The sequence below is a fragment of the Lolium perenne genome, chromosome 2 (genome assembly GCF_019359855.2).
Source record: "Lolium perenne isolate Kyuss_39 chromosome 2, Kyuss_2.0, whole genome shotgun sequence".
Lineage (NCBI taxonomy): Eukaryota > Viridiplantae > Streptophyta > Magnoliopsida > Poales > Poaceae > Lolium > Lolium perenne.
Window position 1 is genome coordinate 210,893,547 of NC_067245.2, and position 72,089 is coordinate 210,965,635.

The 72,089-nt window shown below is 42.4% G+C and overlaps 1 protein-coding gene and 1 long non-coding RNA gene across 3 annotated transcripts; both read left to right on the plus strand.

Moving 5' to 3' along the window:
• Positions 1 to 9,510: 9,510 nt before the first annotated feature.
• Positions 9,511 to 11,633, plus strand: LOC127330418 (uncharacterized). Its single transcript, XR_007869275.2, has 2 exons — positions 9,511 to 10,227; positions 11,384 to 11,633. It is a non-coding gene; the product is annotated as an uncharacterized lncRNA (long non-coding RNA).
• A 14,779-nt stretch (positions 11,634 to 26,412) lies between these two features.
• LOC127334743 (beta-fructofuranosidase, insoluble isoenzyme 2) lies at positions 26,413 to 30,382 on the plus strand. 2 transcript variants are annotated; one of them, XM_051361273.2, is made up of 7 exons: positions 26,413 to 26,662; positions 27,127 to 27,135; positions 27,523 to 28,385; positions 28,471 to 28,632; positions 29,214 to 29,470; positions 29,748 to 29,838; positions 29,938 to 30,382. In XM_051361273.2, the coding sequence occupies exons 1-7, from the start codon at positions 26,467 to 26,469 to the stop codon at positions 30,124 to 30,126; spliced, it is 1,767 nt and encodes a 588-aa protein (XP_051217233.1). In that variant the 5' UTR covers positions 26,413 to 26,466; the 3' UTR covers positions 30,127 to 30,382. The 2 variants fall into 2 exon arrangements, with proteins under 2 accessions (XP_051217233.1, XP_051217232.1); XM_051361272.2 differs by lacking the exon at positions 26,413 to 26,662 and having other exon boundaries at positions 27,004 to 27,135.
• Positions 30,383 to 72,089: the final 41,707 nt, after the last annotated feature.

The window sequence follows — 72,089 nt, forward strand, 5'->3', positions numbered from 1 at the left end:
AAAGTTTTTTATATGAAAATGTATCTACAGAAAAAGTTACATAAGAATTCAATCGCCTACAACCGTTTACATATTTTTTTAGGTTCTGAAAAATCGAAATAAAAATAGGGTGTTCAGAGGTTTTAGATTTCGATGATTTTTTTTTTGCTAGTGCACCACCATATTGGTGCGCCAACGGTAACACACACTATATATTTCTAACAGCCTGATGCCCACTTCTTCTTTCTCACTTTCTCCCCTGCCCCTCCTCTTCCTCTTGTCCTTCCTCTTCCTCCTTTTCTCCTCCCTCTCGTTCCCGATGGCCTCCCCCTCCTCCGGCGGACTCCTCCTCAACCTGCACCGCACCTCCGTCATCCTCCTTTGGTGGCATCCTCCTCCACCTGCACCGCACTGATAGCCTCCTCCTCCGGCCGCCTCCTACTGCACCTCCTACACCGGTGCAGAGATGATAGCACGGCCGAGGAGGGCAGCCCACGACCACGGTTTCCAAGCCCGAGATCTAGATCTCCTTTTTTTGAATTTGGAAAAAAAATACTGCCGGTGTACCAGGTTGGTGCGCCGCGATAAATCGTGTTACCACCGACGCACTAGGATGGTACGCCGGCGATAATCCGTTACCACTGGCATGTTCCCATCGGTGTGCGCTGGTGCGACGATGACAAAGGAATTTGGTCCGTCAGCGCTAGGCTTTTTCCTAGTAGTGTTTAGAGCCCAAGGACCAAAACTAGATTCGGCTAATAGTAGAGGGAAAAAAATAATATAATGTCTCCATTGGACAAACTAGTTGGAACCAGGCTTGTAAACAATATATTGTTATTTCTATTACATTGGTGAACACATTTTCAACAATATTGGATATCACATATCACTGCTGGAATAATATACAGACTCTAGAGATAGACTAGGATTCATCTACTTATACTTCAAGTCTCCTCCCTCGATGTACTTCTATATATACTTCACGAGGATCACCACAATAAACAAGGAATGAATTCAAGGTTATCTATTTAGACATAGGCCGGGAGGGTCGCAGTTGCTCGCGTTCAGCAAGGACGACGTCTGCAACCGGCGAAGGATGGTGCGCGTGTGGCGCTGCTGCCGTGTGTTCCTTTGCAGGTCTGCTACCTACCCACCGTTCGAGTCGCGCCGCAATCGTTCCAGATTCCGTGCTGGTTTGTCTTCTCCGCGGCTGGCTAGTGGCATGGAGGCTGCTGGCCTGGCATGAATAAAGGTGGCGGTCCTAGGGTCTTTTTTGTGCGAAGATGGAGACCTTCCTGAAGTCAGTCCCTTTTGATCTGGCCAGAGTGGTGTGTTCCAGAAGGCTCCGCCGGCGAATGTAACAGCTTTTTTTTTGCCTGGAGTTTGCTGGATCGGTGGTATTCGGTCGGATACACCAATGCTTTTATTCCGGCCGTTTGGTTTTAGAGGGACACCGCAAAGCTGTTCTTTCTTGCCATATGGAAACATGCTCCATGGAGAAGTTAGAGGCGGAGAATACCACGAGGGCCGGATTGGAGGACTTGCAATAGAGGTTCAAGTTTTTTAGCGCTGTTGAGGGACTTGCTTGGTATTCGGGTTTCGCCGCAGCAATATTCAAGTGGGGGCGGCAATACAGGTGAAGTTCAGAGTCTTACCTTTCAAGATGAAAATCCAAGGTCTAACTTTAACTGGTTGTGCATAGCAATGACCTTGTTGGAGGCATTGTTTTGAAAGCGGACACTATCTTCAGGGTGAAAACCTAAGATTTTCTTATCGGGCGACGATGGTGGTTGTGCACTGTTACCTTCTTGAAGGCGTCGTTTTTGGAGAGCCTGAAGTTTAGTTGTTGTCTTGAAGGTGGGTGTACTATTGCCGCTACGGCTGGAATACCGTAGCGGGACTTTTCTTTTTTATGTAATTCTTTTTTTTTTTGCTATGTGCATCTATAATGCTATTAGAGTATTGCGTTATTGTAGAGGCTGGGTGTAATTGGTATCTTCTTGATATTAATATATACTCCTTATCAAAAAAAAAATTAGAGCGATTAGTCTCACGATGCTGATCGGGTTCCTCACTTCCAAGCGATACATACTCTACTAGTTTGGTGGTGTTTGGTCTATCTAGCTGCTGTTAGTCGTGAGCTTGTTGAGTGCTCGGCTGTTTTGGCCTAGTATTCGGCGTATATAATTGTAATTCCATTCTTTCTATCGATGCATCGAGATGCAAGCTTTACGCTTTATCAAGGAAATAAAACTTCATTAGAGAAGAATTTGTAGTTTCTTGTCAGACGATACACTACCCAAGAGATGTACCCTAGCAGAGTAGGCTTTAGAGTTCCCTAGTTACTCATGTAAATATCAGAAAGAAGCTCTGCAGTTTCTTTCCAAGTCTCACAGGTCACACAAGCAGTTCAAAACACAGCACAGAAGCTCATATCATACGAACATAATTCCAAATTAAGCTTGTCTTTGTCAGCCATACAATAGTTCAGAGATTTCCTGTCGTCTCCACGTCAGGCTATATTGGAGCGATATCTAAAGGTATAATAGCTGCCCCCCCATGGGGGCTTCACAGCGATCAGTGCTTCTGGTCCGTCAGATCTTCCCATCTGGCCAATCTCGTCCATTGATTCTGGGCAGAAGAGACAGCATCCTCTCACTAGCTGTCCTCATACAATGGCCGGTTTTTACCCGCCTCTGGCTGCATGTGGGCCCCACCTTCGCCGGCCCCGCACGTCAGTCACTGTGGCTAGAATTTCTTCCGGTGCACGAAGACTGGCCGGACAAAAAATCCCCTCGCAGTGAGACAAAAAGGTCTCCTCCTCCAATCCGCGTCAAACCCTAGCCCCAATCCCGTTCCTCTGCTCGTGTCCTCCCCTCCCGCTCCCTTGCGTGTGCCGTGGCGGCCGGAGCCGTCCCGACCCGCTGCCCCCCGCCTCGAGCTCCAGATCCTCCAGGCGTTGTCGCCCAGCAACGCCGCCTCCACCTCGTGTCGTCGGCGCCAGAAGACATGGCTGACGGCGACGCGCGCGGCCTGGAGGAGCAGGCGGCGGCCGCGGCTGAGGTGGCGCGGGAGCTGCTGGAGGCGGCGGCGGCCCTCGCCGTGCGCCGCGCCGCCGCCGACGTCGTCTCCGCCGGCAGCCCGCGACCAACGGCCGGCCTGGCTCTGCCCCACCACGACGCCTAGACGGCCCTCGCCGTGCGCCGCGCCGCCGAGGACGTCGTCTCCGCTGGCAGCCCGCGGCCAACGGCCGGCCTGGCTCTGCCCCACCACGACGCCTCGACGGCATGTGTGGAGCCAGTCATGTGGTGTTGATTCAGCACATGTTTGGCTCTTGCTAGGGCATGTGTTTGCCCGTGTCCTTGGTTCTATTTTCCCCACTGATTTGCCTCCTCCTCCTCCTCTCTCTCTTTCATTATTATTCTCTTTTGATCTAACCCTTTTCATCTATGTTTGTGCAGCTCTTTATAATTTGTGTCTACAAGGTGTTTGGTGAAAAGATAATATGGTTGTACAGAAGGATTTATCCATGTAATATTCTACTCAATAATTTACTTTTTCTAAAAGATGTAAGGTTTCACAGTAGGATTAATCCATGTAATGTATTCTCATCAATAGTTAACTTTTTCTGAAATTTAGCTACAGCAAACAATGGCTTACATGTATACTGTATCCCCCTATCAATTATGTGACTAGCAAAGTAGCAATGCCTCGCTAGCTAATGATAGTTACGTGCCCAAATAAACCTATTCAACAAATGAAGTTCTCATTTAGTCATTTGAGCTCCTTATTTCCATCTTGATTTGTAAGTTCTCATATTTCAGATAGCTTTTGTGTGGTGTCCTAAGACTGATAATATTTAGGTTCTTATAATGAAAGTTTGTGCAGGTTGATTGGTTATGTGGCCAGCCTCAGATCGGCTAGATTGTGCCAATGGATGAGGTATGACGATACTTTTCTTATATTTTTCTTCATCCTACTACCTATTAGATAGGAAAAAATTGAGCTGGGAAGGTATTGCTCACATCATTTCTCATGTTGATATTCAGGCCTAACATCTCACAATGTTGCTTGTTTATTCTATTTGATTTATAATTCTAGAAATATTGTATCTTAATTTTGGCCAAACCTATGGGTAAAACACAAAAGTTGTGACAATGCTCGTAGGCCTATAAAGCAAATGTCTCAGTTCCACAATTATCTCTTTATAACGATAAAGACCAAATAGAAATTTACATGCCTTACTATTTTTCAATTGTAGGTGCCACTACACTGCTGCTGCTGATGGATTAGTGCAACATATACTTACAAGTTTCAGTTTCCTCCTCAAATATTTTAACTTTAACAATGGATGCTTCCATTGGTTTGGCTTCTAAGTACGCATTCTCTGATTACTTCATGAGGTGAGCGATTTGGTCATGTCATAATAATTTCTAGAGTATACCTTGTCTATATAGTTGGTCAACAGTGCATTACCAATATATTAGGCATGCCTCGGGGTCATCAAGACATCACCCTCATGCCATGTCCGTACTGCCCACAAGTATGTGATTACATATATTCCAAGATTTCTTTGGATATGAGTTGGTGGCGGTGTTACTGATTTTAACATGATTAGGGGCCGACATGCCTGGTGTTATATTCTTTTTCCCATTCTCTGCGAGGAAATGACTGGATATCATTGTAGTGTATTTTGGTGTTATATTCTTTTTCCCATGGGGGCTTCACAGCGATCAGTGCTTCTGGTCCGTCAGATCTTCCCATCTGGCCAATCTCGTCCATTGATTCTGGGCAGAAGAGACAGCATCCTCTCACTAGCTGTCCTCATACAATGGCCGGTTTTTACCCGCCTCTGGCTGCATGTGGGCCCCACCTTCGCCGGCCCCGCACGTCAGTCACTGTGGCTAGAATTTCTTCCGGTGCACGAAGACTGGCCGGACAAAAAATCCCCTCGCAGTGAGACAAAAAGGTCTCCTCCTCCAATCCGCGTCAAACCCTAGCCCCAATCCCGTTCCTCTGCTCGTGTCCTCCCCTCCCGCTCCCTTGCGTGTGCCGTGGCGGCCGGAGCCGTCCCGACCCGCTGCCCCCCGCCTCGAGCTCCAGATCCTCCAGGCGTTGTCGCCCAGCAACGCCGCCTCCACCTCGTGTCGTCGGCGCCAGAAGACATGGCTGACGGCGACGCGCGCGGCCTGGAGGAGCAGGCGGCGGCCGCGGCTGAGGTGGCGCGGGAGCTGCCGGAGGCGGCGGCGGCCCTCGCCGTGCGCCGCGCCGCCGCCGACGTCGTCTCCGCCGGCAGCCCGCGACCAACGGCCGGCCTGGCTCTGCCCCACCACGACGCCTAGACGGCCCTCGCCGTGCGCCGCGCCGCCGAGGACGTCGTCTCCGGCTGGCAGCCCGCGGCCAACGGCCGGCCTGGCTCTGCCCCACCACGACGCCTCGACGGCATGTGTGGAGCCAGTCATGTGGTGTTGATTCAGCACATGTTTGGCTCTTGCTAGGGCATGTGTTTGCCCGTGTCCTTGGTTCTATTTTCCCCACTGATTTGCCTCCTCCTCCTCCTCTCTCTCTTTCATTATTATTCTCTTTTGATCTAACCCTTTTCATCTATGTTTGTGCAGCTCTTTATAATTTGTGTCTACAAGGTGTTTGGTGAAAAGATAATATGGTTGTACGAAGGATTTATCCATGTAATATTCTACTCAATAATTTACTTTTTCTAAAAGATGTAAGGTTTCACACAGTAGGATTAATCCATGTAATGTATTCTCATCAATAGTTAACTTTTTCTGAAATTTAGCTACAGCAAACAATGGCTTACATGTATACTGTATCCCCCTATCAATTATGTGACTAGCAAAGTAGCAATGCCTCGCTAGCTAATGATAGTTACGTGCCCAAATAAACCTATTCAACAAATGAAGTTCTCATTTAGTCATTTGAGCTCCTTATTTCCATCTTGATTTGTAAGTTCTCATATTTCAGATAGCTTTTGTGTGGTGTCCTAAGACTGATAATATTTAGGTTCTTATAATGAAAGTTTGTGCAGGTTGATTGGTTATGTGGCCAGCCTCAGATCGGCTAGATTGTGCCAATGGATGAGGTATGACGATACTTTTCTTATATTTTTCTTCATCCTACTACCTATTAGATAGGAAAAAATTGAGCTGGGAAGGTATTGCTCACATCATTTCTCATGTTGATATTCAGGCCTAACATCTCACAATGTTGCTTGTTTATTCTATTTGATTTATAATTCTAGAAATATTGTATCTTAATTTTGGCCAAACCTATGGGTAAAACACAAAAGTTGTGACAATGCTCGTAGGCCTATAAAGCAAATGTCTCAGTTCCACAATTATCTCTTTATAACGATAAAGACCAAATAGAAATTTACATGCCTTACTATTTTTCAATTGTAGGTGCCACTACACTGCTGCTGCTGATGGATTAGTGCAACATATACTTACAAGTTTCAGTTTCCTCCTCAAATATTTTAACTTTAACAATGGATGCTTCCATTGGTTTGGCTTCTAAGTACGCATTCTCTGATTACTTCATGAGGTGAGCGATTTGGTCATGTCATAATAATTTCTAGAGTATACCTTGTCTATATAGTTGGTCAACAGTGCATTACCAATATATTAGGCATGCCTCGGGGTCATCAAGACATCACCCTCATGCCATGTCCGTACTGCCCACAAGTATGTGATTACATATATTCCAAGATTTCTTTGGATATGAGTTGGTGGCGGTGTTACTGATTTTAACATGATTAGGGGCCGACATGCCTGGTGTTATATTCTTTTTCCCATTCTCTGCGAGGAAATGACTGGATATCATTGTAGTGTATTTTGGAGGCTGCAAGATATATTTTGGTTACATATATTCCAAGATTTCTTTGGATATGTATGCTCAAATGCACAAATAAGGCTTCCATTATTTAACAAAATAATCTTTAACTGTTTTTTAAATGATGATACCAGGCTATGCAGGTTATCAGATCAATTCTATATTATGACTTCTCAGGCTTCAACCCTGCCCAAAGAGCTTACTAAGAATTAGATAAATCACACAATGCACATGCCTACATTCTGTTTATTTGTTTGCAAAACTATTTACTTTTTTCTCATGAATTCTGAGATGTCTAAGTGGTGTGCCTTGTGCTAAATGTGTGACCCTATGTATTGGTTTAGTAGCCTTGGTAATATTTTTTCTTTAAATGGCTACGGGGAGCGAACAAGCAAGATGTGGACCGACGGAGTGGTTCGGTGAGTTCGTCAGTTCTCTCTCTCCTTTTTGTGATTATTTTTCATTGAGTTTCTTTGAGAATTCCTTGCGGTTTGTGTTATATTTCGTCCCAGATCTGTGATCCATTATTGGTTGAACGGAGCTGTGCAAAAAGATGACAGTCAAATTTTTGGTGATTGTCTGAGACATGCTACAAATAATCTTTCTCAGGTATAATACCATGTCGCTATGGATTTTGTGTGCAAATTGAAACTTCTGCGTTGTGATCTATGATAGAAAATTCAATTTTAAAGGGCTAATTTGAGCTGCTACAGGAATCTGCTGCAAAAGCAATTCTTTGCCTGGTCAAGGGGAAACAATGGACATGATGCCGATTGCAGATCCGGATGCAATTCATGCATCTCCCACCTTTATTAAGAAGGAACTCACCATTCAACTCAAAGATGATCTTGCAGCAGCTGTAAGTGACAGTAAGCAATCACTACATTTGATCTGAAAATTGTGGACGTGTGCTCTATTTCAGTAACTATACGGGGAATTCAGTTAGCATTGTCATATTGAGTTTGAGTTTTGATAACAAACACTGGCCAAACAGGTTTTATGCAGTGACATAAGTTGAATTCACACGAAATAAGATTCTGAACTTTTATTTGTGGCAACCAGAAAATCCAAAGCACAAGCCATATAAATAGACATTAGTACAAGTTTATTTATATGGGGATCATTTCCCCCCAAGTTTATGGCGGGGCGGGTACCTGGTAGCTGGCAGGTACGGGGACGGGGATCAGTTTGGCTCCGCGGATGCCCGACGGGTACCCAATGAGCACCTGAGATAAGAATAATTTAAATTTTGCATCTCTGAAACTACAGTGTCACCTAAACCAATTCCTAAACTGAATAATTTAAATTTTGCATCTCTGAAACTACAGTACCACCTATTCAGGAAGTTTGAACTTTCGATGCTCAGTATGCGCCCATCTTGCTGTGTGCTTGTTGAAATAAGAAAATAGCTGACTAATGCTATGCATGTTGCTAGGCCGAGAGCTTAATTATTTTCCTGATTTCTTCTCATTATTGCCTCTCACTTAAAATTTTGCGGTACATCCATTGCTACTTGTTCCGTGCAGCTCACCATTCTCCTGTTGTACTACCTCTGTCTATAAAATGATGTCAAAAGTTTATCTAAATTCGGATTTATCTAGGCACACTTCAGTATATAGATACATCCGATTTTGGAAAAACCTCTGACATCATTTTATAGACGGAGGCAGTAGATTATTTTTCCTGGTGGCTGTAATAATGTTAAACCGAGGTTATTTGTTTTATTTGAGAATAAAAGGCAACATTGATAAAGAACTTTGGAAAGCGCGATAAGGGAGAGTGAGGGAGGAGGAAAATGAGACCCCGGATACCTGTAGACGACTTACTTTTTTTGGTGGCTCAAAGTAGACGATAATTCATGAAATTATGGTTTTGCGAATAGAAACAACATTATTAATAAATGCAATTACAGTATCTCCTTCTAATTACACTCTCTCATCAGGTAAGTTTACACTCCCTTTTTTCCACACAGGCTCAACCAAATGTTGCACTCAGGAACCTTTTTTTTGGTTCCCTGCTTTTCATCAACCAAGGCTTGTAGTAATCAGTGTAGTAGATGTACCTCAGTACCACAACCCAGTTTACACCTGATTTTCAAAGGAGTCCTATAACATATATATTCAGTTTTGACTATTAAATTTGGTTCCATGAAACCTTCACAGCGTGCTTGGCATTCAATGGGAAGATAAATGGGAGTTTAGATGATGCAATTAGTGGAGGGGTTGGGTGTGGGACTTGGCTGTTTAGTCCCAATCCCCCGTTTGTCACAGGATGAGAATTGCTCTTTGGGACTTGGCTGTTTAGTCCCAATCCTCCGTTTGTCCCAATCCTCCGTTTGTCACAACATGCATTGTCCCATATTTAAGCTTCTTCTGGTTTGAAAACTAAAAAATGAAAATGATAGATTTACTGTTTGATGTTTGTGTTTATTGGGACCTGTAATTTGTTAGTTGGTTTGTGTTTAGTCTGCATTACTTTTATTTATGCTTACATGGTTACTGAATTTTGAATTGTTCAGCATTTATTTTTCTAGATCAAATGATTACCTGTTTCCGCCATCCCTTATAGAAAAGAATCGGAGGAAAGCTTGAAGGAGCTTTAGGTTAAATGTATGACGTTTCATCTGGTCAAGGGTATGTTCATATGTATTTAAGTATATTAAGCTAATGGATAATATTTTAGTATGATCTTTGGGTGCTTCTTTTCTCTTATTAGATAGATCACTTCAGTTTCGCAATTTCTCTTGACATTCCAATAATTGCCCTACTAATATTTCCAGTCTGTTGCACTCTATATGCATAGTGACTTGATTTTTCCACATTTGTGCCTGCAAAATCTGGTGCAAATCATTCAAAATGAGATTTGACGAGGATAGGCTTCCCCCGCTATTTTAGATACAACATTTATAAATGATGCTACATGTTCTGCTACTAATAATATAGCATATGAAAATAAATGTTGCACTTTGAAAGCTACACAGGCAGAGCACTACTACTTGTGTAGACTAATCTTTTTTACCTTATCGATAGCTACCACTTGCTTACATGAAGCTATAATTGTGTGTTTGCTCCCAAGACAGAGACAAGAGAAACTAGCTCTTGGGATTTTATACTGCTTGTATTATCCATGAATTTTGATTACAAACCGGAGAGGAGGTAGAAGGGAACAAGCATTTTGTTAACTCTTTGCTAGCAACTCTATTGTTTTCAGATCTGTTTGCCCATAGGATGTTCTTAAGATGAATACTCTGTATCGACTGAACCATGTAATTTGGTCAAGTAGGTTTACAATAATAATGTTAGACTAATTTTGGTTTGTTCTAGGTTTATGTGTCAGGATGGTCCTGATGAACACGCTGAAGAAACACGCTTGCCTCTCCACCAGGATAACACTTTGTAGGTATGTAGCTTCTCCAAAGTGATATATCACTTTCATCGATCATTCTTGTCTGGTTAAACGCGAGGATGACGCTATTGGGCCCATCACATCCTCCATTTCGAAAACAACTTTGGGACCATCATAGCTTATAAGAATGAAAATCCCAGGATGTATGTTTATAATAGTTCTATAGCAAATGTTGCTACGAAATGGTTGTCTAAAAAAAGTAGGCATCCAGTAACCTGTGCATTATTTTTTTTTGTCATTGTCTCATTGTTCTGAACCAGAAATAATCTTCTCTTCTTTTCACCTGAAGTTTTACCTCAAACTTGAATAGCATTTTCATGCCTATCAAATATGTTTCGGTGGATGCATATGCCTTCGAAATTTTGTAACTGATCCATGTATGAATGCAAATGGTTGACCATTATGCATGTCGCTGCCTTTGGTGCTTCTGGGCTTTGTGTACATCTGTCCAGTTGCTAAATCAGTTGAGATTGTTCAAAGATATGGTTGTCCAATACATGTATTTAGGTAGCTGCATATAGAAAGTTCGCTATTGTTTTCCCTGAGAAGATACTCAGCCAACTAGCCAAACTCCACTATTCTATGAACTCTTCGTTTCCAGTTTGTATCTTCCCATTCAATAGTCCACTGTCCGTGCAAGTCTAGATATGAGATTACCAGACCGAAGAGCGCTCTCTTGCTACTTGAGTGCTGGACCATCCACAGTAGATCTGGTGTAGTACCCAAGTTCTGGCTTCAAATCAGATCTAGATAGTACCAGGAGGAAAACTAAGTGAATTTATATAAGTTCAATACTGCCAAATAATAAGATATTGTTCAGGCATATTTTCTTTGGGAAGTAGGAGTACTATTGAATAGGTTGGTATCTTATTAACTTCGATCCCATGCATAGCAATCTTGCCTATTTGGATAACTTGTATATATCCAACATGTGCTTACACCAATATTCCAATATCTTATGTGTTTATTGGCCAATTCTTCTTAGGCTTCTTACGAGAATGGTGGCTCTGGATTTATAACTTACTAGTTTTTTGCATTTCTTTTCCCATTTTGATATTATTAATCATGTTATAATGAACTGAATGCCATGTATGTATAAATTTGAACTTAATTCTTTAACAAGATAAGTTGGCTGGAATCATTTTCACAGAGATAGTGGATGCCTGGAAACAATGGAAAATACGAAACAAGTCCTACTTACATGATCTAGGTTGACAGAGTGATCGCAGACCTCAAAACGTTTTGAGTGCAGTATTCGTCCTGAGCACACAAAGGCGTCCTCATTGTTATTCACTGCTACTTGCACTTGTAATATCTGTTTTCGTACCTTTTTGTGCTCGGCCAAAATGGCATAAGCCTCTGTACATATGCCATGCAAATAATTCTGCTGTTGTAATTCCTTTTTTTTTTTGGCCTGTCATGGTAGTGCCCAACTCATATATGTATATGTGTTGCTGAAAATGTATCCCTTGGTTAAGTCAGTTCACAGTTTGGTGCGAGCTAAACCAAGAGCCCAGAACGCACCATCAAAACAATTTGTCTCAGTCGATGCTTAGCGCAAAATGAAAAAGTTTGTTTCTCTGGTTATAATTTATGGTGATTTGCTATGTTTCGTGAAACCTAAAAAGATTTATTATCACTTTCCTACCTATGAATGTGTTTTACGGGGTCGTGCGCCAAGGCGCACATTTAAATCTAGTATATGTGAATCGACCGGAGTCAAAACGACATGATGGCTTGGTGTCGACTGTCAGATTACAGCGGAACGTCGACCTCTATGTCGACCGATATTTAGAAGCTTGGCCGTAGCCAAGAGCAATGCTAGCTAATGGCCGACTTATGAGTTATGACCCCCAAGGACCGGTCGATTTTATGGCTAGCGCTCCCTGCCAAGCAGCAATCTGATTCATGTAGCCTCAACTGACAAACAAACCACCTGAGATAAGAATGTCACATGAAAAAACAAATAATAGTCAGAGATGTCGGCCCCACAAGGCCACAACCCACATCGCTGGTGATTGTCGTTCAAGAACCACACGTCCTCACCAAGCTAGAATGCGGAGCAAAGCGGCTTGCCGCTTGCCGACCACGGTAGACGGCTAATGGCGGACGCGGCCAAATTATAGGCACGCCCGTAGCAGTTTACATCATGCTTGTATGTTACCGTCGCGAGGAGACCTCGCCGTACCTAGAAGATGGGATGGGATGCGCGGACGGATGATACAGAAAGTGACATGTGGGGGGAGCAAAATAGACATTGGTTTGAAATTTACAACGAAAAGCAGTTTATTTGCTCGTGTGTATATCCAACAAAGAAGAAAGAAGAAACAGAAAAACTCTGGTGAAAGATTAGTTCTAATTAACTCGGCACTAAGTAATATGATACTGTATATACATGATTTTTTCTTTCAATTATCCAACTTAGTTTTACATAGACTGTATTACTTTCGATCGAAATTCTTCTAGCAAAGAGATAGTAATAAATAAATAAAATATTGACTGAGATGTGGCTTGCTGAGCCAAAGATCAATGGAGGCTAGGTATTCATAACCTTCAAGTTATAAATACAACCCTTCTCGGTAAATGTATTTTCAAGGTACTCACCGTTGTGGCAAACATTTTTTAAGGAAAATACATAAGCTCAAAAATGTTTATTGCAATTTTTTGGCTGATCTAATAGCGACGGAGAAACATCTTTTTTCATTTCGCATCACTTAATAGTAGGGACATGCCGGATATTAGATTCTAGGAGGATAAATTGTTAGGTAATACCACACACTGTAAATAATATCCAGCTCTATACAGTATTGCCAGTCATCAAAGCGATACTGTCGCTACGGTGTTGGAGACATCTCTTCTCCGAACGTGACATTTAGAAGAGATTTAATCGGCCGGAGGCTAGCGGCATGGAATGCTCTTATAGATATCTTGGCGCCCGAGATAGATAAATTTTGGTGGAAACTACAAGAGAGCGACAATTTCTCAGTGGATTCCATGTATAGAGCACTATTCCGGCCAGAATTATGAGTCGATAATAATGAGAAAATATGAAAATGGAGATACCACGAAAAAATTAAAAATAATTTATGGTCCATACAAATGAAAACCTTGTAAAATGCAATTGGCATGGGGATACAAAGTGTGTGTTGACACACAAACCACTCATTATTGATCCGTTGCACAAACTACTCACTTTACATATTTTTGTTATACAAAACACCAACTTTAGATGTAACCCATTGCACCACCGAGGTCTAAAATCTAAGACTAAGTTGTTTAATAGAAAATCTGATGACTAGGGACCACATCTGCAAGGTTTCATCTTATATTGTTTCAATACGTGGAGTATTTTAGATTTTCTTGAAACTTTTAAATTTTCATCATCTTAAATCTCACAAAAAATGATAAATATTTTTAACAGGTAATCTAAACTATTTCAAAATTTTCCAGATGTGTTAGTTTATATTGTTTCATTTTTTGGATTTTTTTATATTTTCAAAATGTTTTACAAAGGCTAGTTTATGTCACGTGTATGCGACATAATCACTTGCATGCGGGCCATGTTTGTCAAATTTGTTGTTAAGCATCTTAATCCTAGATTTAGACTTTTGTACAACCGATTACACTTTTTTTTTATAATGGCACTTTATCAAAAACCAGCAATACACCCGGCCTCTGCATAGCTAGGATGCACAGAGCCATAAAGATATAGTTATTACAAACCTACTAAAGAGGATAACACAAATATGAGTTGAAACAAAATAAAACACCACAACTAAGGCGAAGAAGGACCAATCCGCAAATCACGCTGCCATCCATGTTGGGATAAAATATCCCTCGTCATATCCTTCAACTGTGTAGACAACTCCAAAAAGAGGTCTCGATGCTCCACACGTTGTAGAGACGACCACAAATGAAGAGTAGTAGTGCAACGGTGTATGACCTGCAACAGGGAAGAACATTTACTATTTAAAACTTTGTTATTTCTACATAGTCATAGTGACCAAATAACGACAATCGCTCCCACCCTAATAACTAGCTTAAACCTACTATCCACCCCGTTGAGCCAGTTGCCGAAAATATTCGCAACACAACAAGGTGGGTATAAGGTAGAACCTATTTGGATGGCTGACCATATTGATCTAGAAAATTGAACATTGGAAGAAAAGGTGTTTTATAGTCTTATCCTTATGACACAAAATATTCTTTTTTTGCTTCCCTGTTTGATTGCGCTTTGCAAGGTTATCTTTGGTGAGAATCACCCCACGACGAAGATACCACACAAAAACCTTACTTTTTAGCAGAATCTTCATCTTCCAAACCTTCAAATTATTATTGACTAGAATATCATGTTGGATTAAAGCATTGTTCAATTGAATCCACCGAGAAGACACCACTCTCAGTAAGGTTCCAACGAAAAAATCGGACACCTGCAACAACTAGAAAAAATCCAAATGCCGTAACAAGTCATTTCATGCTTGTCTAGGTCCAAAAAGACTTCGTCGGAGCGAGACATTCGGTGGAGTTGTTTCGAATACCTTAGCAAGTGTATCACTCTTGTGTCACACAATATTGAAAAGGCCGGATATTACTCACGGAGCGTGGCATTACCTAGCTATTAATCCATCCAGAACCTAATTTTCGATCTATCCTTAATAGAGAAAGAACCATATGGGAAGCAGAACTTCTTCGTCGCCATAAGACCCGCCCAAAAATGGGAGTCCCCAGGTTCCAGGTAACCTGAGACAACACATTTGAGCCTGTATACTTTCTCCTCATGAGGGTTTTCCATATTCCTTCCCCAGTAAGTAATTTGAATAACCACTTACCTAGAAGGGCCTTGTTTTTGATCTCGAGGTCTTGAATACCAAGACCTTATCTTTGGGACGGCAAACCACATTCCATTTCGCTAGACGATATTTTCGCTTCTCATTATCCCCTTGCCAAAAGAATCCTGACCGAAAATAATCCAATCGTTTTAAGACTCCTCTAGGAAGTTGAAAGAAAGATATCATGTATTGATAATCACTAATCTTCCTCCCAGGGAGAGTAATTTGCCTTTCCAACTACTTAATTTAATTTTTAATTGTTCCTCCACCATTTTCCATTCGGCTATGGTAAGTCTTCGATAATGAATCAGAATCCCCAAATACCTAATAGGAAACTGGTGTTGCCCACAACCGCATAAATCAACATACAAGTTAGCATGATCCTTGGCTTCGCTGAAGTAGAACAACTCACTTTAATGGAAGTTTATATTTAGACTTGCTAGTTGCCCAAGCATTGAATGCATCAACATCAGGTTCCTTGCCTTCTCAAGGTCATGTTTCATGAAAAGAATTGTATCATAGGCATACTAAAGAATAGATAGTCCACCATCAACTAGATAAGGAATCACACCTTCAATTTGACCATCGGATTTTGCGTGTTCAATCATAACAGCAAGCATATCTACCACTATGTTAAATAGCATTGGAGATAATGGATCACCCTATCTAAGCCCCTTCTTGGTCTGGAAGTACTTGCCAACATCATCCTTGACTTTAATGGCAAAACTTCCTCCTGAGACGAAACTATGGATCAAAGCACGCACCATTCATAAAAAAACCTTTCATTTTGAGTGTCTGTTGGAGGAAAGACGACTTCACCTTATCATAGGCGTTTTTGAAGTCAATTTTTAAAATCACCCCATTCATGTTTTTTATGCAATTCACGAACTGTTTAATGAAGGATAACCACCCCATCCAGGATTTTACGCCCTTGCATAAAAGCAGTTTGTGAAGGCTGCAACACATGATCAGCCACAATGTTCAGCCTAATCGTAGCAACTTTAGTAAAAAATTAAAGCTAACATTAAGAAAATAGATAGGTCGGTATTGTTGGATAGTTTCTGCTTTATTGATCTTAGACAGTAAAATTATTTCACCAAAGTTTAGACGAAAAAACTCTAACTGTCTAGTATGGTGGTCACCGAATAGGAACAATAGGTCAGACTTAATGACATCCCAGAAATACTGGTAGAACTCAGTTGGAAAGCCATCGGGACCGGGGTCCTTATTGTGTTCCATTAGGAAAGCCGCTTTTCTAACTTCATCATCGGTGTAAGGTGGAGTAAGTAAGCCATTTTCCACCTCAGACACTTGGGGGATATCATCAGTACGAGATTCATCCAAAGAGAAGTTTTCTTCCTTGGAGCACCGAATAAACCCATATAATAACTCGTGATATACGAATTCAGATGCTCATGAACCTCAATCGTACCATCCACTTGAACGAGGGAACGAATAGTTTTTTCCTTTGTATGGCATTGTCAAGACTATGGAAGTATCTCGTATTCGAATCACTTTCAAGAATAAGTTGAGCTTTCGATCGCTAGTACTATTTGAGTTCCTAGTGCAAAAATCATGCTATATCCGCATTTGATTGGCTCTTACTCTCAATTTCTAGTGCTGTTAGCGGACAAACTTCTGCCAATGCCTCGAGGTCATCTATAATAGATGAAAGTCGTAACTTCTCTTTTTTAAGTAACCCTGTTGTATGGCGCTAGATAGGTGTTTGTGTAAAGCACACATTTTATGCTACCTCTGTATTCGGTTCAAACTAGCAACGGGTATCTCCCAAACCTAAGGATGCCAATGGGCATGGTATGGGTAGGGTAGAGCAATACCATACCCATACCCGTATAGTCAATGGGTATAAACTTCTACCCATACCCGTACCCATGGGTATAAAATTTTACCCATACCCGGCGGGTACCTGTACCCATTGGGTACCCGATGGGTAGGTTAAATTGTACACAAGTCAATCACAATTTTACATTTATCGATAACAATTTGGATTAAAATAATTAATTATCTCAACTCAATAACAGGTAGTTGAGTACATAACAATTAACATAATATAAAAATTATATTCTCATATTCTAACTCATAAGTCAACAGAATTAGACGTGTCACGTAAGAATTTAACAATAAATGGGAAGGGTATGGGTATTCCCATGGGTACAAGGATATACCCGTGCCCTGCCCATGACTTAACGGGCATGGTATGGGTACCACCCATGTGCATAAAAGTGTATCCATACCCTGCCCATGTGGGTACAGTACCCGCGGGTACCCGTACCCATTGGTAAAATTGCCATCCTTACCCAAACCTTCTTAACCATATCTAGAAAGCCATCTTGTTGCAACCAACCGAGTTCAAATTTGAACTTATGAGGAGACGGTGGTCTAGACAATCCAGTAGTCAACAAGATGGGAGCATGGACTAACATACCTACAATACGTGGTAGAGCACGTGCTGACACGATAGGGAATTTAGATTTCAAATCATTATCCATGAGTACTTTGTCCAATTTCTCGTAAGTTGGTTCTAGAAGACCGATTACACCTATAGTTAGTGTTTTATGCAAAATACATGTAATCCTCTATGTAGGTTTCTAGCTTGTATCCTCCAACTAGTTTCTAGCTAGCTTATATCCTCCATGTAGTGTTTCAAATATATTTGGCAACATGTTATATGAAATCGATCAAAATTATTGAATTCATATTAGGGTGGGAGTTTTTGTCGTATATAATATGATCGCTTTGGCTATGTAGAAATGACAAAAAGAATTTATGGTAAGCATTTTTATCTTATGCATGTCATCTACCAGGTTACTAGTTTGCTTCAATCATGGCCGTCTGTATAACATGTGGAGAATCGAGACCTCTTTAGGAAGGTGTCTACATGGTTAGAGAACACTATGGTTAATATTTCTATCTCATATGGATGGCGGCGTGATCTACAGATTGGTCCTCCAACACCGTAGGATATTTACACATGAGTCTTGATTTTTCCCTTTTGTTTTCTTAATTTTTTTATGCGGTAGCCCTAGCTGTGAAGGCAGGGCATAAGCTCGTTTGAATTGTATCTTTGCGATGCTAATTTTGAGTAACAAAGCGCCCCTTATCGAGAAAAAAGAATCGCATGATCCAACCGCTAAAGTCAAATTGTGGTTTTCATCCCATAGAAAGTTCGACCAATCCCAACATAATGCCTTGAAGGTAGAGGGTAGAGGCTGTCGGTCACAACCTCACCCTTCTTGGATAAGCAGACTATATGTTCGTGGGGGCACGTAGGTGGAAATCCTATTTTGCGAAAATCATATCTCCTCCTTCGGACCACCACCAGGTGGGATTGGCGGCACCTGAGCTGCGGTTTGGGGAGTGAGGATTCCCAGACATTGGAAGGTGATAACGCGTGAAGCACACGTCCGTTGGGAACCCCAAGAGGAAGGTGTGATGCGTGCAGCAACAAGTTTTCCCTCTGTAAGAAACCAAGGTTATCGAACCAGTAGGAGATGAAGGCCACGTGAAGGTTGTTGGTGAAGGAGTGTAGTGCGGCGCAACACCAGGGATTCCGGCGCCAATGTGGAACCTGCACAACACAATCAAAATACTTTGCCCCAACTTAACAGTGAGGTTGTCAATCTCACCGGCTTGCTGTAAACAAAGGATTAAACGTATGGTGTGGAGAATGATGTTTGTTTGCAAAGAACAGCAGAGAACAATGATTGCAGTAGATTGTATTTCAGATGTAAAAGAATAGACCGGGGTCCACAGTTCACTAGTGGTGTCTCTCCAATAAGATAAATAGCATGCTGGGTGAACAAATTCCAGTTGGGCAATTGACAAATAGAGAGAGCATAGCAATGCACATACATATCATGATGACTAATATGAGATTTACTTAGGGCATTACGACAAAGAACATAGACCGCTATCCAGCATGCACCTATGCGTAAAAAGTCAACCTTCGGGTTAGCATCCGCACCCCTTCCAGTATTAAGTTGCAAACAACAGACAATTGCATTAAGTACTGCGCGTAATGTAAATAATACAAATATCGTTAGACAAAGCATTGTTGTTTTATCCCTAGTGGCAACAGCACATCCATAACCTTAGAACTTTCTGTCACTGTCCCAGATTCAATGGAGGCATGAACCCACTATCGAGCATAAATACTCCCTCTTGGAGTTACAAGTATCAACTTGGCCAGAGCCTCTACTAGCAACGGAGAGCATGCAAGATCATAAACAACACATATATGATAGATCAATAATCAACTTGACATAGTATTCCATATTCATCGGATCTCAACAAACACAACATGTAGCATTACAAATAGATAATCTTGATCATGATAGGCAGCTCACAAGATCTAAACATGATAGCACAAGAGGAGAAGACAACCATCTAGCTACTGCTATGGACCCATAGTCCAAGGATGAACTACTCACGCATCAGTCCGGAGGCGGGCATGGTGATGTAGAGTCCTCCGGGTGATGATTCCCCTCTCCGGCAGGGTGCCAGAGGCGATCTCCTGAATCCCCCGAGATGGGATTGGCGGCAGCGGCGTATCTGGAACTTTTCTCGTATCGTGGCTCTCGGTAATAGGGTTTTCGCCACGGAGAGAATATATAGGCGAAGGGGCAGAGTCGGGGGACGCTCGAGGGGCCCACCCCATAGGGCGGCACGGCTAGGGGTGGGGCCGCGCCCCCCTAGGGTGTGGCCGCCTCGACGCCCCTCTTCGTCTCCTCTTTGGACTTTTGGAAGGCTCCGTGGAAAAAAATAAGACCGTGGGCTTTTGTTTCGTCCAATTCCAAGAATATTTCCTGTATAGGATTTCTGAAACCAAAAACAGCAGAAAACAGGAACTGGCACTTCAGCATCTTGTTAATAGGTTAGTGCCGGAAAATGCATCAAAATGATATAAAGTGTATATAAAACATGTGAGTATTGTAATAAAACTAGCATGGAACATAAGAAATTATAGATACGTTTGAGATGTATCAGAAGGCACCCCGACACTATCTGTGCCTCACATTTTTTTGAGATTCGTGCAAAGTATTCCTAGTCAATGGTCGTGAAGCATTTGCATTTTCCACCCTTAGAAACAGAGGATTAACCCACAGTATGCGGTGGAGAGAATAACCTCCCCACACGGATCCAACCCTAATTGGGCATCGCCCCTCCTCTCCCCACGATCCCCAACTGCCGCCTCCCTCTCCCCTGGATCTCCAACCAGCGACACCCCTCTCACACAATGATGACCAAGCACGGGGAGGACCACCAACACTCCCACGATCAAGTGCTTGGACTTGGAGGTTGGTGCCCGCGTGGCGATGACAATCAAGCCCGTCGAAGATGACCTCGCGCGGAGCCTCCGGGAGGTCGCCTCTGACCACGTGAGGCGCCTACAGGTGCTCGCCCCCGGCCAAGCGCAGTATCTCCGGGATCGCCTCCGACCATCGTCTCTAGCGCCTTTCCACGAGTTCCTCACATATAAGGCAAGGAGGGCCTGGATCTGTACCTCGTGTTTTGATTTTTTGATTGGATTTTTTGTTTTGGTTCATGGTCATATGTTTCTGCCATAAAGTTTATTGTTTATTTTTCTAGGTTTTATTCATTTGTCTTGTTCTATGAAATTATATCTTCTTTACAAATACAATGGAGGAGCTTAAAACAACTGTATTTGAAATGGCAGCTAATAAAGCAGCTGGGCCAGATGGTTTCAACACAATTCTACCAGAAAAATTGGGAATTGGTGAAGCAAGACCTTTTTGGTCTGCTTAAAGATTTCCAAAAAGGGGAATTGGATATTGCAAGATTGAACTATGGAGTAATTACATTAGTCCCAAAAGGGAAAGATGCAGACAAGATTCAGAAGTACATGCCCATATGCCTCTTGAACGTATCCTTTAAAATTATAACAAGGGTCTTAGTTAATAGGCTCATTCAGGTAATTTGGAGGATTGTACTTTTGAATTAAACTGCTGTCATTAAAGGGAGGTACATAATGGAGGGTGTAAAATATATTGCATGAGATTTTGAATGGCACACATAAAAGGAAAAAATCTGGTGTGCTTCTCAAAATTGACTTTGAGAAAGCCTTTGACAAGGTCAAATGGACTTTTCTTCATCAATCAATGGAAGCAAAAGGATTCCCATCCAAATTGATAGACTTGATAATGAAGATAGTAACTAGTGGCAAGGTGGGGGTCAATGTTAATTGTGAGATTGGGGCCTACTTCTCCACATTTCAAGGAGTGAGACATGGGGACCCACTCTCACCCATCCTTTTTGATCTTGTTGTAGATATCCTTGATGTCCTTGTTAAAAGAGCACAAGAGGAGGGTTTAATGACTGGTATAGGTACAAATCTTGTGGAGGGGGTGTGGCTATTCTACAGTATGCAGATGACACCATCCTCCTCCTAGAAGATAACCTTGAACATGCTAGAAACCTAAAAACAATTCTATGTTTGTTTGAGCAGATGTCAGGACTGAAGATCAATTTTCACAAAAGTGATATTTATTGTCTGGGGAAGTTTCGGATAGGGAAAGGGATTTTGAGAGAATCCTCACTGTAAGTCTGGTTTGCTACCAATGAAATATTTGGGAGTACCAATAAACACAAAAGATTGAAGAATTCTGATTGGGACTCTACTGAAGGAAAAATGAGGAATAAACTAGGGCCTTGGCAAGGGAAAATGTTGGTAATGGGAGGAAGAGTTACCCTGATCAACTCATCTCTGACCAGTGTCCCTCTTTATATGCTCTCTTCTATAGGATACCAGTTGGTGTGAAAAATAAAATGGATAGGATTAGGAATAATTTCTTGTGGGATGAAACCGAGGAAAAAAATAAATACCACTTGGTAAACTGGCAGACAGTATGTATGCCAAAAGATCAAGGTGGTTTAGGGGTCCTAGACCTTGAGAAAATGAATATTACCTTATTAGCTAAATGGTTATGGAAACTCTTTAATGAAGATGGAATTTGGCAAAAAATCCTTAGGAAAAAGTATCTCCAGAAGCAAACTCTTTGCCAGGCAGTTACCAAGAATGGAGAGTCACATTTCTGGCAAGGGTTAATGGAGGTCAAGAAATCCTTTTGGCAACATTGCAAAATCCAAATTGGAGATGGATAAAAAACAAGTTGTTGGGAAGACCATTGGATAGGCTCTTCCGGTCTGGCCAAGGCCTTTCCAAGACTGTTTTTGGTATCTATGAATAGGAATGTGACAGGTAAGGAAGTTTTTGATGTAGGTGTGGGGATGCTTAGATATGGAAGAGCAATGGTGGGAGAACTTAGAGAACAATGGCTTAAACTAACACAGGGGAATTTTCAGTTAAATCTCTATATCTAGCAATGCAATGTAATGAGGTGGTTCCTTATAAATTTATGTGGAAGGTTAAGATACCCCTTAGAATTAAGACTTTCTTGTGGTTGATGTTAAAGGAAAGCATACTTACAAGAGATATATTGTTGCAAAGGGGAGGCAAGTGTGAGAAGAAATGTCTTTCTTGTGGGTGTAATGAAACTATTAGTCATCTTTTCTTCAAATGTCCCCTGGCTAGGTACATTTGGAATGTGGTCAGTTGCGCCTTTGGTTTGAAATTCCAATCTGATTCTGCTGATCAGTGCATTTCCAACTGGTTGAAAAGATTTGGGGGGAAGAAAAAAGAGATCCTTGTTGTGGTGATTGCTGCTGTTATTTGGAGTATCTAGAAAACAAGAAATTTGGCATGTTTTGAGAAAAAATGGCCTGATGAGACTTATGTTGTTATTTTGAAAATTTGCTATTATATTAATTGTTGGAGTTGTTTGCAGGTGAAGAAGGACGCTAGGAGCAGGATGGAATTCTGTGCAAGGGTGCTAGAAAGGGTAGCAATGGAAGTGTTTGGGTCAAGAAGAAGTTGGATCTCATGGACGCCAAGGTTGATGATGTAGGGAATAAAAAAGAAGACGAAGGGAAGAAGAAGGGAAAAGTTTGCAATCTGATGCAATCAGCAGGAGTAGTTGGTCTCGGATAGTAAGAAGTGTGAGGAAATGGATGCAATGTTTTCTCCTCTCCTCCCCCTGTCTTGATCTCTTCCAGATTGTATCTGCAAAAATTTCTCCTCCTTTCTTCCTCTCCTCTGCTGTCAAGAACTAGGATTTCAATCTACTTGGTCTGTAATCTACCTAAGTTCCTGTTTGTGTTGTGTTTAGTGGTGTGGATGGTACTCTGTAGCGATTGGTTTCCTTAATGAAATCGGGGATGACTCCCTTTTATCTAAAAAAAATCTTCTTTACAGATCAGAGAGTGTATGAAACTTGTAATAATCTTGTATCGTTCTTCAAACTTTTTATGGCTCTATCAAGTTCCATCAAGTTTATAAGATTTTGAAGTTTCAGTTATATCTCCACCACGTATGTGTCTATTTTACTGTGTTCTTGTCTGACCAAGCTGAATAGCAGCAACAACATTGTTTTGAAAGAAGAAGGATGATGCAGCGGACCCTTGTAGGAGTTTGATCTGAATAAAAAAAGGCAGAGTGAAGTGCCAACATAGCTTGATTTAAATAAAGATTTTAGAGCGAAGCAAACTGATCTGTTTCATCTATGAATATCTCTTGATACCGTTATAAATCTCCAAGATTTTGTCAAGTTTATTGCATGTTCCTTTCAAATTTATTTACCGCATACAGAAATGATTGCAATATTTCCTTCTTGGAGGCGTCGCTTTTGGAGAGTCTGTATTTCAGGTGTTGTATTGGTGGTGGATGTATTGCTGTTGCTAGGCCTAGAATACTGTAGCGGGACTTTTGTTTCTTAGTTTTCTTTTCTCTTTTTTGGCTGTGTGCATCCGTATTGCCACTAGGGTGGGGCGTTGTTGCAGAGGCTGGAAGTAATTGGTATCTTTCGATATTAATATATTCCCTTTATCAAAAAAAAAAGAATGATTGCAGTGTGAACATTTCGTGATTTCTATTATAATTTTGCATGAAACATGTATGTATCTTATGTGAATCTTGGTACACTAGACAAACTGCACTAAATTTGTTTTGAAACTTATAAGGAACTTGGACAAAACCATGGAAACATACGAATCATCAAAAATAATTTGTGTATCTGGAAATTCTATTATGGATTTTTTCTTCTTTTTGTTAGGGATTGTAAAAAAAAAAGTAGTTTCTTTCAATTTTCGTTCTTTGTATTTTCAATTAGGGGCCTTCTTACATCAGTTTATGCATTTCTCGCGGTTTGGGCAGGCGTCACGGTGGCCTCCGGAGATGCCTAGGCGACAGCCAGGGATGACTTTTTTTTTTTCATATCGATGTAGAAAACAATTATTAATAATTTCTTAGTAATCTCTCGCTTGAGGAATACCAAATTGTAAAGAAAGCAGATATGAATTGCTTCATGTAGTCAACCTCGCAATCGTACCTAATTAACACGGACAAGTGTATCATTGCTTGGTTTATGGTTTGGACAGCAACCGCACGTCGGCGAACCAGGACACAGAAGCTACTGGGGAGGAGCTGCGGTGTCACGTAGAGACTTAAATAATACCACTCCGTTTCATCATAATGTATTGTAAACCGTTTCAGCAAATTATCTTAGTTTGCTAAAATATATTAGTCAGCCACACAGCAACGGTGATTGCATGCCCTGATTCTTAAACAGGGGGTGGAAGATCCAAACCAGGAAACACAAAATTAAACAGTCAACGAGAACACGTGGAACAGTCCTCTGCCGCAGCAAATTATCTTGTCGATCGCAAGCATATCCCTGCTGCAAAATAGAACAGCCCGTGTTACATGCAGGCACAGCTAGCTGCCTCTAATCAGCAATCCTCCGTGGATTGTTGTTGGATCTCACCGGGAGGCCGGCGGGAGGGACCAACCTCGGCCGGCCGGCTACATGTCCGTCCGCTCGTGACGAGCCTCTGTGACCCACCGCCGACGCCATGACAGCGAATGAGTTGCCAACTTGGTACTGCTGCGTAGGTAGCCTACTGTGCAACTTGCGCGTCTGTATGCACGCGCAGGGGTAATCAAGGTGAAACCTGTAGCTGGAGCGCGCGCAGCTGTGCTAGTGGTGCTGGTGCAGATCGCAGCCTATTGTCATCGTGGAGTATCTATCTCACGGATTGTCATGGTGGAAAAATGAATCAGAGCAGCGTCGTCTCCCAATCTCGAATTGAACATCATGCATGCTACTCCCTCCATTTACTGTTATCATACCAGATTCGTTTATTTCGGTACCTATCCAGTGGACAATGAAATATGTAAAAACATCTTATATGCCTGCTCCCGAGCGACCACACCGGAGCGACCGCCGCAGTCGCCTCCGTGTCCACCCATGAACCCTCCTCCCCCTTCCTTTGTTGCCGGGCAAATGCTATGCGGCGATAGATCTCCTCTGTCGCCGACCGGGCGTGGGCGGCGGTCACAGCTGCCCTTCCCAGCGATGGTGAGGAGGGGTCTTGACATCCAACATGTTGTGATGGCCGCAGGCGGCGGCGGTGGCATGGACGTCAGGTCCCATCTGAGCCCAGATGGGCCGGGCAGGACACGGTTTCTCACGCAGTTGCTCCCGTGGCGGCTCTGTCGACGTCGCGTCGTGGGGTAGCAACTCCATGCAATTCAGTGATATGAATCAACCAAAGGAAAATGCAACAGTAAGATAGCCTATCCATTCCGAGATTGATGCAGAGGCTGGGGCGATGCTCCCATATCGAAAAAAAAAAGTTACAACCGCCATTTTTTTTTAAAAAAAAGTGAACGGAGAAATTGCCGATGATCTGGAATGTGGATTTCCTTATTGTAGCAGGCTTTGTCTCTGGAATGACACATGCGTGCGCTAGTGCAAGCAATACCCCAGCTGACCACGTTCCCCACGAACGGGATCGTGGTCAACTAACACCAAGGTTACATCGTTATTTTTCTCAAGAGCAACCAATTAAGCAAGCAACTTGTACTTGTTCACTCCTGCAACAGCGAGGAAAAATATTAAGCTAAGCTGCCAGCCAGCACGAGACGGCCATGTGGCGCGTCGACGTTTTCACCAGGATATCACACCTGATCAAAGCCTGATTTCTCTGCATCAGAGAAGCTACCTGATAAAGTCCTGCATAAACAATAGAAAATAGCCCGGGAATTCCTGATATTTCCCTATCAGACGATCTGAACTGTCTGATTCTGATCTGATTCTCTCCTGCGAAAATTCTCTCTTCATTTCAGAATTCAAGAAAGAGTGACAGTTTGTCTCCCTCTGCGAACTTTAAACTTTCAGCGGACAGCTTGCCCCTCGCACGCCCAGTGGCTTAGCTACGGCTTCGCAGTATAAATAGGACCCCTCGCTCCTCTGCTTCTGCACATCCATCGTCCCACAGCACCTTGCGCCCAAGTAGTCTGACAGCAATGGGGGTTCGTCTCGGGAGAGTAGCTTGGGCGTGCCCGGCGGTTCTGCTGCTGCTCTTGCAGCTCGCCGGAGCGTCCCATGTCGTCTACGAGACCAGCCTCCTCGAGACCGAGGCGGCGGCGGCCACCGTGCCACCCTCCATTTTTGAGCTGAGCACCGGGTACCACTTCCGGCCTCAGAAGAACTGGATCAACGGTATACTTATCTGTCAATCTGTCAACCAACACCCATCTCTATACTGTAGTATCTTCTTCGAACTAGCTAGCCTGTATGCGCGCTAGAGTGAATTAAACTTATAGGTTGGGCAGACACCCTTATATATGATGACTAACAGAACGAGCAGTGTGCGTTCTGCTCTTTGAGCTACCTCACAAAGCATGCATGACATGTATAAAGATCAAACTGTGCTTCGGACAATCTCACAAAGCATGCATGACATGAATTACCTAGTACAGCAAGAAAATGCTTTAAGGTTTCGGGGCTCTTCCTGTGCCCAGTAACAGTCTATCTTTGATTAACTAGGTCGTTTTCATATTCTAATACAGTATAGATTGGTTTGATAACGATGCTTTTTTCCAATGGTTTCATTGGGTTCTAACTTGTGACTTTTCTTATCCTTTAATTTGGTGGGATGCTACGCTCTCCGTCTGCCACGACAGATCCCAACGGTACGTCGTCCTTCTTCCTCGCTCGTTTTAATTTCTGTCACGCATCTCTGTCGCGTGATGAATCATGGGATTTGATGCTATCTACTAGCTACAATCCGTCTGTGCTGCAACTTGCAAACCCCATTGAACAGTAGCGCCTTTCCGACAAGATTAAACAATACAGAAAACTTGCATGCATACATGCAGATTGGCTCGATCTGGCATGCACACTTGGACTCACGTACATGCAAACTTACTAGCATCATACATAAACGTTCATTTTATGAATGAAATTTAGAAATTGCTGGCCATGAACTTTATGAAGATCATCATCATCTAACAAGAACTTTCCTGAGAATGTGGGTTGCAGTTTTGATCTGATGAAATGAACATTTGGTGCATATGCAGCGCCGCTGTACTACAAGGGTTGGTACCATCTGTTCTTCCAGTACAACCCCAAGGGCGCGGTGTGGGGCAACATCGTGTGGGCGCACTCGGTGTCGCGCGACCTCATCAACTGGGTGGCCCTGGAGACAGCCCTGGCGCCGAGCATCGACGCCGACAAGTACGGCTGCTGGTCGGGGTCGGCGACCATCATGCCCGACGGCACGCCGGTGATCATGTACACGGGCGTCAGCCGGCCGGACGTCAACTACGAGGTCCAGAACGTCGCCTTCCCCAAGAACAGCTCGGACCCTCTCCTCCGGGAGTGGGTGAAGCCGGCGCACAACCCGGTGATCGTCCCGGAGGGCGGCATCAACGCGACGCAGTTCCGGGACCCGACCACGGCCTGGTACGCGGACGGGCACTGGCGGATCCTGGTGGGCGCCCTCTCCGGCGCGTCCCGCGGCGTGGCGTACGTGTACCGGAGCCGCGACTTCCGGCGGTGGACGCGGGTGCGGAAGCCGCTGCACTCGGCGCCGACGGGGATGTGGGAGTGCCCGGACTTCTACCCGGTGACCGTGGACGGCAAGGAGAGCGGGGTGGACACGTCCGTGGTGTCCAGCTCGAGGGTGAAGCACGTGCTCAAGAACAGCCTCGACCTCCGCCGCTACGACTACTACACCGTCGGGACCTACGACCGGCTGAAGGAGAGGTACGTGCCGGACAACCCCGCCGGCGACAAGCACCACCTGAGGTACGACTACGGCAACTTCTACGCGTCCAAGACGTTCTACGACCCGTCCAAGCGCCGCCGCATCCTGTGGGGATGGGCGAACGAGTCCGACACCGCCGTCGACGACGTCGCCAAGGGCTGGGCCGGAATCCAGGTGCGTGCGTAGCTAATCGATCACACGAACGTGCATCTTTTCACGATGATCGATCTCAGCTAACTAACTTGCGCGATGTTTCCAGGCGATTCCTCGGAAGGTTTGGCTGGACCCAAGCGGGAGGCAGCTGATGCAGTGGCCGGTGGAGGAGGTGGAGGCGCTCAGGGGGAAGAAGCCCGTCAGCCTCAAGGACCTGGTGGTGAAGCGGGGACAACACGTCGAGGTCACCGGGCTACAAACCGCACAGGTCAGTCATACCACATACTACTCCTACAGTTTCATTTCCTTTTTAAGTTAGTTCATAGCAATCAAGGTGACATATTCTAAGACCAAAAAGCAAATTAAAAAACAACTATCCTGCAGAACTGCTCAACCGATCTCTGAATGGCAGATCGGCCAGTTGTATGTGTTATCCTGGACCGCCAATCTTATCTGTCGCAGTTCTGAATTAAGTTGTGTCCACTGTGCAGTGTCCACTGACTGATCTCTAGCAAGCACTTTCATCTGCGTGTTATACTTGTACTGCGTCGCTGTCTGCTGTGCTCTTTTAGATCTACTCCGTAGGTTCCACAACATCTGTCCTGCACTTTCATCTCAGTTAGGAATACTTGTCATTGGTTCGTCCATTAGTAACTTATAAAAAAAAAGACTCATCGTCATAAGCACATTGGCGTTGTATGGATCCCTCCGAATGTATTGATGCGACCTAATTATATCGGCTAATCCAAATTATTAGACCAGCATAATTTCCCCTTAAACTGTAAGTGTGGTGACGAGTTCATGATCAGTTAACAAAACTAACCTGTGCACACTTTGTTGGTTCGTCAGGCTGACGTCGAGGTGAGCTTCGAGGTGCCGAGCCTGGAGGGGGCGGAGGCGCTGGACCCGGCGCTGGCCAACGACGCCCAGAAGCTTTGCGGCGTGAAGGGCGCCGACGTGGAGGGCGGCGTGGGGCCCTTCGGTCTGTGGGTGCTGGCGTCGTCCAAGCTGGAGGAGAGGACTGCCGTCTTCTTCAGGGTGTTCAAGGCCGCGGGCAACGTTAACAGCACCAAGCCCCTCGTGCTCATGTGCTCCGACCCAACCAAGTGAGCGCCTCACTCGACTAGCTAATGGCATCTCATCGTTCTGATTAATTGTCCCTTAATTAAGTAGTAGCTCAATCATGTGACACAGCCACTAAGATGCACGCAGTAGCTAGTGCTGCTGGTTTGTTTAGGCTCCAGCAAAGGACATCGCACTCGCGCGGTTTCTAAAGCACGCGTGGCAGCAATGCATGCCATGAAATTTTCCTGTGTTTCTTCACTTGTCAGAGAATTGCCACTGACGTTGGTCTTCTTAATTACTTTGTCACCCTTGCTGCAGGTCATCTCTGAACAAGAACCTGTACCACCCGACCTTCGCGGGGTTCGTTGATATTGACATGGCAAAGGGCAAGATTTCTCTCAGGAGCCTGGTATTGCCACCATTAGACTATTCTTCAGCTCGGATTATACACAAATTCACATATCATCATTCGTTACTGAATTCATTCGCACATTTTCTTTCTGTGTAGATTGATCGATCCGTCGTGGAGAGCTTTGGGGCCGGAGGCAGGACGTGCATCCTCTCCCGGATCTACCCGTCGCTCGCCATTGGCAGGAATGCCCACCTTCACGTCTTCAACAACGGCAAGGCGGACATCAAGGTGTCGCGGCTCACGGCGTGGGAAATGAAGAAGCCGGCGCTCATGAACGGTGCCTAGATTTAGATTCAGGCAGGAGCACCATATGCATGATTCCTACATATGTGCTTGAATTTGGCTCAGGCATGCGTCTGGGGCGTTATTCTGATGTTAATTTGACCTCTGGTGAAACATGCTAGTTTTACAAGGGTGCGTACGTAGCTAGCTAGGTTTGCACGCTGTGTAAGTGAAGGGGGTCATTTTGTATGCCCCCGGGAATAATAAAGATCCATGCATAGCCTGAGGTGGGCATCGGTGGAAAGTTATTTTTCTTAAACGGGGGCAAAATATTTGCTCCAATCTACTACTCCTGGCATGGATTAAAATAAGGAGCAACTAAGTAGAAGTTTTACAAGAAAGTTAATGTTTTGATTATTACAATAATTACTCTCCTCGCATCTTTCGCTCAAACGCCCGCTGAAACCCAAAGCCGAGCCTCTTTCCTAGTCTTATCAAAAACTAATCACGAGGGGTTTTGTTTGTTGTGGAAGACCATCGTTTGCGCTCGCTCTCCCGTGATATGAGCAAGATGATTGTTGCCATTGCCTTACAGTTGGAAGAGTGGCTAGCCGCCACCAAGTTCCACCACTCGTTGATGGAGAGATCCCTCCATTGCCGAGGATCGATGTCGGGGATTCCCATCCATTCCTTGATGACATCCCAAAGACAGGTAGTCAAGTGACAATGAATGAAAAGGTGGAAAATATAGTGTATGTTTGTTACCAGATGAGTGTTAATTTTGTCCTTGACGGTGATAACGTTCTCAGTTTTCGATTATCTACGGTTGGAACCAAGATGTTAGTGATGAGAACTGAAACAATCTTATATGTTTTTTTCCTTACCAACAACATAATTTAGTAGCTAAATTGCGCTACTCTACACAGAATGAGTTGAACCTAAGAATGTCGAATGCTTGCTCGGTGAGGGAGCTTTCATGGAGAGGGTATCGCTAGAAAAAAGGGTATATATCCGTGTGAGAAATTGTGTGTTTGGACTATTTTTTATATATAAAGCATAAATACCTTGCTCTAAATTAATAAAGCCCCGATTAGTTTGCATGAAGGATTTACACCTGTCGGGATACTAACATACTATTACAAACCGGTGTTAGCTCTTAATTCATCATTAGAGGTCATTAAAATTAACTAATTAATCATGCATCAGAGCACTAGGTGAACTTGTAAACAAAAAATTAGGAGATGATCTTACAGGTTGATGAAGAATCCCCTTGCCTTCTCAATGCAGGCAATGTGCAACCCATCATGTTGTTGAAATAGATGAGTTGCAGGTTGGTGTACATGTCAAGGAGAGCCGCTGACACTACCCTCTTGGTGCCTAGCGGTGAAACTGGTCTTTGTCTCCCTCAACACTTCTTTTGGAAACTAGTCGATCTTTCATGAGGGTTTATTTCCTTTACATATTACGTGCTGGGTAGACTGAAATGAGTCCTACAGCTAGCCAGCACCACCGATCATGGTGCAGGAGTCTGTGGGAGCCCTTCTTCCATTTTATCTCTCGGTTAGTTAAACAGGAGATCAATTCCAACATCCCCACCCCACAGTCGTAAGGTTAACAAATATCATCAGCCCACTCTCAATAGAAATATAATACAAAAGTAACATGTTATAATGACCAATAAAGTGACATAGAATCTCATTACCCATAGTAGATCATTCTATCTTGAAATGAAAAACATAATACTTTATGGGAGTTTGATTATTCAAGGGTCCTTATTTTCAAGATCAAAAATATTTTCCAGTAACCCATGCCAGCAACATAAACATAAATATGGGTGGGTGAAAAGTATGTGATATACGTATCCGCAAAACATACAAATTATATTTTGTTAGCTTGATCATGGATTCTATGTTTCACAACATAAAACATATTGTGAATGGTTTTGACAAAACCATTTGACTTGTTAATTGCATAAAAGACTGCGAGCTCATATGCAGTAAATGGTTTGAAATGCTATCTACCACCCTAATTTCAGGGAAAAAAACTTTTGACATAAAATCTGCCTGATAGCCTCTTAACATGCTACATAATAGTTTGCATCATTACTGATGCCATCAATATCATTTTGGAGCTTTTCCATGATATAACTCATCATGCGAGGGTGAGGATTTTAATATGATGTGGAAACCATAATGCCTTTTTGAAATGATATCTACCACCTTAATTTCAGGAAAAAACTCCTCATGCGAGGGTACAACAAGAAAAAGGATATATATATATATCTCTATCAGAAATTGTCTATTTAGACTATATTTTTTTAGATATAAAGCATAAATTTGCTCTAAATCCATAAAGCTCCGATTAATTCGCATGAAGGATTTACACATTTCGGGGATACCAACTTACTATTACAAAGGGATACTAACTTACTATTACAAACCGGTGTTAGATCTTAATTCATCATTAGAGATCATTAAAATTAACTAATTAATTATGCATCATAGCACCAGATGAACCTGTAAACAATGATCTGACAGATTGATGAAGAACCCCTTCTTCCTTGGACAGTGCTCCATACACTTCTTATGTAGGAACTGGAATTTAACATTCCCTTCTTTTGAATAATTAATAGCCCATATGATTCTCAAAAATGGTCTCCCAAGAATTATAGGACTAGAGGTATTGCTACCCATGTCCATGACAATAAAATCCACATGTACATATGTCATGTGAAATTCAACCATAACATCATTAACTCTTCCTAATGCTTTTTTTAGTTGAATCATGAGCAAGTAAAAGATCAATAGAGCATTTTTCATTTTTAAGATTAAGCAAATCATATAGCTCCTTAGATATAACTGAGACACTAGATCCTAAATTTAGAATAGCATGGTGTTTCTCCTTTTCTACAGAAATTAAAATCTTGGGGATCCAAGCGCCCCCAAGCTTAGGTGGTATCATAGTTTCATTGTTATATCTTTGTATCTTCTCTTTAATAATATAATTAGCAATATAAGAACAAAAACCAGCTTGATTAACAATGATAGTTGGATCCTTATAGATTTTTTTCTAGAATAGCAATTAATTCATGCAGACTACACTTATCAAGATCTAATAATGGTTCTCTTACTTCACTAAGCATTTTCACTTCTTCTATTTGTTTATCATTTGCAGACATATGAGTTTCTTCTTCTTCATTAATAATTATAGTATTGTGTTCTTTTTCTTCAGTAGGTAAAATAATATTCTCTTCTTCCTCCTCTATTTCATTTTCTTCCTTGAAATACATATCCATGATTCCAGCATTTTTAATATTTTTATATATATCATATTCTACCAACATTTCATCTAATATCATAAACTCATCATAAGTCCTGTTGAATATAAAGTGAATGTCGGATTCTTTGTCCAAAAGACGCTTATTATGTTGGTTTAAACCAAAGTAAAAACTATTTAATAGCATCCAATCTCTTAGCCCATGTTCTAAGTTGCATATGATTTTTTTTTAAAATCTTCTCCAAGCTTTACTGATACTCTCCTTTTCTAATTGTTTAAAGTCAAGCACGGGTTTTTGGTGCTCAAGAGTGCACTCCCCAAATTTCTCCAGGAATGATGCCCTCAGATTGAACCACAATTTTAAATCTTTTGTACGCAAATTTTCATACCATAATCTAGCCAATCCAATCAAGGAGTGTGGGAATAACTTAACTCTTAATACCCCAGGATCTATATTGGAAGTCCTTATATTATCACAAAGTTTATCAAAATTTATAACATGCAAATCAGCGGTTGTGGCATTTCCATTAGCAAATTTTGTATTATAGATTGTGATCATTAGTTTTGAATCAATGCGGTATCTAAAAACTTTTTTGGCCAGATGGCTGCAACCTCGTGTTGACATTCTCAACTTTTCATGTTGTCTATGTATAATTATTATAAGAAAACCAATTTTTATGTGCTTTTGTATTTTATGAAAAAGAACTAGAAAGTAAAGACTAAAAATAAGACAAATAAAGTACTTTGCAAAATATAAAAGAGAAAATAGAGCTCATAGTTGTGCAACCTCCCCACGCTTGAGTGTTTTCACTAAGTTGATGATGAAGTTGATGGCGCCAGAAAATACCTTTGTAGTCACCTTGGAAATTGTTGTGCTCCTAGCTTGATGAAGATGCTGTTGTGAGATGCTATTCCCACTCCCCGGCAATGGCGCCAGAAAATAGTCTTGATGACGTTGGGACTCCAAGTGCAGAGTGTTGTGTCAGCAAAGTATTTTCCCCAGAAAGGTGATTCGAGGGTTATATCGAACTCTCGGGGAATGGAGTAAAGAGTTATCTCTCCCTCTCTTCTTCTAGCAATCCATCAAAATAAAATAAAGCCTTGTGTCCTCAACTCCACAGTGTGATTGTCAAGCACAAGATTTCTTGTAAGTAAAAGTAAAATAAATTAATAACTAGAGTAAAAACTAAACAAGTAAAGTAATCTAAGTAAAAATGGTAAAGGTTTGTTCGTTTTGGGGTTTTGTGTGCAAACAAGATAGATAACCTTTTTTGTATTTTCGGATTAAAATGTGCTGCAAATAAAAAGTAAGATAAATGTTATGGAAAGGTGTTTCTTATGATTAAAATAGGACCAGGGTTCATGTGTTCAATTGACTAGTCTCTCTTTTAAGTTGTAGTGGACAATAACAATTCATCAATGAGATATAAAGAATATAACTTCAACATGTGTGCAAGATACGCATTCATATGGGCATCATGTCCTAACATAGAGATGATGCAACACATCTCTCTTATACTCCACAATATAGGAAAAACTTCATGCAATGTTGTATTAAGAATTAACAGAGTCTAGCCATAAATACTTTGACATGATGTTTGAATATCAAATATGCTACCTTGAACAAACAAGATCATCACTTTTGTCACGTGACGAAAGCACATGCATTCACTTTATCCCTAGTGTGATAGCAAAAGAAAAGGCAAAGCCATAATAGATCATGAATTTGTTGTCACTATCCAATCATTAAAACCATGCTATTCCATCGAACACACACATCACCCCACACACGTTCTTGCATACAAGTTGGATCAGAACCAATACTTAAGAACGGGGTACATAATATGCATCTATCAATACATATTACACAAAGTAGAGTCAAATCTCATAGCATCATATCATGGAATAAAGATTCACCACATAGGTATTACATATATGACCATAATCATGTTGGACAGCTAATATGGTTCTAAGAACTATGAAGAACATGAGAGAAATAGATCAAGCTACTACCACAAACCCATAGTTCAGAGGTGGACTACTCCCCCTTGATCATGGTGATGATGAGGAAGACGTTGGAGAAGGTGGAGATCCCTCCGGCGGCGATTCTAGTGGAGTTTCCCCCTCCAATCTTCTCTACTGCAGCCTCCATTTTTGTGATTGTATGTTTCTGCAGCGCTCTCCTCCAGAGAATCCTCGGGGGTCATATATATTAAGTGGTTTTTAGGTCAAAATACGACCAAAACAGAGGGAGTGGCACGCCCTAGCAAGGTGGACGCGCCACCTGGTCTCTTTTGCCCATTAGGCCTCTCCAGGTTTGCTCCAAAAGCCCATGTTGCTTCTTCTGGTGAAAAAAATCATGTCTCCAAATTCCTAGATCAATTTGACTCCGTATATGTCTCTGAAAGTGAAAAATACACAAAATGGGGTTTTCTTGTTTTCTAGAGTTATAACCCAAATAAAGGGGATCATTGGTAAATCCCCATAAATCAATGTAAAATATGATACTATCATCATATATGTTGCCAATATGTGGGAATTCATGTTAATGAAGGACAAAGTTCATGTATGCATTTTACATACATCAACACCCACTAGTAGGGAAAAGGCTATAGGGGCTCGTCTAATGGAAGCGGGCTCTTCCCGCGCACGCGGTTGCTATTTTTAGCAGCGGGTAGAAATGGTGCAGGCGACTAGTAAGGCCGTAGTGGCAGCGTGTGATGGCCTGCAAGAACACAGGGTCATTCGTGAATACTTTCGTGGAAGTATTAATTCCAATTTTTATATCGTATCCCAACAATGAGCGTAGGAGTATGTTTATCAGCAGTGTTTCTGTCACACTCAAGGTGTCACAAGTCTTAGGTGAATTGACTGCAAGAATTCAAATGGAAAGTGGTGAGTGTGAATAATGAGAGTTTGGAGTATTGATAGTGCAATAAAGTAAAATGCATAAAAGTAAACAACTAATAGAAAATAAATGAGTTTCTGCAGGTTGGAAAGTAGGCGTGGGGTGACTCAGTTCATCGTGATAGTGAATGTGCCAGGTAGAATAAATGTGATAAGTGAATATGATTCTTCATATTTATATCTGAGAAGGAAAGTAACCCGTAAGAGAGAAAGACTCCTCTTGGTAGATTTCATCTTCCTCCAATAATCCTTCTACCTGTTACCAAAGCCATGGTCAGCGCATCTATTAAGGTGGTTAGACCAGATCGAGTAAAGCTTTAAGCTCGGTGGTTCTTTGTGATTTCTTCAGTACTGCTAGATCCTCTTTGATATCGGCCGTGTCACTCGGGGGTCGTTGATTCACTAGCAAACAAGTTCCCGTTTATGAGTTCTTGAGATCATGCTATATGGGCCCTTAAATTAGATAACAACATTAGGTGCACATAAACATTCATAGTCATATATGTAATAATCGCAAACATAAGTTCACAAATAGATGGAATAAAATTGGCACATCACATCTCACCAATCCCCTAATCTCCCACGCCAATGGGATCTACTCACACATGAGAGGAGAATAACATAACAACATCATAGCAAAGTAAATGGAGTTCATCTTGATATTACTGTAGCAAGCCACAATAGTTGAAGATCAAATCAAATACAAACCAAGATGAAATAGAGGTTTCAGTCCCTAATCTTACAAGTATGAATCTCTCTCTCGCAGTACAAGTGAGATGTAATGGATGGGGTGATGATCTTGATGAGGTTGATCATCGATGGAGTCGAGGTTGGTCTTCTCCTTCTTCAGATTTGATCTCCTCTGTTCTGATGCGAATGGTGGCTCCTGTGTTTTGTTTTTCATCCCTTCCGCTTCACAGGAAGGGTTCAGTTTGATAAGGTGAAGGTGGTGCCGGTCCATATGGGCAGACGGTACGGGCAAGCCTCGCCCATACTGATGCCCGTTAAAGCCCGTGCGTCGCCTGGTTTGGCCTCAAAAGGAAATGTCTTTATTTCGTTGCAATTAGCCCATAAATGTCCTTGGATACTCCATATATGATGGTTTCCTCGAATACATAATTAAAAAACAAGGTTTCGCTTGGATCGCTATATTAACGTTAATTGAAACACAAGATCCAATGAAAAACCAATGAAACCAAGGGATAGGTGATGGAGAATCCATAGTAAAATGCTTCGAAATTTGGAGCTATCAACATCCCCAAGCTTAGATGTTACTCGCCCTCGAGTGACAAAGTGATAAAAGAATAATAGTGAGAAATAAACCTTGAGTAGAAGAGCTCACAAATTTGAAGCAATATTAAATCCATCATCAAAAACCTTGCAACATCAAACATGATCGTAAGATATTCAAATGGTTGCACCTAATTTCGCATCCTAGCGACGTGTAGTTCATCAATCAAAATAAATATTAAGTCCATATAAATGTCAAGAGCTTGACTAAGATCTCCAATTAATGCATTGTTTCGGTGCCTCTCTTCTTATTGACAGTAAAATTTTGTTTTAAGCAACGAATGCTTTGATCAAGTTAAGGGTGCACATGTATAAGTCGAAAGAGAATTAATCTTAGAGCAAATCATTGAGCTTCACAACAAGAATCATGACTATCCAACACCCAATCCCCTCATTTACTTTCAAGAAAATCCACTTAATAGTAATGAACTCATAACAAGACCTTGAAGTGATAAATTGGATTCCATTTAAACTTCCAAGCAAGGGCCATGAGTGACCCTTTGGTAGAGTTGTGACAACCATGGGGTTACTGGAGGTGCTAGTGTCCCAAGGGTGTGCAAAACAGCATGATGACACGCGTAAAGCTATATCAAACATTGATTCAAGTGGTCACACGCGTAAAGCAATAGCTCACATTGATTCACAACATTAAAGTTTGTTATGTAGCTCAACCACTATTAAGTTTCAGTTCAATCAAACAATTCCTATCATGAGTGGTATATAATCACTTCATCGAGACGTGTGGTTGAGCAATACCAAGAATAAAACCTTAAGACAAACACATGGCACCAAAGTGATCAAGAGATGCTTGTTCTTATTATAAAAATAGTGGAGTTAAATCCAAATGCAGTTGTTTTTCATACCTCATTCAATGCTTATGAAGCAAAACCAAAATAGTGACACTATCATGGGAACAAAATTTATATGACGACGAGCTAAGTGGGGAGCGAGACTAGAGTGCAACCAAGCAAATAATCATATGATCATGAATGGAATTACAATGAGAGTGAAGATGAGAAATAGTACCTCATCTCGCTTGCTTGTCTTATCCCTAAGTCTTCCTCCCTTTCATTCCCATCACAAAGTCACTGGAAGTGAATAATTCAAATAGATTTCATATAAAATATGAAGAGAGCTTCACACAAATAAGAACGAGCAAAGTTAACTATTTTTTTGGTGTTTTCAAATAAGAACAAGAAATAGAAAATAAGCACACGAATAACAAGAAATATTAACTATTTTTTTGTATTTTTGGTTATAGATGCAAACTAAGAATTAAACATGCAAATAACTAGAAAAGAAAATAAATGAAAAGAACAAACTAAAATATGAATGCAAAGGTGGAGGACTTAACCTCCCCAAGCTTAGGTGTTTAGCCTAACTTGGATCATTGCCCGCTACCACCACCGTGCGGCGGCGGTGTGGTGACCCTGCATACCACTGCATGTTGTAGTATGCTAGTCGTTGACATAACATGTGCGAAGTACCAATCCACAAATATTACATCCCTCAGAGTGTACACCAGAAGCATAGCTGGTCTTTATTTCAGTCACTTCAGATTACACGCCATATATATACATCACATTGGAACTCCTCCTGGGTCCACAGGAGGATAACTCCGAGGTTCTAGGTGAACCCTATTTAACTTATACAATATATGTCTCAGAAGGTTTAACACCATTCTACCCGAGCAGCTAAATGCTATAGAGTTCGTGCTGCTCGACTACTACTATTACTAATGTTGCTCAAGCGTTGTCTTCTTCCGGAACCTCCCCAGTTCCGTACACGATCAGGTAATCTACCCCCTTTACTCCTCTAGTTAGGTCTGGTTCTTCATAGCAGATCCCATCTGCTCCTTCTTGTCCTTCAGTGGTCTCCTCCATGTGATTCAGACAATCTAAGCATGTGATTATAAGAGGTATGAGTACAAGCGTACTCAACAAGTTCATTATAGGAAAGATGTGTTTAATGCACTAGCTACGACATTAGACCAGAAAGTCAAATGCCAATGCAAGTTTTCATAAGCATTTCTTAAAAAGATTGCTTTTATTCCGAAAAACTATGTCCGTCAGCCTTCACCGGGTGTCTAGAACTTTATGGAGTTTCTTTCCGGCTGCGTTCGCAGTTCCAAAACCTGGAACATGGAGTGACAGGTCACAATTTATTACACTCTGCAGAGGTGTGCTGCTTTACCCATAAGAGATCTTAACCTTTGTCAACACCCGGATTTTTAAGTCCGGATGCCTATTATGTCATACATCGCAATCCCAGGAATATTGTTGTTGCGAGGCATAATAGTATCACAGTCATCATTCATTACAAACCATAATGTCTTACAAATTGGAATCACATGATCCATATTACACAAATAGTTGGTCTATTGATCAACGAACAAACACAGGTTCATAGCGGAAGCGTAAGATACAAGGACTCTCTAGTCCACAGGCCAACGCTTGACGTCGGAAGACTCCTAGTTGTCGTAGGCGTCCTGCTGGTCATCTCCTTGTTCATCTTCATACTCTGGCCATTTGAATAGCCAGGGACACAGCCGTGAGTACTTCAAGTACTCGCAAACTAATACTAGTGTAAGTGCTAGACATTTCTAGTAAGGTTTGCTAAGCTCTAGTTTATTTGCATAAAGCCAATTTTAGTTCACAAGTATTTGAGAAAAGCTTATTCATGTGCTAACTAACTCAAGTGGGAACATTAGTGTCATTCCCGCCATTCAAGTGGTGATTTCAATTCAATTCACCACTTCACCATTCATTTCACCCATTTCATTTCAACATCATTCTCAAGAATTTGACATCAGAAAACTGTATGGCCTTTCCAACCGTCTGTAACCGTGGACGCGGCTATTCGAATAGATTGACACTCTACAGAGGTTGCACACTTGTGCCACAACATTTGATTTCATCCGTCGGGATTACCCCGAATCATCGTAACACAGTACGCGGATCATCAACCATAACCTTTCACTTATAAATCCTAGTATGAGCACCTCTCCCCATGAGCTTGGCCTCCCAGTGAAGACCAACTGTCAACTTGGGAACTGCACAGGGCTTGGCCGTACAATTCACCTCAATTCACATCATTTCTCAACAACGGAGGCAGCCTCGGCATAACCCCTATGGCGTGTGTTCAGAGGGAACTCATACTAAGATACATAAACTTCCAGTTAAGCCCTACCCATAATCAGGTATTGTGGGGGTACTCAATATTGGAAAGGTATCGCATTCAAACCAATATCATTTTGATCAAAAATCACCATCTTCTCTTTGTCATATTCACCTTCAAAAATCATTCAATGGAATGCTTCATCATTCCAAGGTTTCAAATTTCAGTTCAAGTCACATTGTTCCCATCTAGAGTAGTCAAGTTTTAATCATTAGCACTAGCTCTAAATCATGAGGGGTGCTATCTTGCTTTGCTTGATTGAGACTAACTTTACTACTCTAGTAAACTTCTTTACTTTGACCAAAGTTAACTATAAAAGTAACTTCTTGAGAAAACAAGTAAAAACTTGTAAGGTATAAACTTGGGGTAGGCTTATGTAAGAAAAGATAAGATTCATGGTGCCTTGCCCCAAAGAGGCTTTGCACTTTGCAAGAATATTAGCTTGCCTTGGTAGTTCTCAAAGTTCTCCTCCTCCTCCTCTTGGTAGCAACCTTGTTCCTCTGGGTATTCTCCGGTGCTAGCGTCTAAATTTAAATACGAGTATAATCACTCAACTAGTTCAATGGCTATTCCATACATCACATATATTCACACAAACTATTCTAAGCACACAATTAATCTAATTAGGGTGCATTGGTTGTGTTGCTTGAGGAGAAATAGTTTCCTTTTATTTAATATGTAAAAGATAGTTTCCATAGGGTTCTTGAGAAATAATTTCCTCTCATTGAAATCTTCTTAAGATTTAATTTCTCAAACAATCATGCATGAATTTATATTGACCTAAGTCAAACATTCATTATCATCATTTGAGAAAATGAATTAAATGAGGTAGACCACCCCATACCATTTAATAATTCTACAATGATCGACGTCGGAGGGCTCACCGAGCCTAGGGGGTCGGAGGGCTCACCGAGGCTCCAGCAAGGGTGGGCAGTGTGCGTGAGGTAGTTGTGGACGACGGCGAAGCAGCTGGTAGCAGTGGCGGAGCTCGAGGTGGCCTGGATCGACGGCGATTGCTCCAGGGCTTCCGCGGCTCCGATCTTCCGATTGGCCTTGCTCCGACGACGATCGAGGTAGCTACTGGGTTGAGGTGAGGCAGTGGTGGATGGGGAACGAGATGGTGTGCTCCATGGCTTCCAGGGAACGCTCTATTTATAGAGGTGAGCAGGTGGTGCGGGGCAGTGGCAAGGTCGACAAGCGCGCGGCGATTCCGGCGAGCGGTTGGGCTAGGCAACGGTGCGGCAGCGTTCTCCTTGTCCAGGCAAAGCTATAGGTGGTGGCGACACGGTCGGGCGACGTCTGTGGGCGACGCATTGCTTCCGAGTCGAGCGGCGGCGTCTACGGGATCTTCTTCGTCGTCTCCGGCGGCTGCGGTCCAGGGTCAGGTCGAGCGCGTGTCTGGTGGGTCTGAGGTGTCACGGCGATGCTCAACGCGTTGCAAGCGGGGCCAGAGCGAGTGCGAGGCGGTGGGGTGGCGCGTGGCCAGTGTGCGTCCGCGACGTGCATGGTCGCGACGCGAGCGGCATGCTGGCGCGTTCTGCGCGCGTGTTCTCCGGCGAGTCTACGGCGGCTATGGCGAGGTGGTCGGTGCTAGGCGAGGTAGACGAGCGTGGTGGCAGCGTTGGGCACCAGGGCCAGTGGTGGCGATGAAGGAGAAGAGGGGGAGCTCGACATGGCCGGCATGGTGGCGTCATGGCCATGTGGTGGTCTCCCTAGGGTTGCTATTAGGGTTGCTATGCATCATTAAGGATGAGAGGGAACCACGGGACCAATTAGGATAGGTTTGGGGTAGATTAGAGTAGTGTAGATCACTATTTGAAATAGTGTCAAATAGTTCCATATTTGGAATTTGTCATTTTTGTCCAAATTTGAGTGAATTTAAATAGTTGCCCAATTTGAATTGTGTGTGTTTAGTTGAGTTGTATTTGACCAGAGATGATGAGAGGTGGTGGTGGAATTGTTTAATTCAAAGATTTGCAAAATTTGATAAGTGGGAGATTGTTCCACTTAATAAAATGTTGCAACTTTGGATGAGCATAGCATTTGATCTAAAAGGAATTTGGCATGGTGATATTTACAAAAAAGTGTTCACCTTGATGTTGTCTTGGATGAGGTGCAAAGAGTTGACAAAGTTTAGTTTGAAAATTTTGAATTGCAGGGCTCAAAGTAGTGATCAGACTATAATTGGCAGATTTGACCATTATCATATGTGAGCCAAATTTGAATTTGAAAACCATTTGATTTATGTTTCTTTGATTCCAAAAGTTTTAATAAGTGTTTAGTAACATTGTTCAACTAATGGTGAAGACCAAATTGGTCTAGGGTCAAAATTTATAAAAATGGCATAAGCCATATGTGAGGGTTTTAGGGTTTTTTCTTTTATTTGATTTCTTTCTCTTTTTGATTTATTTGGTTGGTGATCTTCTCATGATCACATTAGGGTTTTAGAGTATAGCACATACACATAATAACAATCATCATGGCATATCACTCAAATGCACAAGTCCTATGCATGGCACTATATGCAATTTAAAAAGTTTTTGTTGGTTTGAATTTTTGGCTCTCTGGAATCTTCTAACTTTCTTTTTATTGAAATTTGGGATGTTACAAACCCTTACCCTTACAAAAGATCTCGTCCCGAGATCGAAAAGAAAGTTAGGTACTAAAGAGATCTGGGTACTCCTTCTTCATGAAGTCTTCGCGTTCCCAGGTGGCTTCATCTTCAGTATGATTGCTCCACTGTATCTTCAGAAACTTGATGCTTCGGGTGCGGGTGGTTCGGTAAGCTTCCTCCAGGATGCGAATCGGCACTTCGCGGTAAGTCAGGTCCTTGTTGATAACCACCGATCGGTGATCGATGTTCTTGAACACTACGGTCTTCTCAGGGACTTCAAGGCACTTCCGGAGGAGTGAGATGTGAAACACGTCGTGCACAGCCGACATTTCTTCGGGTAACTCCAGTTCATAAGATACTTCACCTCGGCGACTCAGAACTTTGAAGGGTCCGACATATCGGGGTGCGAGCTTTCCTTTCAGCTGAAATCTCTGCATTCCTTTCAAGGGGGATACCTTGAGGTAGACGAAGTATCCGATCTCGAAGGTCATCTCCCGACGTCTTTTGTCGGCGTAGCTCTTCTGTTCATATTGCGCCGTCTTGAGGTACTCGCGAATCTTGTGTACTTTCTCTTCGGCTTCACGAAGAACATCTGGGCCAAAAAATTGGCTTTCTCCGACTTCCGACCAGTTCAGGGGGTACGGCATTTCCTTCCGTACAAGGCTTCAAAGGGGGCCATCTGCAGGCTAGCTTGATAGCTGTTGTTGTAAGAGAATTCTGCGTAAGGTAAGCAGTCTTCCCACTTGGATCCATACTCCAGTACACATGCTCTCAGCATGTCCTCCAGTATCTGGTTGACTCTCTCAGTCTGTCCGTCGGTCTGAGGGTGATAGGCGGTGCTGAAATTCAGACGGGTTCCTAGTCCTTCATGCACCTTCTGCCAAAATCTTGAGGTGAACTGTGATCCTCTATCTGACACTATCGACTTCGGGGTTCCGTGCAGGGCGACTATTCTGGAGATGTACAATTCAGCTAACTTTGGGCCTTGGTATGTGGTCTTGACGGCGATGAAATGGGCAACCTTGGTCAATCTATCAACAACTACCCATATTGAATCATTGCCTTTGCTGGATTTGGGCAGTCCGGTGATAAAGTCCATTCCTACGGAGTCCCACTTCCATTCTGGAATCTGCAGGGGTTGTAGCAGTCCAGCGGGTCGTTCATGTTCTGCCTTGACTCTCTGACAGATGTCACACTTGGCGATGTAGCTGCCGATTTCTCTCTTCATTCCATGCCACCAGAATTTCTCCTTCAGGTCTTGATACATCTTGGTACCTCTGGGATGGATTGAGTAAAGGGTGTCATGGGCTTGTTGCAGGATGACTTGCTTCAAGTCTGAGTCCAATGGTACGCAGAGGCGTTCTTTGTACCAAAGAACTTCGGCTTCATCTACGGTGAATCCAGGGGCTTTTCCTGCGGCTATTTGTTTCTTGATTCCGTCGATGCTAGCGTTTCCCTTCTGGGCTTCCTTGATCTGGCTAACCAAGGTGGGTTGGAGTTCTATGCTGGCTAGGAATCCTTCGCTAACAAGTTCCAGGCGAAACTGTTCAAACTCTTGATACAGGCTGGGCTGCTCGGTTGCGATCATGGAGTTCAACTGAAACGGCAGTTGACTCAAAGCATCCGCTACCACATTGGCCTTGCCGGGGTGGTAGTGAATCTCCATGTCGTAATCCTTGATCAATTCGATCCATCGGCGTTGTCTCATGTTCAGCTCCTTCTGAGTGAAGATATATTTCAGGCTCTTGTGATCCAAGTAGATCTCGCATCGATTACCCATGAGGTAATGACGCCAAACTTTCAAGGCTAGGACCACGGCTGCAAGCTCGAGGTCATGGGTTGGGTAGTTTTGTTCATGTTGCTTTAGCTGTCTTGAAAGGTAGGATACAACTTTGCCTTCTTGCATAAGCACACATCCAAGACCAGTCTTGGAGGCGTCGCAATATACGTCAAAGGGCTTTGCGATGTCTGGCATGATCAGGATTGGTGCTGTTGTCAGTCTACTCTTGAGCTGTTGAAAGCTCTCTTCACATTTGTCAGTCCACTCAAACTTCTTGTCTTTCTTCAGCAGTTGGGTCATTGGTCGAGCGATGCTCGAAAAGCCTTCTACAAATCTGCGGTAATATCCGGCTAATCCAAGAAAAGCGCGGACCTCGGTTTGGGTGGTTGGGGCTTGCCATTCCATAACGGTTTTGATCTTGGCGGGATCTACGGCAATTCCTCCTGCAGACAAGATATGTCCCATGAATCCTACTTCCTCCAACCAAAACTCACACTTGCTGAACTTGGCGTACAACTGGTGGTGTCTAAGGGTTTCTAGGACCGTCTCCAAATGCTGTTCATGTTCCTCTTCGGACTTGGAGTATACCAGAATGTCATCGATGAAGACAACGACAAACTTGTCCAAAAAGTTCATGAAGATCTTATTCATGAGATTCATGAAATAAGCGGGGGCATTGGTTAATCCAAACGACATGACGTTGTACTCATACAACCCATATCTGGTGGTGAAGGCAGTTTTTGGAATGTCGGTGGCTCGGATCTTCAGCTGATGATATCCAGTTCTAAGATCTATCTTGGAGAAAACTTTGGCTCCGGTTAGTTGATCAAACAAGTCTTCTATCTTGGGTAGGGGGTATTTGTTTTTGATGGTGACATCGTTAAGCTTACGATAGTCCGTACATAAACGATTTGCACCATCCTTCTTGTCCACAAACAAAACGGGGGATCTCCAGTGGGATGCACTAGGTCTAATCAGACCTTTGGCTAACATATCATTTATCTGTTTCTTCAGCTCCACAAGCTCCGTTGAGTTCATGCTGTAGGATCTCTGGGCTATGGGTCCAGTTCTGGGGATTAACTCGATGATGAACTCGATATCCCGATCTGGGGGCATACCAGGTAGATCATCCGGAAACACATCAGGGTAGCGACAAACGACCCTGATTTGATCCAGAGTTGGCTTGGATACAATTTGGTTGCAGGTGAATTTTCTGGGTAGTCTTTCAGAGACATGTTCTACGATGATACCGGTGCTGCTAGTCATAGTGATGGCTTTCTTGGCATAGTCTATCAATCCATTGTGTTTTGACATCCAGTCCATTCCTAGTACGACTTCCAAACCTTTGGTTCCCAGAATGATTAGATTGGCATAGAAATCTACATCATGGATTTTGATGGGTACATTTTTGCAAAATTTTCTGGCTTTGGTGGTTGATCCGGGGATTTGAACTATCATGACATGCTTCAAACTGATGGGTTGAATTTTACTTGTTGATGCAAAGTCTTCAGTGACAAAAGAATGAGATGCTCCGGAATCAAACAACACTCTGGCAGGGATGTGGTTGACAGAAAACATACCGAATACAACATCTGGTGCTTCCTGGGCTTCTTCGGCGTTCATGTGGTAGAGACGGCCGTTGCGGTTATTGGGGTTGTTGGGGGCGAACTTCTTGCCGGTGGAGACACGGCGTTGCTGCTGAGCAGGTGCAGCGGTGTTGCCGGCGAGCTTGGCGAGTCGCTTGGGACACTTGTTGGAGTAGTGCCTCACTACACCACACTCATAACAAGTGATGGTGGCCTTGTCCTTGGTCGCAACGGGGATGGTGTTGCTTCCGGTTCTGGGAGCGGTGTTGGTGTTGCTGTTGTTGTTGTTGTTGTTGTTGGGGGCTCTGGGCGGAGCGCGGTTGTAGTAGTAGTAGTAGTAGTAGTAGTAGTAGTAGTAGTAGTTGTTGTTGTTGTTGTTGTTGTTGTTGTTGTTGTAGCCTCCTGGCTTGGAGTTTCCTCCACTCCGGTTCTGATAACCGGGGCGCGCGTTCTGCATCGGGGGCTTGTTGTTGTTGTTTCTCGGAGTGAAACCTCCGCTTGAGCTGGGGCGATACTTCTGGGCATTGCTAGACCCACTCTGGTGCATCATGCGACGCTTGCGGTTCTCATTGGCTTGGTTCAGCTTGCCTTCCATCTGGATGGCGGAGTCAACAAGGGCTTCAAGGTCGGCGAAGGGGATGTTGACGAGGACAGTCTGCATCTCATCATGCAGTCCGTTCAGGAATCTCTCCTTCCTCTTCTCGGTGGTGTCGGTCTCATCGGGGGCGTACCTTGACAGTGTAAGGAACTTGTCGCGGTATTCTACCACCGTCATACGACCTTGCTTCAGTTCACGGAACTCATCCCTCATCTTTTTGATAAGACCCGGGGGTACATGATACTTGCTGAACTTGAGCTTGAAATCCTCCCAAGTCATGAACTGACTTCCGTTCATGGCACGGGTGCTTGTCCACCAAGCGCGGGCTGGTCCGGCGAGATAGTGGGTTGCAAACAAGACCTTCTCATTGGCTTCCACTCCAGCTACTTCCAAGTTATTCTCCATAGTCTGGAGCCAGTCGTCAGCGTCGAGGGGTTCTTCCGTCTTGCTAAACACCGGAGGGTTGGTGTTATGAAAGTTCTTGAGCTTGGATCCGGGGTGGTCATGATTTCCAGGGCCCTGATTGGCAATGTTCTGCAAGGCTGCGATGTTGGCTTGGCGTTCAGCTCTTTCTGTCTCCCTGTCGGCAAGCAGGGTTTGCAGCAGTTGCATCATCGCATCGTTGGTGCGATTGGGAGGGGCCATCTGAAGTTAGAGAAGATCATGAGATAAGAGGGAAAATTTCTATGGTTTATTTTGAGTAAGTTTGGAAACATTTGAAACTTGTAATCTTTTCATGACAAACATAACATTCATTCATTCATTCATTCATCACATAGTACAAACTAACACACTCATACTACCATGGTTTTAAGAACCATTCTCATGCTACGATACAAAGGACGGGATACAACTCACACCTACATAAGTGAAACTAGTGCAACTACTCCTCATCCTCGACGTCGATCGGGACGTAGTCGTCAGGTCCTGCCTCCAGGAACTCGTAGTCCTCCTCCTCGGTGAACTCGTCCTCCTCAAAGTCGTCGTCGTCACTCAGGAAGGCTCCTCCTCCTTGAAGGTCGATACCTCCGTCGTCCTCCTCCAGCTCTCTAATCTGATCCTCCTGGGCCTTGACAGTGGCCTCAAGAGACGCGATCTTGGCGCGAAGGCGCACAATCGTAGCGTCCTTCTTGGCATGCTGCTGGCGAAGGCTCTTGCGGTCGTTGTTGAGTAGTTTGATCGCCTCACCCTGCTCGACGATGTGAGCATGGGTCTGGTTCGCGTAAGCGCGAGTGGCGTCGAGGTCCTTCTGAGTTTGGTAGAGCATGAAGTCCAGGTGCTCAGCATGGTGCCTCAACTGCGGGTGCGGCTGCAGCTCCATGGGCACTCCCATGGCATCACGCCTTACGAGATGTGCGAAGCGCGAAGCGAGGATGCGCACCATGTTCTGTCCACAGAGGCGCGCAAGTGCCTCCTGAAGGCCACGTGCGAGTCCGTCGAGCCAGTTGCTCTCACGAAAGGAGAAGAGGATCCTCTCCGAGGTGGGAGGCTCCATCTTGCCCCTCAAGTCGGCAGTGATGATCCACTACAACTCTCCTCCAGGAGTGTCGTCCACCTGAATCCCGTGGAACTCAGGGTGCGGGCACTCGAGGAAGTCCGAAAGGGCGTTGAGGTCGTGCTCGAAGATCAAGCTCCCTCCGTTCCCAAGCTGGTAAAACTTGGTGTTGATGGGTGATACGTCTCCGAGGTATCGATAATTTCTTATGTTCCATGCCACATTATTGATGATATCTACATGTTTTATGCATACTTTATGTCATATTTATGCATTTTCCGGCACTAACCTATTAACGAGATGCCGAAGAGCCAGTTGCTTTTTTCTGCTGTTTTTGGTTTCAGAAATCCTAGTAAGGAAATATTCTCAGAATTGGACGAAATCAACGCCCAGGGGCCTATTTTCACACGAAGCTTCCAGAAGACCGAAGGGAAGACGAAGTGGGGCCACGGGGCGCCGCCACACTAGGGTGGCGTGGCCCAGGGGGGCCCGCGCGGCCCTAGCGTGTGGGGCCCCCGTGATGCCTCCTGACCTGCCCTTCCGCCTACATATAGCCTTCATCGCGAATACCCAGTACCGAAAACCACGATACGGAAAACCTTCCAGAGACGCCGCCGCCGCCAATCCCATCTCGGGGGATTCAGGAGATCGCCTCCGGCACCCTGCCGGAGAGGGGAATCATCTCCCGGAGGACTCTTCACCGCCATGGTCGCCTCCGGAGTGATGTGTGAGTAGTTCACCCCTGGACTATGGGTCCATAGCAGTAGCTAGATGGTTGTCTTCTCCTCATTATGCTTCATTGTCGGGTCTTGTGAGCTGCCTAACATGATCAAGATCATCTATCTGTAATGCTATATGTTGTGTTTGTTGGGATCCGATGGATAGAGAATACTATGTTATGTTGATTATCAATCTATCTATGTGTTGTTTATGATCTTGCATGCTCTCCGTTACTAGTAGAGGCTTTGGCCAAGTTGATGCTTGTAACTCCAAGAGGGAGTATTTATGCTCGATAGTGGGTTCATGTCTCTATTGAATCTGGGGGAGTGACAGAAACCCCTAAGGTTGTGGATGTGCTGTCGCCACTAGGGATAAAACATTGATGCTATGTCCGAGGATGTAGTTATTGATTACATTACGCACCATACTTAATGCAATTGTCTGTTGTTTTCAACTTAATACTGGAAGGGGTTCGGATGATAACCTGAAGGTGGACTTTTTAGGCATAGATGCATGCTGGATAGCGGTCTATGTACTTTGTCGTAATGCCCAATTAAATCTCACTATACTCATCATATCATGTATGTGCATTGTCATGCCCTCTCTATTTGTCAATTGCCCAACTGTAATTTGTTCACCCAACATGCTATTTATCTTATGGGAGAGACACCTCTAGTGAACTGTGGACCCCGGTCCATTCTTTAACATTGAATACAATCTGCTGCAATACTCGTTCTACTGTTTTCTGCAAACAATCATCATCCACACTATACATCTAATCCTTTGTTACAGCAAGCCGATGAGATTGACAACCTCACTGTTTCGTTGGGGCAAAGTACTTTGGTTGTGTTGTGCAGGTTCCACGTTGGCGCCGGAATCCCTGGTGTTGCGCCGCACTACATCTCGCCGCCATCAACCTTCAACGTGCTTCTTGACTCCTACTGGTTCGATAAACCTTGGTTTCTAACTGAGGGAAACTTACTGCTGTACGCATCACACCTTCCACTTGGGGTTCCCAACGGTCGCGTGCTGTACGCGTGTCAATGGGTTCATTCGGCTCCATCTGAAAGGGAATTGGATGAGTAAGTTAGAGAGTGAATCAAGTGTGGCAAAATTTTAAGTAGATTCAAATAAGATAGAACATGATTCATCAAATTTTGGAAAAGTCTCAAAGACAAGAGTGTAAGTAAATTTTCACAAATATTCTCTTCATTTGATTTCAAAGTTAAGTTTTTCAGAACGCCCATTCTAACTAAGGTCTTCTAAGGTCAAACAATGGCTCTAATACCAACTTGTCAACACCCGGATTTTTAAGTCCGGATGCCTATTATGTCATACATCGCAATCCCAGGAATATTGTTGTTGCGAGGCATAATAGTATCACAGTCATCATTCATTACAAACCATAATGTCTTACAAATTGGAATCACATGATCCATATTACACGAATAGTTGATCTATTGATCAACGAACAAACACAGGTTCATAGCGGAAGCGTAAGATACAAGGACTCTCTAGTCCACAGGCCAACGCTTGACGTCGGAAGACTCCTAGTTGTCGTAGGCGTCCTTCTGGTCATCTCCTTGTTCATCTTCATACTCTGGCCATTTGAATAGCCAGGGACAAAGCCGTGAGTACTTCAAGTACTCGCAAACTAATACTAGTGTAAGTGCTAGACATTTCTAGTAAGGTTTGCTAAGCTCTAGTTTATTTGCATAAAGCCAATTCTAGTTCACAAGTATTTGAGAAAAGCTTGTGCTAACTAACTCAAGTGGGAACATTAGTGTCATTCCCGCCATTCAAGTGGTGATTTCAATTCAATTCACCACTTCACCATTCATTTCATCCATTTCATTTCAACATCATTTTCAAGAATTTGACATCGGAAAACTGTATGGCCTTTCCAACCGTCCGTAACCGTGGACGCGGCTATTCGAATAGATTGACACTCTGCAGAGGTTGCACACTTGTGCCATAACATTTGATTTCATCCGTCGGGATTACCCCGAATCATCGTAACACAGTACGCGGATCATCAACCATAACTTTTCACTTATAAATCCTAGTATGAGCACCTCTCCCCATGAGCTTGGCCTCCCAGTGAAGACCAACTGTCAACCTGGAAACTGCACAGGGCTTGGCCGTACAATTCACCTCAATTCACATCATTTCTCAACAACGGAGGCAGCCTCGGCATAACCCCTATGACATGTGTTCAGAGGGAACTCATACTAAGATACATAAACTTCCAGTTAAGCCCTACCCATAATCAGGTATTGTGGGGGTACTCAATATTGGAAAGGTATCGCATTCAAACCAATATCATTTTGATCAAAAATCACCATCTTCTCTTTGTCATATTCACCTTCAAAAATCATTCAATGGAATGCTTCATCATTCCAAGGTTTCAAATTTTAGTTCAAGTCACATTGTTCCCATCTAGAGTAGTCAAGTTTTAATCATTAGCAGTAGCTCTAAATCATGAGGGGTGCTATCTTGCTTTGCTTGATTGAGACTAACTTTACTACTCTAGTAAACTTCTTTACTTTGACCAAAGTTAACTATAAAAGTAACTTCTTGAGAAAACAAGTAAAAACTTGTAAGGTATAAACTTGGGGTAGGCTTATGTAAGAAAAGATAAGATTCATGGTGCCTTGCCCCAAAGAGGCTTTGCACTTTGCAAGAATATTAGCTTGCCTTGGTAGTTCTCAAAGTTCTCCTCCTCCTCCTCTTGGTAGCAACCTTCTTCCTCCGGGTATTCTCTGGTGCTAGCGTCTAAATTTAAATACGAGTATAATCACTCAACTAATTCAATGGCTATTCCATACATCACATATATTCACACAAACTATTCTAAGCACACAATTAATCTAATTAGGGTGCATTGGTTGTGTTGCTTGAGGAGAAATAGTTTCCTTTTATTTAATATTTAAAAGATAGTTTCCATAGGGTTCTTGAGAAATAATTTCCTCTCATTGAAATCTTCTTAAGATTTAATTTCTCAAACAATCATGCATGAATTTATATTGACCTAAGTCAAACATTCATTATCATCATTTGAGAAAATGAATTAAATGAGGTAGACCACCCCATACCATTTAATAATTCTACAATGATTTAAATCTCCAAGTATTTCATATAAAAGTGTTTGACCAGGGGTTCAAACATCACATGAATTCATTTGGGACAAGATTTAAATGAAGTATAATACTTCATATGATTTGCATAATAGTTTTGGACAATATCACTTAGATAAACTAGCCATATTGTCTATTACTTAAACTAGGGCATGATCATGCAAAGTGACCACACCATTTTCTTGCATAAAAAATTAGTGTAAGTCAAATGTGAGCTGTTGGAGTTGGAGTTAACTTAATTTCTACTTTGGTTGATTTTTAATAATTATTTGAATAGGGAAAAGTCCCTGCCTTCTTCTTTTTATCAGATTAATTCGACAACAGATCTTGAAGTGGGACCAGTGGCATGTTGTAGATCTTTTGAGTATCTTTCCAACAATATGAAATTTGTTAAATTTGTCCAAGCCAAACAGATTCTATGGATTTTCAAAGTTGGGTGCAGTATTGAATTTGTTTGAATTCAATTAAATCCAATTTGAATTATTGGGCTGGGGGGAAAGAGTTTGGGCCGAAACCAATTCAAACGCAGCAAATCGGCCCAGTAACGCATCCAGTGCGCGTGGGCTTGCTGACAGGGTGGGTCCCGCATGTCAGCGGCTATTAAAACCCGAAACGGTATGACTTAACAGGGGGCGTTGGATTAGAATCGAATCGGACGGCTCACGTGCATCGTCGTCTCCGACGAGATGCCGTGGCTTCTCCGGCGAGCCTAGGGGGTCGGAGGGCTCACCGAGGCTCCAGCAAGGGTGGGCAGTGTGCGTGAGGTAGTTGTGGACGACGGCGAAGCAGCTGATAGCAGTGGCGGAGCTCGAGGTGGCCAGGATCGACGGCGATTGCTCCAGGGCTTCCGCGGCTCCGATCTTCCGATTGGCCTTGCTCCGGCGACGATCGAGGTAGCTACTGGGTTGAGGTGAGGCAGTGGTGGATGGGGAACGAGATGGTGTGCTCCATGGCTTCCAGGGAACGCTCTATTTATAGAGGCGAGCAGGTGGTGCGGGGCAGTGGCAAGGTCGACAAGCGCGCGGCGATTCCGGCGAGCGGTTGGGCTAGGCAACGGTGCGGCAGCGTTCTCCTTGTCCAGGCGAAGCTATAGGTGGTGGCGGCACGGTCGGGCGACGTCTGTGGGCGACGCATTGCTTCCGTGTCGAGCGGCGGCGTCTACGGGATCTTCTTCGTCGTCTCCGGCGGCGGCGGTCCATGGTCGGGTCGAGCGCGTGTCTGGTGGGTCTGAGGTGTCACGGCGATGCTCAACGCGTTGCAAGCGGGGCCAGAGCGAGTGCGAGGCGGTGGGGTGGCGCGTGGCCAGTGTGCGTCCGCGACGTGCATGGTCGCGACGCGAGCGGCATGCTGGCGCGTTCTACGCGCGTGTTCTCCGGAGAGTCTACGGCGGCTATGGCGAGGTGGTCGGTGCTAGGCGAGGTAGACGAGCGTGGTGGCAGCGTTGGGCACCAGGGCCAGTGGTGGCGATGAAGGAGAAGAGGGGGAGCTCGACATGGCCGGCATGGTGGCGTCATGGCCATGTGGTGGTCTCCCTAGGGTTGCTCTTAGGGTTGCTATGCATCATTAAGGATGAGAGGGAACCAGGGGACCAATTAGGATAGGTTTGGGGTAGATTAGAGTAGTGTAGATCACTATTTGAAATAGTGTCAAATAGTTCCATATTTGGAATTTGTCATTTTTGTCCAAATTTGAGTGAATTTAAATAGTTGCCCAATTTGAATTGTGTGTGTTTACTTGAGTTGTATTTGACCAGAGATGATGAGAGGTGGTGGTGGAATTGTTTAATTCAAAGATTTGCAAAATTTGATAAGTGGGAGATTGTTCCACTTAATAAAATGTTGCAACTTTGGATGAGCATAGCATTTGATCTAAAAGGAATTTGGCATGGTGATCTTTACAAAAAGTTTTCACCTTGATGTTTTCTTGGATGAGGTGCAAAGAGTTGACAATGTTTAGTTTGAAAAATTTGAATTGCAGGGGCTCAAAGTAGTGATCAGACTATAATTGGCAGATTTGACCATTATCATATGTGAGCCAAATTTGAATTTGAAAACCATTTGATTTATGTTTCTTTGATTCCAAAAGTTGTAATAAGTGTTTAGTAACATTGTTCAACTAATGGTGAAGACCAAATGTGTCTAGGGTCAAAATTTATAAAAATGGCATAGGCCATATGCGAGGGTTTTAGGGTTTTTTCTTTTATTTGATTTCTTTCTCTTTTTGATTTATTTGGTTGGTGATTTTCTCATGATCACATTAGGGTTTTAGAGTATAGCACATACACACAATAACAATCAACATGGCATATCACTCAAATGCACAAGTCCTATGCATGGCACTATATGCAATTTAAAAAGTTTTTGTTGGTTTGAATTTTTGGCTCTCTGGAATCTTCTAACTTTCTTTTTATTGAAATTTGGGATGTTACAACCTTGGTACCAACCGAGCAGCTTTCCCGTTCACACTTCCATGGTGTGGGACCCGATATAAGCTCTTAGCCAATCATTGTGTTCCTTCGCGACCCCGAACACCCACCCTTTGTTGCAGTTCCGACCTTGGGTCCTCGCCGGTCAGCGTATCCATTGGATACCATCCGACCTCGACTACTATCAGGTATCACGACCTTGATACCTTCACCGGTCGCTTCAACCCATCATAGACCGCATTACCGTGGGGACTTAGGGCTCCCCAACCACTCCGGTTGTCTCTCGAGATTCAACTGACTACGGTAAGCGCATCCGTTGATGAACGAGAGGAAGAAACACAACAGAATATTCCGTCCCACTCCAGATCTTATGGTTAACACGGGTCTTACGGCACAAGAATCATTGGATGACATTTTTTGTTAATCCTAGATGGATATAAACCCATTGCAATGGAACCTCCACCATACTCATACCATGGTACCATCGCCCACCACATAGTCATATTCATAGTTATGAAATTAACAGTTTTTGCTTTTCATGCAAGAGTGATAAGCATAGTACTTTGCAAGTAAGTTGGTAAAACATACTCATATTGACATGAGCAAGCGATGAACTTGCCCGGTGACTGCAAGGTAGTGCAGTTGGATTTTTTGGACTGACCCTGGTCCTCTGTTTCTGAAAGATAGCATCATTGTCCGATAAGGGCAATGTTCAAAGATTCAAATAAGCATGCTTTCAGTTTTTAGGGTTGTTCCCCCCTTCCCGATGCTTGATTATTTAATGTCAGAGGTGGCGAATAAGCACTATTTATAATGATCCTTAAGAGCTATTAATTAATTCTTGGTTATTTGTATTGAGATGCTTAATCAAAGAAATTATTTATTTTCTTTGATTTCCTAATTATTTAAAATATTTATGAATTTTCCTTCTTCTTTTAATTGTTTGAAAATTCCATATTTTCTTATTCAGTTTTTATTGATCTTATTTCATCACATTTATTTTTAGCATTTGTTTATTTTGTGATGAAAGTATTTTTTTTGAATAGCTCTTAAAATTTTAAAGGGCTATATATTTTTATATATATATTTTAGTTATTTTAGGGTTTTTTAGATTTAATTTTTATTTTTAGTTAAAATCTTATGGTCAAAAGACCATTTTGCCCTCCTGGGCCCACTAGACAGGCCGACCGAGCTGGTTAGGCTGGACCAGTGTTGACGCGTAAAGCACACGCCTGTTGGGAACCCCAAGTGGAAGGTGCGATGCGTACAGCAGCAAGTTTCCCTCAGTAAGAAACCAAGGTTTATCGAACCAGTAGGAGTCAAGGGCCACGTGAAGGTTGTTGGTGACGGAGTGTAGTGCGGCGCAACACCAGGGATTCCGGCGCCAACGTGGAACCTGCACAATACAATCAAAATACTTTGCCCCAACTTAACAGTGAGGTTGTCAATCTCACCGGCTTGCTGTAAACAAAGGATTAAATGTATGGTGTGGGAAATGATGTTTGTTTGCGAAGAACAGTAGAGAACAATGATTGCAGTATATTGTATTCAGATGTAAAAGAATGGACCGGGGTCCACAGTTCACTAGTGGTGTCTCTCCAATAAGATAAATAGCATGTTGGGTGAACAAATTACAGTTGGGAAATTGACAAATAGAGAGGGCATAACAATGCACATACATATCATGATGAGTAATATGAGATTTACTTAGGGCATTACGACAAAGTACATAGACCGCTATCCAGCATGCATCTATGCCTAAAAAGTCCACCTTCGGGTTAGCATCCGCACCCCTTCCAGTATTAAGTTGCAAACAACAGACAATTGCATTAAGTATGGTGCGTAATGTAATCAACACAAATATCCTTAGACAAAGCATTGATGTTTTATCCCTAGTGGCAACAACACATCCACAACCTTAGAACTTTCTGTCACTGTCCCAGATTCAATGGAGGCATGAACCCACTATCGAGCATAAATACTCCCTCTTGGAGTTACAAGTATCAACTTGGCTAGAGCCTCTACTAGCAACGGAGAGCATGCAAGATCATAAACAACACATATATGATAGATTGATAATCAACTTGACATAGTATTCCATATTCATCGGATCCTAACAAACACAACATGTAGCATTACAAATAGATGATCTTGATCATGATAGGCAGCTCACAAGATCTAACATGATAGCACAATGAGGAGAAGACAATCATCTAGCTACTGCTATGGACCCATAGTCCAAGGATGAACTACTCACACATCAGTCCGGAGGCGATCATGGTGATGTAGAGTCCTCCGGGAGATGATTCCCCTCTCCGGCAGGGTGCCGGAGGCGATCTCCTGAATCCCCCCGAGATCGGATTGGCGGCGGCGGCGTCTCTGGAACTTTTTCCGTATCGTGGCTCTCGGTAATAGGGTTTTCGCGACGGAGAGTTTAAGTAGGCGGAAGGGCAGAGTCGGAGGGCTGACGAGGGCCCCACACCATAGGCCGGTGCGGGCCCCTCCCTGGCCGCGCCGTCCTATGGTTTGGCCGCCTCGTGGCCCCACTTCGTATCCTCTTCGGTCTTCTGGAAGCTCCGTGGAAAAATAAGACCCTGGGCGTTGGTTTCATCCAATTCCGAGAATATTTCCTTTGTAGGATTTCTGAAACCAAAAACAGCACAAAACAGGAACTGGCGCTTCGGAATCTCGTTAATAGGTTAGTGCCGGAAAATGCATATAGATGATGTAAAGTGTGTATAAAACATGTGAGTATTGTCATAAAACTAGCATGGAACATAAGAAATTATAGATACGTTTGAGACGTATCAACCAGCCCGTTGGGAGGCGAAAAGTTTTATTGCTTCCTTATAGGTTAATGAATTTAGAGTTCCTCATGCACATGCATAAACCATCTGTTTAGATTCATCATTCAGACCACTATAACAATATTGTACAATAACATTGTGCATGAAACCGTGGTTGGGAACCCTCATAAGTAATCCGGAGAATCTTCCCCAAGCTTGAGCAAAGCTTTTTCCAGTATGCTGGAAGAAATTAGTAGTCTCCCTTTTTACCTGCATAGTCTTATAGAAAGGATTAAATCTATTCATGAATTCTTTTATGCAATCTTTCCAGCTAGCAATAGTATTTCTTGGTAAGGCTTGTAACCATTGGAATGCCTTGTCCTTAAGGGACCAACGAAATATTTAAGAAGTAAGAAATCTTTTGGAAAATTCTTAGGTCCAACTACCTCTCATATATCATTCACTCTAGTTAAGTGATTACCTGGATTTTCATGTTCTTCTCCTGAAAAAAGCATTTTCTTGCATCATAATTAATAACTTTCGATCTATTTCATATTCAATGCCCTTAACATCAGGATAAACGATAGGATTTTTGCAACTAAAGTTGAAGGAGTCCCATATTCCTCTAAAGCTTTGCTAGGCTATGCTGCCTTAGCTGTGATGGATAAGTTTTCCATAATGGTACTTAAACTGTTTACGTCTACATCACGCGAATTGGCTAGATATTGAAGAACTTCCAGATGTCTAGAGTCGGGTACTCGATCAAGGAAGTTTGGTAGATAAACTCTACCTGAGCGTATGGAACCTATGTCCTCAACAGAGATCATCAAAACTTACAAGTGTCAAGAAACAAACAACCTACGCTTAGTTCCCCGGCAACGGTGCCAGAAAATAGCTTGATGTCCTGCAAGAACACATGGTCATTTGTGCATACTTTCGTGGAAGTATTAATTCCGGTTTTTATATCGTATCCCAACAAGGAGTGTAGGAGGATGTTTATCAGCGTTGTTTTCTGTCACACCCAAGGTGTCACAAGTCTTCGGTAAATTGACTGCAAGAATTGAAATGTTAAGTGGTGAGTGTGAATAATGAGAGTTTGGAGTATTGCTAGTGCAATAAAGTAAAGTGCATAAAATTAAACAGCTAATAGGAATTAATTGAGTTTCTGCAGGTGGGAAAGTAGGCGTGGGGTGACTCAGTTCATGGTGATAGTGAATGTGCCAGGTGGAATAAACGTGATAAGTGAATATTATTCTTCATATTTATATCTGAGAAGGCAAGTAACCAGTAAGAGAGAAAGACTCGTCTTGGTAGATTTCATCTTCCTCCAATAATCCTTCTTCCTGTTACCAAAGCCATGGTCAGCGCATCTATTAAGGTGGTTAGACCAGAGTAAAGCTTTAAGCTCGGTGGTTCCTTGTGATTCCTCGAGTACTCCTAGATCCTCTTTGATATCGGTTGTGTCACTCGGGGGTCGCGAATTCACTAGCAAACAAATCATGTTCATGAGTTATTGAGATCATGCTATATAGGCCCTTAAATTAGATAACATCATTAGGTGCACATAAACATTCATATTCATAATGTAATAGTCTCAAACATAAGTTCACAAATAAATGGAATAAAATTGGCACATCACGTACGTCTCACCTATCCCCTACATCTCCCAGGCCAAGGAGATCTACACACACATGAGAGGAGAATAACATAACATCATCATACCAAAGAAAATGGTGTTCATCTATATATTACCATCGGAAGCCACAATAGATCGAATCAAATACAAACCAAGATGAAATAAAGGTTTCAATCTCTAATCTTACAAGTATGAATCTCTCTCTCTCCTTCATAAAAAGGGTTCGGCTTGATAAGACGAAGGCAGTGCCGTTCCGTACGGGCGGACGGTACATGCAAGCCCCACCCGTACCGATGCCCGTTAAAGCCCTTGCATCGCCAGGATCGATTTGGCCTAAAAAAATGTCTTTATTTCGTTGAAATTAGCCCATAAATGTCCTTGGATCCTCAAGATATGATGGTTTCCTGGAATACATAATTAAAAACAAGGTTTTGCTTGGATCACGATATTATCGTTATAGTTGAAACACGAAATCCAATGAAAAAACAACAAAACCAACGGATAGGTGATGGAGAATCCATAGTAAAATGCATCGAAATTTGGAGCTATCAGCGTGCGACAAGGTATAGCACGCGACTAGTAAGTGGGCCCCCACCTACGCATGGGCACAGAACTTAGCCACAGTGTGCGACCTTGCCGGCACATGGCTACTACGCTCATGTCGTTGAGACACCAAGTGCAGAGTGTTGTGTTAGCAGAGTATTTTCCCCACAAGAGTGACTAGAGGGTTTATATTGAACTCTCGGTGAACTGAGCAAAGAGTGTTCTCTCATCTGTTCTTCTAGCAATCCTTCAAGTAAAATACAAGCCTTGTGTCCTCAACTCCACCATGTGGTTGTCTAGCACAAGGTTTCGTGTAAGTAAATAAAACACAAGTAATAATAAAGCGAGTAAAACTAGATAAAATAGAGTAACTAAGTAAAATAAGTAAAGTGGTTGATTGTTTTGGGTGTTTTGGATGCAAATAAGAAAAGTAAATAATTTTGTATTTTCGGTTTAAAATAGTGCAGCAAATAGAAAACAAGATAAAAGTAATATAAATGTGTTTCTTATGATAAAAAGTGGACCGGGGTTCATGGGTTCACTTGACTATTCACTATTTTAAGTTGTGGCAGACAAATACCAATTCATCAATGAGATATGAAGATGCAAAATAATAACATGTGAAATATATGCATTCATATGGGCATCACGTCCTAACATAGAGTTGATGCAACACATATCTCTTATACTCCACAAGAAAGGGAAAACTTCATGCAATCTTGTATTAAGAATTAACATAGCATAGCCATAAGTACTTTGACATGATGTTTGAATATCATATATGCTACCTTGATAAAACATGATCATCACTTTTATCGCGTGACGAACATAGCACATGCATTCACTTTATCCCTAGTGAGGTAGCAAAAGAAAAGGCAAACCCATAATAGATCAGGAATTTGTTGTCACTATTCAATCACTAAAACCATGCTACTCCATCTAATACACACATCACCCCACACACTCTCTTGCATAGATGTTGGATCGGAACAAATACTTAAGAACGGGGTACATAATATGCATCTATCAATGCATCTTACACATAATATTATCAGATCTCATACCACAATATCATAGAATAAGGATCGACCACATAGGTATTACAAATATGGCCATAATCATGTAGGACAGCTCCTATGGCACTAAGAACTATGAAGAACATGAGATAAATAGATCAAGCTACTGCCACAAACCCGTAGTCCAGAGGTGGACTACTCCCCCTTGATCATTTGATGATGATGAAGACATTGGAGAAGGTGGAGATCCCTCCGATGGTGATCCCAACGGAGTTTACCCCTCCAATCTTCGTTGTTGCAGCCTCTGTTTTCATGTTTCTCCCTTTCTGCCGCAGTCACCTCCCGAGAACTCTTTGGGGCCATATATTGTCATTTTTAGGTCAAAATACGTCGGTGGGTGATACGCTGCAAACATATCTATAATTTTTAATGCTCCATGCTTGTTTTACACCAATTCATATATGTTTTGCTCATACTTCGTTGCACCTTTATACATTTTCCAACACTAACCTATTAACAAGATGCCATAGTGCCAGTTCCCTATTTTCTACTATTTTGTATTTCAGAAAAGTTGTACAGGAAATATTCTTGGAATTGGACGAAACAAAAGACGAAGATCTTATTTTTCCGTAACGAAGACTGTTTTGATATGTGTTTGATATATGTTAGAAATGAACCAAAGTGAATTTATTATTTTGATTGTACTAATGCTGCTAATAAAGAATTGTGTGAAGTTTTGTATGAAGTAAGTTTTCAAGTGTAGGGACAGAAGAATGATGTGATGAGATGAGGAATAGACAAAAGCTCAAGCTTGGGGATGCCCCTGCAGCCAAATAAATATCCAATAGGTACAAGCGTCAAAGCTTGGGGATGCCCAAGGCATCCCCTCTTCATCAACAAAGCAACATGTAATCTCTCTATGCGCTATATTTTTATTGCTTCATACGCTATGTGTTGTTCTTGGAGCGTCTTTATTTTAATTTTTAGTTTAGTTTAGTTTTGTTTTGTTGCTGTATCATATGTTGGATCCTGGCACATTTGTTTTGGAGAAAGACCCGCTCCATTTTAATTGCATAGAGCGCTCTTATTGTTCTACGAGTGTTCTAGTTTGCTACTAGTGCGTTCAGCTCTTGTTCTTTCACTTGAATTTTGTTCAGAGCTCATTAGTATTATTTATTTGTGTATGGTTAGCTCTGTGGTCCATAATGTATTTCATCTCGGAGAGTTATTTCAAATAAGTTGATTGGTGTTGGATACGAGTAAAATATTTCATGACTATAGTCATGCAAAAGGAAGCTTGTCTAGACTGTGGCATAGACTTTGGCATGTCATGTTGGATGTTATTATTGTCATATTCTTAGTATTTATTGTTGTAGCATGACTTGTTTCAAATGGCTGAGAGTGCATAATGTGTCATTGAAAGAACCATGTGTTGTTTCTATCATAACAACATAATATTGTGGTATTCTCATTTGATGCTTTATTGGGCTGACTTGGCGCATGCTTATACCATGTTCGGACTATAAAAAGTCAACTAAAGCCTCTATGATCATTTAGTTTTTGACTCGTAATATCACTTTATTCTTTGATTGATAATGTTTTGTCGCTATGCATGATTATGGCTATTATTGCTCTCTTAGTTGGTCGCTCCCAGTCTTTTGCTAGCTTTCACCTGTACTGAGTATGAACTTACTCGTGCATCCAACCACCATTAAACTAAAGTTTGCCAATTGTGTCCACCATATCTACCTAATAGCATTATTTCTATTCCAAGTATGCTCATCATGTTTTTATTTATCTTCCAAATTAAATTTTGGCATGAGAAAATTAGTTAGTAAAGCTCCCACGAACTTGATGGCACATTTACTTTCTTGCACTTAATTAACTTGATCATTGTGTCTATCTTATGAAGTTTATATGTTTGCAAGTTGCAAGTTGGGAGTTAGTATAACCATGCTTTCATGGGAAACACTTTCGACATTGCACTTGTATTTAGTTGATGTCATGTTCTTTTGTTTATGGAAGCCTAGCGGTGCAAAATAAAATGGAAACTTATAAGTCCATGGAGTTTGTATATGAGTTAGAGAAACGCCTGGGCCGCTAATCTAAGCCATGCATCATTCATGGTGGAAATTTACAGCTAAACCATAGTGAGCATTCTATGAAGCATTTTCAATAAAAAAAGCTATTCCCATAGTAAATAAATTTTTTGATGAGATGCTCATTATCTATGTGTCTTGTCATTTTGGCATGGGATTGCTCCTACAAGAGTACCTCCATATCATCGGGCAAGAGGTACCCCGCTGGTGGTTCTCAATGATACATGTATACTTACAATGACAAGAACTTATTTGGGACCTAAGTTGAGTAGCATGAGGTTTAGGTACTTGTATTCAAGGGGCATGAGATTTTTAAATTGTTATTTGCAAGCATATAGCTCATATTTGATTCACATTAACTTTAACCATTCAAGATGCTTATGATAGGGACAATGAGAGCTCAAAGCTAATAAGTACCATACTTTTTGGAAGGTTTATAAAACTTACTTATCTTGCTTACTCTGCAAAGAGTCTCTCTTTTACTTTATGTTGAGTCTTCATCTTCTGCTTTATGCACCAACTAAGAGAAAATAGTTGTCATTCTTAGTGCAATGTGCATAGTCCCAAAATTATTATTTATTGATTCATGATTATGCTATTGCTTGTTCTTAAATTACTTGTATCAAGTCACCCTTTGAACTTCGAAGCTGTCCTAGCATTTATGTTTTGCTACTCCATAAAGGACATGTTGAGTACCACTTTGTTATGTTTACACTATGCTCATAAACAAACAGTTGCTTACAATGCACTATTATTCATGATCCTTTGTTTGAGTTACTCTTCATGTTATAACATAGCTGCTCAGTTCTGTTGTTAGAATTATATCTATCATGCCTATGTTTAAGAGTACTTTGATCCCCACTCACAATGCTTTACAATGCTTGATCAAGATTGTGTTGGCTTCATGTCACCTCAAAAATTATTTTGTTATCACTTACCTACTCGAGGACGAGCAGGAGTTAAGCTTGGGGATGCTGATACGTTGCAAATGTATCTATAATTTTTAATGCTCCATGCTTGTTTTACACCAATTCATATATGTTTTGCTCATACTTCGTTCCACTTTTATACATTTTCCAGCACTAACCTATTAACAAGATGCCACAGTGTCATTTCCCTATTTTCTGCTGTTTTGTATTTCAGAAAAGTTGTACAGAAAATATTCTCAGAATTGGACGAAACAAAAGCCGAAGATCTTATTTTTTCGTAACGAAGACAAAGTCCAGAGGGGGGATGAAGGAAGGCCACAGGGCGGCCAGACCATGCCTAGGAGCGGCCTGGCCCTAGCCCGCGCCTAGGAGTTGTCTGGGGCCACCAGGCCTCCACCGACCTCGCCCTTCCTCCTATATAAAGCTCCCGACGCAAAAATCCTACATCAATCGGCCTCCATCCATGAAAAGTTCCGTAGCTCCGCCGCCGTCGCAGACAAGATTCAGGGGACAGAAGTCTCTATTTCGGCACCCTGCCGGGACGGGGAATTACCCCTGGAGCCATCTCCATCGACGCCACCTCCATCTTCACCGATGTTGCTGACTCCCATCATGAGGAGGGAGTAGTTCTCCCCCATGGCTAGGGGCTCTACCGGTAGCTATGTGGTTTATCTCTCTCTCCCATGGTGTGATCTTTATGTGATCATGAGCTTTGTAATCTAGATGTCGTTATGCTATTCAAGTCGATTTTACTTATTTGATCTCTGGAGACTCCTTTTCCCATGTGTGTAAAGGTGACAATGTGTGCACCGTGTGGGTCTCTTAGGCTATATTTCACAGAATACTTGTTCACTGAATTATGATTTGTGTTGGATGTCTCTATGAAATTATGGTGTGTTAGTACCTCCTATGAATGCTCAAAGTGACAGCGTGGGGTGTTCATTAGTATTTGGGAATACATCTTTAAGGTTTGCTTTTGCAGCCCTACGCGGTGAATTAGTGTTCGTTATCCAACCGGAGAGTAGTTCAGAGTAGCATAGTGAAGTGCTTATATTTATATTCATTTATGATATCATTGTTGAGAGTGACCACTAGTGAAAGTATGATCCCTAGGCCTTGTTTCCAAACATCGAATCACCATTTATTTACTGTTTTATTGCATGTTTACTTGCTGCCATATTTATTTCAGATTGTTATTACCACTCATATTCATCCATATCACTTTCATTTTACTATCTCTTTGCCGAACTAGTGCACCTATACATCTGACAAGTGTATTGGGTGTGTTGGGGACACGAGATACTTCTTGTATCTTAATTGCATGGTTGCTTGAGAGGGATATCTTTGACCTCTACCTCCCTGAGTTCGATAAACCTTGGGCGATCCACTTAAGGGAAACTTCATGTTGTTCTACAAACCTTTGCACTTGGAGGCACAACACTGTCTACAAGAATAAAAGGGTGCGTAGACACCAATGGGCAAAAGAATCAGGTCAATTGGACGATCAACGGCTGAAAGAGGGGGTGGCGCGCCACCTTAACTATTTTGGGACTCAGGATCATCCAGGTATGCTTCTAGGTGCCAGGGTGCTTCTCCTGATGAAAAAGTGATGCTCTAAAAAATCTTAGGTCAAATATAAGTCTCTGAAAGTGAAAAATACGTGAAACAGGGAAGTCACGTTCTATAGAGTTAAACAAAATAAAGGGGATCATTGGTAAATCCCCATAAATCAATGTAGAACATTGTATTATCATCATATATGTTGCAAATATGTGGGAATTCAATATGATAAAGGACAAAGTTCATGTATGCATGTTACATGCATCATACTCATTGATCTCGGTTGCATGCCCTATTTGACCGCTTTTGACATCCTGGCTAAGGGCTTAATAGGATTGATGGGATTGATACGCGTACAGCACGCGTCCGTTGGGAACCCCAAGAGGAAGGTGTGATGCGTACAGCGGCAAGTTTTCCCGCAGTAAGAACCCAAGGTTTATCGAACCAGTAGGAGCCAAGAAGCACGTTGAAGGTTGATGGCGACGAAATGTAGTGTGGTGCAACACCAGGGATTCCGGCGCCAACTTGGAACCTGCACAACACAACCAAAGTACTTTGTCCCAACGTAACAGTGAGGTTATTGATGTCTACGGGTGCTTCTATTCTTGTAGACAGTGTTGGGCCTCCAAGAGCAGAGGTTTGTAGAACAGCAGCAAGTTTCCCTTAAGTGGATCACCCAAGGTTTATCGATCTCAGGGAGGAAGAGGTCAAAGATATCCCTCTCAAGCAACCCTGCAACCACAAAGCAAGAAGTCTCTTGTGTCCCCAACACACCTAATAGGTGCACTAGTTCGGCGAAGAGATAGTGAAATACAGGTGGTATGAATAAGTATGAGCAGTAGTAACAGCACCAGAAAAGTGCTTTGCTGCCCAGGACTGGCGTGTGGTTGATGGTGGTAATATTGCGGACAGTACAGATGCAGTAGAACAGTAAACAAGCAGCGATACCAGTATTTAGGAACAAGGCCTAGGGATCATACTTTCACTAGTGGACACTCTCAACATTGATCACATAACAGAATAAATAGATAGATGCTAGACTCTACACCCTCATGTTGGATGATGAACACCACTAATTGTGTAGGATTACACGAACCCTCAATGCCGGAGTTAACAAGCTCCACAATATTCGATATTCATGTTTAAATAACCTTAGAGTGCAAGATAGATCAACATAACCGAATAGATCACATCAATACCATCATAGTAATAGTTAACTTCATAATCTACAAGAGATCACAATCATAAACTACGCCAAGTACTACATGATGCACACACTGCCCACTTTACACCATGCAGGAGGAATAGAATACTTTAATAACATCACTAGAGTAGCACATAGATGAATTGTGATACAAAACTCATATGAATCTCAATCATGTAAAGCAGCTCATGAGATCATTGTATTGAAGTACATAGGAGAGAGATTAACCACATAGTTACCGGTACAGCCCCGAGCCTCGATGAAGAACTACTCCCTCCTCATGGGAGACAGCAGCGTTGATGAAGATGGCGGTGGTGTCGATGGAGAAGCCTTCCGGGGGCACTGCCCCGTCCCGGCGGCGTGCCGGAACAGAGACTCCTGTCCCCCAGATCTTGGCTTCGCGATGGCGGCGGCTCTGGAAGGTTTCTCGTACCGTGGCTTTTTCGTCTCGAGGTTTTAGGTCGAGGGGCTTCTTATAGGCGAAGAGGCGGAGTCAGAGGGTCGAAGAGGCGGCGAGGGGGTAAGGCGGCGCGGCCAGGGCCTGGGCCGCGCCAGCCACCCTCCTGGGGCCCCTGTGGCCCACCTCTGGTCCTTCCCGGGTGTTCTGGAAGCTTCGTGTAAAAATAGGATGCTGGGCGTTGATTTCGTCCGATTCCGAGAATATTTCCTTACTAGGATTTCTGAAACCAAAAACAGCAGAAACAAAGAACTGCCCTTCGGCATCTCGTCAATAGGTTAGTTCCGGAAAACGCATAAATATGTCATAAAGTGTGCATAAAACATGTAGATATCATCAATAATGTGGCATGGAACATAAGAAATTATCGATACGTCGGAGACGTATCAGCATCCCCAAGCTTAGTTTCTGCTCGTCCCGAGCAGGTAAACGATAACAAAGATAATTTCTGGAGTGACATGCCATCATAAACTTGATCATACTATTGTAAACACATGTAATGAATGCAACGATCAAAACAATGGTAAATGACATGAGTAAACAAATGAACCATATAGCAAAGACTTTTCATGAATAGTACTTCAAGACAAGCATCAATAAGTCTTGCATAAGAGTTAACTCATAAAGCAATAATTCAAAGTAAAGGTATTGAAGCAACACAAAGGAAGATGAAGTTTCAGCAGTTGCTTTCAACTTATAACATGTATATCTCATGAATAATTGTCAATGCAAAGTAATATAACAAGTGCAATATGCAAGTATGTAGGAATCAATGCACAGTTCACACAAGTGTTTGCTTCTTGAGGTGGAGAGAAATAGGTGAACTGACTCAACAATAAAAGTAAAAGAAAGGCCCTTCGCAGAGGGAAGCATTGATTGCTATATTTGTGCTAGAGCTTTGGTTTTGAAAACAAGAAACAATTTTGTCAACGGTAGTAATAAAGCATATGTGTTATGTAAATTATATCTTACAAGTTGCAAGCCTCATGCATAGTATACTAATAGTGCCCGCACCTTGTCCTAATTAGCTCGGATTACCTGGATTATCATCGCAATGCACATGTTTTAACCAAGTGTCACAAAGGGGTACCTCTATGTCGCCTGTACATAGGTCTAAGGAGAAAGCTTGCATCGGATTTCTTGCTATTGATTATTCTCAACTTAGACATCCATACCGGGACAACATAGACAACAGATAATGGACTCCTCTTTTATGCATAAGCATGTAGCAACAATTAATTTTCTCATATGAGATTGAGGATATATGTCCAAAACTGAAACTTCCACCATGGATCATGGCTTTAGTTAGCGGCCCAATGTTCTTCTCTAACATTATGCAATGCTCTAACCATTCCAGCGGTAAGTCTCCCTTACTTCAGACAAGACGAACATGCATAGCAACTCACATGATATTCAACAAAGAGTAGTTGATGGCGTCCCCAGGAACATGGTTATCGCACAACAAGCAACTTAATAAGAGATAAAGTGCATAAGTACATATTCAATACCACAATAGTTTTTAAGCTATTTGTCCCATGAGCTATATATTGTAAAGGTAGAGAATGGAAAATTTAAACGTAGCACTCAACCAATTTACTTTGGAATGGCGGAGAAATACCATGTAGTAGGTAGGTATGGTGGACACAAATGGCATAGTGGTTGGCTCAAGGATTTTGGATGCATGAGAAGTATTCCCTCTCGATACAAGGTTTAGGCTAGCAAGGCTATTTGAAACAAACACAAAAATGAAGCGGTGCAGCAAAACTCACATAAAAGACATATTGTAAACATTATAAGACTCTACACCGTCTTCCTTGTTGTTCAAACTCAATACTAGAAATTATCTAGACCTTAGAGAGACCAATTATGCAAACCAAATTTTAGCAAGCTCTATGTATTTCTTCATTAATGGGTGCAAAGTATATGATGCAAGAGCTTAAACATGAGCACAACAATTGCCAAGTATCACATTATCCAAGGCATTATAGCAATTACTACATGCAGCATTTTCCAATTCCAACCATATAACAATTTAACGAAGAAGAAACTTCGCCATGAACATTAAGAGCTAAGAACACATGTGTTCATATGAACCAGCGGAGCGTGTCTCTCTCCCACACAAACATTTATTCAAACAAAAACAAAAATAGAAACAAACAAACAGACGCTCCAAGTAAAGTACATAAGATGTGACCGAATAAAAATATAGTTTCAAGAGAAGGAACCTGATAGTTTTGTCGATGAAGAAGGGGATGCCTTGGGCATCCCCAAGATTAGATGCTTGAGTCTTCTTGAAATATGCAGGGGTGAACCACCGGGGCATCCCCAAGCTTAGAGCTTTCACTCTCCTTGATCATAGTATATCATCCTCCTCTCTTGACCCTTGAAAACTTCCTCCACACCAAACTCGAAACAAACTCATTAGAGGGTTAGTGCATGATAAAAATTCACATGTTCAGAGGTGACACAATCATTCTTAATACTTCTGGACATTGCTTAAAGCTACTGGAAGTCAATGGAACAAAGAAATCCATCCCACATAGCAAAAGAGGCAATGCGAAATAAAAGGCAGAATCTGTCAAAACAGAGCAGTCCGTAAAGAAGAATTTTATTGAGGTACCAGACTTGCTCAAATAAAAATGCTCAAATTGAATGAAAGTTGCGTACATATCTTAGGATCACTCACGTAAATTGGCATAATTTTCTGAGTTACCTACAGAGAATTTTTCCCAGATTCGTGACAGCAAGAAATCTGTTTCTACGCAGTAATCCAAATCTAGTATGAACCTTACTATCAACGACTTTACTTGGCACAACAAAGCACAAAACTAAGATAAGGAGAGGTTTCTACAGTAGTAAACAACTTCCAAGACTCAAATATAAAACAAAGTACTGTAGCAAAATAACACATGGGTTATCTCCCAAGAAGTTCTTTCTTTATAGCCATTAAGATGGGCTTAGCAGTTTTAATGATGCACTCGCAAGAAATAATATTTGAAGAAAAAGAGAGCATCAAGAGGCAAATTCAAAACACATTTAAGTCTAACATGCTTCCTATGAAAAGGAATCTTGTAAATAAACAAGTTCATGAAGAGCAAAGTGACAAGCATAGGAAGATAAAACAAGTGTAGCTTCAAAAATTTCAGCACATAGAGAGGTGTTTTAGTAACATGAAAATTTCTACAACCATATTTTCCTCTCTCATAATAATATCCAGTAGTATCATGAGCAAACTCAACAATATAACTATCACATAAAGCATTCTTATCATGAGTCCCATGCATAAAATTATTGCTACTCCCAACATAAGCATAATCAATTTTATTAGTAATAGTGGGAGCAAATTCAACAAAGTAGCTATCATTATTATTCTCATCAAGTGTAGGAGGCATAGTATAATCATCATAAAGTGTACTCTCCATAGTAGGCGGCACCAAAAGACCACTATCATTATAATCATCATAAATAGGAGGCAAAGTATCATCAAAGTAAATTTTCTCCTCAATGCCTGGGGGACTAAAAAGATCATGCTCATCAAAGCCAGCTTCCCCAAGCTTAGAATTTTCCATAGCATTAGCAACAATAGTGTTCAAAGCATTCATATTAATAACATTCCCATTAGCATGCATATAAAGTTCCATGGGTTTTTTAATTCTCTCTTCAAACACATCATGTCCTAATTCATGGTAAAGTTCATAAAGATCTCTCATATTTTTGTTGTTTTCCATTATGCCTTACTAGTGTAAACAAGAAACAAAAAGATGCAATTGCAGGATCTAAAGGAAATAGCCTCGAGCACAAACACAATGGCACCAGAAAAGTACTGTTACCTGGAACCGGAGTATGAGTGCCTTTTACCTTTCCTCCCCGGCAACGGCGCCAGAAAAGTACTTGATGTCTACGGGTGCTTCTATTCTTGTAGATAGTGTTGGGCCTCCAAGAGCAGAGGTTTGTAGAACAGCAGCAAGTTTCCCTTAAGTGGATCACCCAAGGTTTATCGATCTCAGGGAGGAAGAGGTCAAAGATATCCCTCTCAAGCAACCCTGCAACCACAAAGCAAGAAGTCTCTTGTGTCCCCAACACACCTAATAGGTGCACTAGTTCAGCGAAGAGATAGTGAAATACAGGTGGTATGAATAAGTATGAGCAAAGAGTAACAGACTGCAAAGTGCTTTGCTGCCCAGGACTGGCGTGTGGTTGATGGTGGTAATATTGCGGACAGTACAGATGCAGTAGAACAGTAAACAAGCAGCGATACCAGTATTTAGGAACAAGGCCTCGGGATCATACTTTCACAAGTGGACACTCTCAACATTGATCACATAACAGAATAAATAGATAGATGCTAGACTCTACACCCTCATGTTGGATGATGAACACCACTAATTGTGTAGGATTACACGAACCCTCAATGCCGGAGTTAACAAGCTCCACAATATTCGATATTCATGTTTAAATAACCTTAGAGTGCAAGATAGATTAACATAACCAAATAGATCACATCAATACCATCATAGTAATAGTTAACTTCATAATCTACAAGAGATCACAATCATAAACTACGCCAAGTACTACATGATGCACACACTGCCCACTTTACACCATGCAGGAGGAAAAGAATACTTTAATAACATCACTAGAGTAGCACATAGATGAATTGTGATACAAAACTCATATGAATCTCAATCATGTAAAGCAGCTCATGAGATCATTGTATTGAAGTACATAGGAGAGAGATTAACCACATAGCTACCGGTACAGCCCCGAGCCTCGATGGAGAACTACTCCCTC

Coding starts and splice junctions, on each gene's coding strand:
- LOC127334743 (XM_051361273.2), top strand. CDS start 26,467: ATGGGGGTTCGTCTCGGGAGAGTAGCTTGGGCGTGCCCGGCGGTTCTG. Junction 28,386..28,470: donor AGGGCTGGGCCGGAATCCAG/GTGCGTGCGTAG, acceptor CGATGTTTCCAG/GCGATTCCTCGGAAGGTTTG. Junction 28,633..29,213: donor CCGGGCTACAAACCGCACAG/GTCAGTCATACC, acceptor TTGGTTCGTCAG/GCTGACGTCGAGGTGAGCTT.